The following is a 56664-nucleotide window of genomic DNA, read 5'->3' as shown; positions in this document are numbered from 1 at the left end:
ATGGGGGTGGTCTGCTTCTTTGAGAATTCATCTTTCTGAAAAAATTATGAATATATTTCACTTTATTTTTTTGATGCATAGAAAGAGTCAAAGTAATGTATATATGGCAAGAGTGTGTGTGTGTGTGTGCGCGCGCTTATATATAGACAAAACTTATGTCTTGGGAAAGATGCAAAATTCTATTTTTTTTTTTCCTTTTTTTAAAATCAGAAAATCCCTTCTGGCATGAGTGTTGATTAGTTGGGTGACTTGACTTCACCTGTTGCATTTGATTTTGTTGGTTTCCTAAATCACTGATGTAGTTTTTGTGGCATTGATTTTTTCTTGTAAATAAATCCTGTTCATATTAACAATTTTGTGTAGGTGTATCTTATATACAGTGTGTGTGTGTGTGTTCAGAGACCTGATTTTTTTTATTATGGGATTGTATATCACAGGACGTTTGACATATACCGAGCTCCAGGGTCGTCATGGCTTCTGAAAAATCGCCATTGGCGCCTAAAATTTTTTTTTTATGTGAAATACGATAAAAATGTAAAATTTCAGAATTTTTATCAGGGTTATCTATTAACATGGAAAGGGATCGCTTTCTGCTTGTGTAAAAATGCATCTACACGCTCGCACTATGCGTTCTTGAGTGGTTTGCTGGGATCTCCCCATTCATGTGTATGAATGTCAGAAAATGTTCCATAGTAAGCCTAGCAACGCACACTCAACGAACGCTAAACTTCGGAGGCTCCGCTCACGATAAATTTGGGGGAGGAGCTAGCATTGCGCTCTTTGATTTTGTATAGCCAAAGCTGTGGTTGGAGCCGAATTGTGTGTGGGGATGGGTAAGAAAAGAGAGAGAAAAAAGCACAGCGAACGTCAGCAAGTGAGCCCCTATGTAGAAACACCTTAATCCTAGAATACTAATGTCGCAACAACATAGTCAATAATATAGGTAACGTGTAGTTTTTATTTTAGTTAATATTCTGGGCAGGGTTGTTTGGTTTAAACCAAGTCATTTTTTTTCAAAAATCAAATTGGCCTAAATATAATTTTTTTTCCCCTTGAAAAATATCATATTGGTTCCTTCTTAGCCAAAATTTTTCATTCTTCCCACATTTTACATTCTTCGGGACATTCTGATGGTATATCTTTAGGTATAAGGTAGTATAAGTGTTTTTTTCCCTAAGAAAAGTCTCATAAAAGTGGTCTGAATGTATATTTTTTTTTCATATGAAGTATCTTAGTTATTTAAAGTGATATACAGAAGCCGGAGTTTCTCATTCTTACCGCATTTTCTAAATGTTGAAATGTTGTCCGTATTCTGATGATCTATTTTTAGCAAATTCATGAATAAGGATTGTATCACACATCTAAATGTAGTGGTGTATTATCTCACAGGGTTTCTTTTTCCCTTCAGGAAGAAGTAGCAACAGTAGTGACACCATCATGCTAGGGGCAGGTGGTCTTATAATCCAATAAAGGCACTAGCTGTCCTTAAAGGACAAAGACTAGTGTACTAGTTGTTACATTACCTCACATACATTTTCATTTTCTTTCCCATAAGAAGTAGCACATCTACTGTATATCTCCCAGTCTTAATATTCAATAATTTTTTTTTATACTCACCATTAAGCCCAGTTAATCAGGGTTCTACTGTATAGTAGTAACAGATTTATGAAAAATAATCAGCTATATACAGGGTGATTATAATATGAAGTTTCGATTCCAAAACTATACGATAAGAACTACTGGTCAGAATGACTTGAAAATTTGCATGGATACTCCTGAAGCAATGAAAGTTTCTTGTGCAAAAGAAAAAAAATAGTGCAAAATGTGCAAGTAAATGATGCTGTTTTTGGTCAGCAGGATAATACCATTTTGTGTAACCACATCATTTCAGCACTTTAACATCAGTGTGTGGATAGTACAACTTTTATCAAGATGCAGATTGCAATACCAGCAAAGCAGCTGCTGAAGAACCATTTTGACAATAACAGGATGACATGACACCTGGCTGCAAGCATTTTTGCCTCGTAGCCAGAACACAGTGGACAACATATTTAGCATTTCTTAAATAAGTTGTAGTTTTATTTGCTCAATTACTTCATTTTTGTAATATTTTCATGAATTATGGAATCGTGCAATACTAATTAAGTTATCATTTTGCCCTGACTGGCTATCATTTCCATTCTGCGAGCAAATTTCCCATGTGTTAGATGATGTCATTAATTTTACATTTTCAAGTATTTTTTGCCTTTTGTCTTTTAAAATTCCATTGCTTCAGGAATATTCATGTAAATTATGAAGTCATTCTGATGATGGTTCTTTTTTTAAAGTGTTTGGAAATCAGAATTTCATTGCTAATTAATCTGCATTATTTGTGCTTCATTAAATACATTATATTCACCTAATTTTATCACAGTTTTTGCAGAATATCTTCCTAATTAAGCATACTGAAAGTAACTGGAGAAAAACCTTTATATTGCATGGTTAATAACAACATTAAGAATTTTCAAACACATAGTAATTGATTGAGTTAAGCAAAGAAAACTAAATTTCAAAAGTGGATTTTTGTTAAAAAGTAAGAAATATTTGTAGATTGATTAATATGGCAATAGTGTTAATTACCTTAATAAACATTTTATTTTAATTAATTATTAGAAGTTTGATTAATTTTACAGAAATTTTATTGTTTTTAATGTTAATGTTATTTAAACCAAAAAAACCTGGTTTAAAACCAAAAAAAAACCCGGTTTTTTTACCAACCCTGATTCTGGGGTTAAGATGCACACTTATAGCTCACTTGTTAAAAGAAAATTATCTCGGGAACGTATCAGTCCATTTGTCATTATTTGTATATGTGTCACAGTGAATTACCACTGAAGGCAACGTTACTCAAGTTAGGGGAATACAACCTCTGACAATAAAGTTCAGTGAATGAAGTCAGAACGGCCGATCTGGCAACACTGGCGAAGCAAAATGCTGCACATGCGTAGCGGCAGGTGTTGACCATCTGCCGCCACCGTTGTTCAGTTGAGCGTCGTTTGTGTTCCGTGAAAGACTTGTTTTACAAAGTGCTTGTTTAGTGCGTTGGTTCTTAACTGAGAACAGGAAAATGAACAAACAAAAGATCAATTTAAAGTTTTGTTTTAAGCTTGGCAAGACACCGAAAGAAACTCACGCGATGCTTGTACGTGTTTATGAAAATCAAGCACTGTCCATGAAGGTCAGAGCAGAAAAATCATGCATCAAAACGATGCTAATCACCTTTTTTGATAGTCAAAGCATTATCCACAAGGAATTTCTACCTTAGGGAACGAAGATAAATGCTGCAAGGTACATTGAAATTTTGACCTGTTTCATGAAACTTCTACACAGGGTACGACCTCAGTACGCACAACAAGGTTCATGGTTTCTTGTTCGTGACAATGCTCGCCCTCACACAGCCAGTATTGTCAAACAGTCCCTGGCAAAAAAAGGGGTGGTGCAAATTGAACATCCACCATACTCGCCAGATCTCAATCCTCCAGACTTCTTCCTATTCCCACGACTCAAACTCGCTTTGAAAGGAAAGAGATTTGACGATATTTTTGACATCCAACAAAACATGACGAGGCTTTTGAACTCCATCCCAAAAGAAGACTTCTTGCAAAGTTTCCAGGACATGTATAGGAGATCTCAGCGGTGCATAGTAATGGGAGGTGACTTTTCGAAGGACAGTAAGGTAACTTTCGTTAACATTTCATCTACGTTAATGTTACAGGACTATTCACCGAACTTTATTGTCAGAGATTGTATACTAAAATGTCATTGCTTTATTTTATGTATCTATGGATTGATTGAATGCAATATTATCATATAGAACAGTGGTTCCCAACCGAGGTGCGGAGAACACTTTTGGAGGTGCGAGATGGGAAAAATATTATAACATGTTGACTCTGATTATTCGGGAAAATTAAAATGATAGAAATCGAATTTTTCAATTTCTAAAACAATATGAATCGTACCACTATTTTGACACATGCAAACCAGGGCTGGTAAGGTTTTGGACAGTACTGTAAAAACCACTGTATTTACCGTGGTTTTTACCGTACTGTCCAAGACCTCCTATTTATAACTATAAGTGAAAAACTTTGCAATTTGATGATGAGGTAACTTCTAAAATCAAATAATAAACTTTATATTATATATATTATATTATTAAATATAATAAAATTTAGAAATTGAAAACAGTATGTGCAAAGGGTTATATGACTGATATCAGGTTATCAAACAATTGAAAACTGAACTGTCTTGAGGTTAAATATTAAATTTATGGAAACATGAAAGATTAAACAAGAATAGGATAGAAATTTGTCACATGAAAATTAGAAAAAAGCAATAGATATGACTACAGAATGAAACTTATGTAATAATCGAACACTAATAATCAAGCGCAGCTGCGCCTTTTAATATTTGATAACACATAACTAATTTAGCTGCCTTATCTGTGCCCAGATGATTTCTAAGATAAAATTTGAAAATATTCTTTCAATTGATGCATAACTTGGGGGACACGAAAATAAAAAACAATGTGTTAAGACAGTCTTTTGATAAGCCTTCTTCCAGTGTTTCTTATTGCTGTTGTCCTCCATGTGATAGAATTGTGAATATACCTTGAATTTATTCGATGAAATATTAGTTTCTAGCCTCATAAGAGCAACAATTTAAATTTAACAAAAATTTTTGGTCTTATAACTGCGACTATGCATATTTGGTACCTTCAATATAATGTATTTTTTAAAGATAAATGTTTGGACAGATTCGGCAGGGTTTTGGACAATCACTGTCCTAAATACAGTACCTGCTTCATAATCATACATGAAAAATAAGATGTGAAGTAGAAATAACATTTACGACAAACTAAAAAATTGAAAACAGTGTTTATTTAAACAGTTACATGAGTAATATTAATTTTCTATCAGATTTCCAGCCTAAAACCTTAAATTTGGTGAAACAATTAACTTAGAAAAAAAAATCAAATACCTTTTTGAAATATATATATATTTTTGATTTAGTTAGTTTTATTTTCTGCTAGTATTTTTTTTTTAATATGTTAGTATCATGGGAAAGAAACCCCAAAAAAAAAAGGTTTCCACATAACATTTTGAAACTTGGAGGTTTTGGAAAGTCTTAGTTTTTCCCACGTGTCCTGTCCAAACCCCCAACCCTGCTGCAAACAGTATGACTTCTGCTCACAGAAATGTGTCATACGATTTTTGCGTTGTTTCTTTTTCGATTAGCGATCTTGTAACTTCACGAACTGACCAACTCAGTTGATCCGGCCAATGTCCGAAATTCGGGCTTTGTCCGGCTCCTAGACATCGATCCCTATGATTGGGGTATCGCCACGTCAGTATATTTTTGTGATAATTATGGCCATTTATAATTAGTCATAGCATTTACACAGCAACCCTAATTATCAAAGGAATCTAGGGCCCTACCATTCCTCCTCCTCCTCCCCCCCCCCCCCCCATGCTTATAAAAGGATATCCGGGAGAATTTGAAGTCTAGTCCATTCTGAGAACGCATGCGCATTAGAGACAAATAGATGTTCGAAAATCATGAAAGGCTAGCAGCAACTGTTGAGCAGTTGGTACGACGACGATGGCACAGAATCGAAGATGAACGAAAGGTTCATGGGGGGCTCGAATCTCACTCGAGAGAAACTCCATTTTCTTTTCCCCCTTCCTTTATTTCTACGGATGATTCTTTGGGTTTTCCTCGGAATACACGGAGGGAAAACGATGCTTATTCAAGAAGTGGAGGGAACCACAGATTTTTTTTTTTTCGGATTCCTTTGTTATACACTCACGATAGCGTTGTGTTTGTGAAAAATTTCATTTTTTTTAAAATTTATTTTGGCGAAAAAAAATTACAACACAATCACAAAACCTCAAATACTTTCATTTTACTATGCGAAAAGTAATAAAACGAATGTGGGGGGGGGGGGGGCTGGCTGATACGCCATCCCTGCAGCAAGCGCATCGTAACCCTATACACCTCCGGGAATGTCGGGACGTTTAATAACAGCTTTGAGTGCAATGAAAAATAAAAAATAAAATCATTCAAAAATTGAGGATGTAAGGTAAAACGAGGAAAAACAGCGTTAGGGGTGGGATTCGAGCCATGAACCTTTAAGTTGCTTTCGATTCTACGCCGTCGTCATCGTAACAACTGCTCAACAGTTACTGCTAGCCGGCCGTAATTAAATATCGTCTATTTTAACCATGGAGCTTATATTACTGGAGGGAGTATCCAGCCTCCGCGACGTCGTCTACATCTAATGCAAGGAAACCACGTGACTCGGTGAAAACAAACATGATCCCCCACCCCCATAGAGATCAATGTTAAAATTGCCGATTTTAGCATAGAAATGCGGAAATTTAGTGGAGTTTTCCGCCACATCAATAATTTTAAAAATTGTATTGAATTCTCAATTTTTTAAATATTGAATTCGCTTTGACATACGAAGCCCAGAAAATTAAATATAAAATAATGAGCCAGACCCATTTTTGAGGTGAATATCCATGCAATAACATTAATGTCTCCGTTATTGTCTTATATTATCCAATCGCATCAATCCATATACTTATAGTTTAGGATGTTTTGAAATTAATTCTGGAGTTATTTCTTTATTAATTATTATTTCTTTCATTACTTCTAGAGTAATTGCTTTACTCAATTCTGGATTTGTTTCTTTCATTAATGCTGAAATTATTTCTTTTACTAATGCTGGAATTATTTATTTCATTGATTCTGAAATTATATCTCAATAATTCTGGCATTATCTCTTTCATTAATTCTAGAATTTTTTCTTCCATTAATTTTGGAATTATCTTTCACTTTAATTTTGGAATTATCTTTCACTTTAATTTTGGAATTATCTTTCACTTTAATTCTGGAATTACCGCTTTCATTAATTTTGGAATTATCACTTCATTTATGGTGAAATTACTTCTTCCATCGATTTTGGCATTATCCCTTTATCTTAATTCTGGAATTATCTCTCTCATTATTAATGATGAAATTATCGCTTTCATTTATTTTGGAACTGAAATTTTCTGTTTCATTAAAACTAGAATTTTTCTTTCATTTATTCTGGAATTATCTTTCATTTATTCTGGAATTATCTTTCATTTATTCTGGAATCATCTTTCATTTATTCTGGAATCATCTTTCATTTATTCTGGAATCATCTTTCATTTATTCTGGAATCATCTTTCATTAATTCCGAATTATCTTTCATTAATGCTACTTCACCAAACACCAACTCTGGCTATATCGCTGTATTGCAATTTACTGCCATTAGTGAGATGGGTTGGAAGTGAAGGCGCTGTCTATCGGTGGTCGCCTCGAGTTCTCTCGTAAGGGAAAATATCTTATCTAAATCCTCCCTTGAGTTCGAACCCGGGACCCTGACAACAACCTTCACGATGGTAAACAAGCATCTTACCACCGTGCCTTGTGCCCGAGACTGAGTGCTTGAACTCAAGACGGAATTATCTTTCATTAATTCTGGAATTATCACTTTCATTTATTTTGGAATTATCACTTTCATTTATTTTGGAATTATCACTTTCATTTATTTTGGAATTGAAATTATCTCTTTCACCAATTTTGGAACTGAAATTATATCTTCCATTAATTTTGGAATTATCTTTCTGTAATGCTGGAATTATCACTTTCATTAATTTTAGAATGATCACTTTCATTAATTTTGGAATTATCACTTTCATTAATTTTGGAATTATCACTTTCATTAATTTTGGAATTATCACTTTCATTAATTTTGGAATTATCTTTCATTAATTCTGGAATTATCACTTTCACACTTTCATTAATTCTGGAATTATCACTTTCACACTTTCATTAATTTTGGAATTATCTTTCATTAATTCTGGAATTATCACTTTCACACTTTCATTAATTTTCGGAATTATCTTTCATTAATTCTGGAATTATCTTTCATTAATTTTGGAACTGAAATTATCACTCGCATTAATTTTGGAATTATCTTTTATTAATGCTGGAATTATCACTTTAATTAATTCTGGAATTATCGCTTTCATTAATTCTGGAATTATCACTTCCATTAATTTTGAAATTATCGATTTCGTCAATGCTGAAAGTATCTCTTTCATTAATTCTGGAATTATCTTTAATTACTCTCATGAAAGGAATGCCACATGCGACTCATGAAAGGAACAATCTGCCTGTTTTTGCTACAAAAATGCTTGATTAAAGCTGCGGAATTTCTTCAATGTAATTTATATGGGCGCATAATTAATTTCAAGACATCCGAAACTATATATATGGATTGATGCAATGGGATAGGGTTCCGTTCACAATCCCGACAGGTCAAAATCCTGACACGGTTGAATTTAAAAATTCAATTTCGCCGTATAAGCCGCACTTCACGATTTCTGTTGGGATTTGAATTTCTCGCATCGAGGGGCGTTGGGGCGATTATGAGAATGATAAATTGCGATCAAATAAGTTTTCTAATTTTAATTTAAAATGTATTATGCAGTGGAGTGTGCGAGAGGTGCCGTTATGTCCTGTATACAAAGCAGAGAAACAAAGTTAATTTCGAACAAGAACTCGCGTTAATGCTCAGTTTTTGGATTGAGAGATTTTGTGCTCTATTTCCATAAAGTAAGTCCAGAGCTATCTCAACAGCATCATCACCCCAGGTGAAACAAATTTTTCTGAGGCCCCTATCTAGCTATACAGGGTGTCCTGTACGTGCTAGTGCTGCCGTTTCTTATCAACCGTCCGTCGGAGAGGTATAGTTTCACTTCAAAAAATGCTCAAAATACTTTCAAAGATTACCCTTTACCAGTTTTGAGAGTGGAAATAGTGTGTTTTTCAACGGTTAGCCGATGCGGAGATGAATTTATGAAAGGAAGAACATTCAAAACTGTTTTTGCGGAGAATCGAATCCACGTTCTCTCACTCGCCGGGTGAGCACCTTAGACTGCATTGGCAACGAATATCTCAATCTTTCGTTAGAGCTTGTGTGCGCTGAACGGGACCGTACATGGACTGGTGGCAGTGTAACTGACACCAGTTTATGACCCAGACCCAATTGGATAATATAAGACAATATATATATATATATATACGGAGACATTAATTTTCATTTTCGTGCTTGAGAAGATAAAAATAAAAAGCTGAAATTAATGTTATTGCATGGATATCCACCTCAAAAATAGGTCTGGCTCATTATTTTATATTTAATTTTCTGGGCTTCGTATGTCAAAGTGATCTCAATATTTGAAAAATTGAGAATTCAATACAATTTTTAAAATTATTGATGTGGCGGAAAACTCCACTAAATTTCCGCATTTCTATGCTAAAATCGGCAATTGTAACATTGAGCTCTATGGGGGATCGTGTTTGTTTTCACCGAGTCACGTGGTCTTCCGACGAAAGATGTTGGGGGACGCCGTTCTCAGCGCTGCTCTTGCTGTTTGGGCAAAGGCGGATTTATTGAAGGTTAATACAAGTTTATATTTGAATTTATACTTAAAAAATATAAATTTAAACACTAATATACAAATTTCGCTGCCCTTCTACACTTCTACAAATTTTCTTTTCCACTCATTCCTCAAATTTTCTATTCTGGGCCCTCTAAGCCCCCTGTGAATACGTCACTGCTTGTTGAACACTCGTCCGACATACGAAAGGCCTGTGTACGAGTCTCGGTAAAGGCAGAGATGATAATTTCCCAAAGATCAGTATCTTTACCTTAGAGGAGATATTGGAGTATCTCTACATAAGCTACCACTCTAAGATCGCTGTGTGTGTGGGTGTGCGTGCGTGCGAGAGAGACAAAAAAATTAAAAAAATAAACAGCCGGTTTTCACTACACATTGTACACTGGTGAAATAAATTAAGAGAATTTGCATATTTTATCGAATTTCATGAAAAGAACTGAACTGAATGTAAAACCACTGCTTCTAGACAAAAATGCAAATCTTGTACGTCAAATACGTAAGCGTACACGTGTGTGTAGGCGGAGCCAGTAGAGAAACAGGCTTTATAAGCGCGCGTAAGTTAAGACGCATTTCGTTCGCTAGCACACCTCGGCGAATTTCTTGGTGTTATTTTGCAGCAATCGGTTAATTTCAAATTTTAACAGTAAAAATGAGTAACCACCAACGTTTAGATGATAGAATGAGGTGGCGAATCTCAAGTCCAGATTTGTAGAGAGTTCAATTTAAGGCCCGCGTCGTGTGGGACTTATGGAAACAGTTCTAAGATACCGGATCCATCGAAAGAAAGTCTGGGCAAGGTCATCCAAGGGCCACGACGGCCAGAGAAGATCGCCATTTGTCGACTATAACGAGGCGTAACAGGAGTGCTACAGCTTCTCAGCTCTCTCGTGACTTGTATGCAGCCACAGGAATCCGTGTATCAAGGGTGACTGTTTCCAAAAGACTTCATGAGAGAGGGTTGTTTGCAAGAAGACCTGTTGTTTGCGTCCCGCTCACTTCTACGGACAGGAGAATCCGTTTATCATGGTGCATAGAGATTGGAGTATGGATCAATGGGCGACCGTTCTCTTCACTGATGAATCCCGGTTCAGCCCAAGCACCGATTCTCGCCGTACGTTCATATGGAGAGAACCAGGGACCCGCTACCTACCCTCCAATGTCCGCAAAATCAACCATTATGGCGGAGGAGGTTTAATGGTTTGGGCAGGCATCATGTTGGATGGCCGCACACCTCTCCATGTTTTTGAAAGAGGCACTGTGACTGATGTGAGGTATAGGGATGAGGTCTTGGAGCCCTATGTTCGCCTTTTCAGGGGTGCAGTTGACCGTGAGTTCATTTTAATGAACGATAACGCAAGGCCACATAGAGCTCTTCTGCTCGACGATTTTCTAGAGAGTGAGGATATTCGCCGGATGGATTGGCCAGCCAGATCTCCAGACCTTAACCCTATAGAGCATGTCTGGGACGCTCTGGGGAGGGCAATTGCAACTCGCAACCCCCCTCCGGAAACCATCCACTGAATGAAAACAGCGTTGCTGAACGAGTGGGACCAATTGCCACAGGAAATGATAAACTGCCTTATTTCAAGTATGAAATCACGCTGCGAGACCTGTATATCTGTAAGAGGGGACCATACCCCCTATTAACCCATTTTTTTGTTTATTCTGCAACCGCTGTTTCATACCTTCCGAATCCAACGAGTGCTAAGCACGCTCATGCGTGTGTATCACAATTATTGAATGGTTATTTGTTTTGTATTGTATCAATGTATGTACATGTAGTGACCGATCATAAACGATGCTCTGTGACGTCACGATGTCACGTTTTCTCGTTGTAGCGCTTTTCGCCTGGTGATGGATGGTAACCTAGCAACGGATGGCCAGAGAGTTTTTTGGAACGTTTTAATCAGTTGATTGTATTTCGTCATAGAGTATGGATGTCGCGTATAACTTGTCCGTGTGTGTAAATAAAATGTTCATGTCTTTAAAAATGAAATTTACATCTTCTCATTGCCGTCGCCTTTACTGGTGACCCGGACGTGATCCCGAACCTGCCAAGAACTTATCGCCATGGCTGAACAGCAAGAAAGCGATCTTCGAGTTCCAGCTGTCCACGCGAAACTGCCGACGTTCTCGAAGGACAAAATCAAACTTTTTTTCGTCCAGCTCGACGCTGCCTTCAAGATCAACCATGTTACTGCCGAAGGAACCAAGTATAACTACCTAGTCAACTGCCTAGATGTGGAGATCTTGTCAACGGTAAGTGACATTGTTTACGATCCTCCCGCATCGGATCCGTTCTCGAAACTCAAGGAGAGACTTCTCGCTGTGTATAAACATTCAGCCGCGAAAGAGGTCAAGATATTGTTAGAAGACCTATCCCTAGGTGATCAGAAGCCTAGTACGTTGCTACGTAAAATGCGCGAGCTTTCGACAGGGCGAATTAGCGATGAGACTTTCCTCAAAAATTTGTGGCTTCAACGGCTACCAAAGAGTATACAAACAGTGTTAGCTGCCAGCAGCGAAGAACTGGACAAGCTAGCCGAGTTAGCTGATCGAGTAGCTGAGCTCACCGAACCCAATTACGGTTATGTAGCAGAAGCCTCGTCTTGCTCGGAAATAAGAGACCTTAAACTGCAAATCTCGGAGCTGACTAAAAGAGTTGAGCAGTTGGGCAAATATCCGAGGAATAGCCGGAACCGCTATCGAAACTCCAGTCGAGACCGACGTTATTCTGGTTCTAGGAATCGTTCGCGATATCGAGACTCCGATGAAAACCCTAAAGTGTGTTATTATCATAGCAGGTTCGGAAATAAAGCTTTCAGATGCAAGTCCCCTTGCGCTTACAACGCTCAGAATATTCAGGGAAACGGTCCAAGCCCCCCGCAGTAACGGCATGCGGTGGCGGCGATAGCAGTCTTCATCATAGCCGTTTGTTCATTATGGAAAGGAAAAGCGGCATGAAGTTTTTAATTGACTCTGGAGCCGATATATCAATTTTACCCTACAAAGGCAACGGCAAACCGACAACTTTCGAGCTTTTCGCTGCAAATAGTTCCCGTATATCTACCTACGGTTTGAAACTCCTGGAATTGGACGTGAACTTACGGCGGAATTACAAATGGCATTTCACCCTCGCTGACGTTGAGAGACCAATTATCGGATCGGATTTCCTTGCTCACTACGGACTCATCATCGATATCAAAAACAAGCGACTTATAGATCCACTCACTTCTCTCACATGTAAAGGTTTTACTTACAATGGACCTTCGACAACGATTAAAACAATCTCAGGAAACAGTGCTATAACTGAAATTTTGAAGGAATTTCCCGAATTAACGAGACCTCGTCCGTTTTCGAGGAAAGCTTCCCATAATACCATGCACTACATAGAAACTAAAGGTCCTCCTGTTTTCGCAAAGCCACGCAGATTGCACCCAGCTCAACTCAAGATTGCCAAGACCGAATTCCAGATAATGTTGGACCAAGGTATATGTCGTCCATCAAAATCAAACTGGGCTTCCCCGTTGCACATGGTTTCAAAAGGACCGAATGAGTGGAGACCAACTGGTGATTATCGAAGTCTGAATCGAATTACTGTGCCGGATAACTACCCAGTGCCACATATACAGGACTTTGCGCAGAATCTGCATGGATGTAAAGTTTTCTCTAAAATAGATCTGGTCAAAGCATTTCATCATATTCCTGTAAATCCCGACGACATTCCCAAGACAGCAATCATAACTCCCTTTGGATTGTTTGAATTCGTAGTCATGCCGTTCGGACTCTCAAACGCTGCACAAACGTTCCAACGCTTCATCCACGAGGTGCTACGCAATCTCGACTTCTGTTTCTCGTATCTTGATGACGTGCTCATCGCCAGCCATGACGCAGAGCAACATCACAAGCACCTTAGAGAAGTGTTTGAAAGACTCGATAAGTACGGACTGACAATCAACACATCTAAATGCGTGTTCAATGTACCGGAAATTTCCTTCCTGGGCTATTTGGTCAATGAACACGGCTCAAAGCCTCTCCCAGACAGAGTTCGTGCAATCCAAGAATTTCCTCTTCCAGAAAACATCAAGCAGCTTCGAAGATTTCTGGGAACTTTGAACTTTTACAGGCGATTTCTACCATCTACAGCAGCTGTGCAAGCACCACTTCATTCCTTCTTGTCCAGCACCAAGAAGAATGACAAGACATCAATTCCTTGGACTCTTGAGACCAGTCAAGCATTCGAAAAATGCAAAACTCAGCTCGCTAATGCCACTCTTTTGCACCATCCTTCAGCATCATCACCATTAGTTTTACATGTGGACGCCAGTGATTTTGCTATAGGTGCCGCCTTGCATCAAGTATCTAACGATAATCAGCTACAACCACTTGCATTCTTCTCGAAGAAGCTTTCAAGCGCACAAAGAAGTTATTCTGCTTACGATAGAGAATTACTTGCAGCTTATTCTGCTGTCAAGCACTTCAGGTATATGCTAGAAGCAAGACAATTCTGTATTTGTAGTGACCATAAGCCGTTGGTGTATGCGTTCAGACAGAAACCAGAAAAGTGTTCACCTCGCCAGCTACGACAGTTGAACTTTATCAGCCAATTCACAACAGAAATTCTTCATATGAAAGGTGTCGAAAATATTCCAGCTGATACTCTTTCTAGAATATCGACCATTTCTGTACCCACACCTTTAGATTATGTGCAACTCGCAGCTGACCAAGAGAATGACAACGATCTCAAAACCATCTTAAATTCTAGTGTATCATCTTTACAACTGAAAAAACTCAGCCTTCCTGACGCAACAGCCGAAATTTGGTGTGATGTGTCAAACGGCAAAATAAGGCCTTTTGTACCAATTTCTCAACGACGACGAGCGTTTAAATCATTACATTGCTTATCACATCCTGGCATCCGAGCAACATCAAAACTGCTGAGCGACAGATTTGTTTGGCCTTCAATTAGATCTGACTGTCGTGAGTGGACTAGAGCATGTATTCCATGCCAACGCTCTAAAGTTCACCGACACACTCGATCCACGCTGGCTGAATTCAAGGTACCTAACAACCGATTTCAGCATATCAATCTTGACATAGTTGGTCCATTACCATTATGCCAAGGTTCTCGGTACCTCCTAACGATGATAGACAGATTCTCCAGGTGGATCGAAGCCTCTCCAATGCCAGACCAAACTGCCGAAACAGTCGCCAAAACATTAATTGCCACTTGGTTTTCAAGATTCGGCATACCGCACAGGATCACCACCGACCAGGGCAGACAGTTCGAGAGCCAGCTTTTCCAAAGCTTGAGCAGATATCTAGGATTCAAACATCATAAAACGACTGCTTATCATCCACAAGCAAATGGGCTGATCGAGAGACAACACCGATCGCTGAAAACTGCCCTGAGATGCCGTATTCAATCGAATCCTGCTTGGGTTGATGCTCTTCCATTCGCCCTACTGGGTCTAAGAGCAGCAGTGAAAGAAGACCTGGGATGCTCTTCCGCAGAAATCCTCTACGGAACACCATTGCAGTTGCCCGGCGAGTATTTTTCGAAAACACCAGACATTATACAATCCGATTTCGTCCATCAAATCCAAAAGCTAATGCGTTCAATGAAGCCGGTGCCTACAACAACTCACGGATACACGCCGACGTATATTCCTAGTGATCTGCAATCCGCGTCGCATGTCTTCGTACGCAACGACGCACCACATCCTGCCTTACAACCAACATATCAAGGCCCGTTTCCTGTCAAAGATCGCAGAGAAAAATTTTTCGACATTGGCATCAATGGGGCAAGCAAGAGGATCTCCATTGATCGTTTGATTCCAGCTTTCCTTGGAGATAGCTTTAAGGTACCTTCAGAAGTGCCCATACAGCCATCCAGTACAGCGTTGCCAGCACAAGCAGTACCAGCAACTGTGACTCGCTCCGGTCGTCACGTCCACTTCCCCGACAGATATTCGACCACAAATTTCGTTGACACTAGGGGGGGAGTGTGTAGTGACCGATCATAAACGATGCTCTGTGACGTCACGATGTCACGTTTTCTCGTTGTAGCGCTTTTCGCCTGGTGATGGATGGTAACCTAGCAACGGATGGCCAGAGAGTTTTTTGGAACGTTTTAATCAGTTGATTGTATTTCGTCATAGAGTATGGATGTCGCGTATAACTTGTCCGTGTGTGTAAATAAAATGTTCATGTCTTTAAAAATGAAATTTACATCTTCTCATTGCCGTCGCCTTTATACATATCAAATTTCATTAAAATCATTAAATTAAAATTTCATTAAATTTCAAGTACAGTAGTTCTAGAGATAATCGACCAAGTCTGCAAATTCTCTTAATTTCTTACACCAGTGTATTTGCCAAGTGTAGAATACAGTCAACCTTTGGGTTACGAACTTAATTCGTTCCTGAAGTACGTCCGTAAATCGAATTGTTCGCAAACCGAAATAGTTTTTCCTGTTAGTGTAAAAGGTATTGTTTTTCCAGGGACCTAAAGATCCCCAGTGTCAATTTTTACAACACTCTTTTACGCTCAAAGTGCATAACGCATGAAACCAATTGAAATCATCATCCTGACACAGAAAACACGCTTCCCTGAAGAGAAATAATTCCAATCTTATCAGCTAAACGGGCTTAATGTCCTATACCAGGGTAGAGACTAACCTATATGCCTCATCTCCTTAATTTCATCTATTAATCTCCGTGTCAAACTCCTCGAAATTTCTGTCTGCAAAGCAATCTGCTATACCTTCTAAATCGAATTCATTGTTCTGTATGGCATTTACTGCTAAGCTTTATAGGAGAGTAATATGAGTAAAGCATGACATTTTCGAGAAATCAGCAAGTATTGATTTTATGTCAGAGATTATTACAAAAACATCTCTGAAAAATTTCTTTGATGTAAACCAGTGTTTCCCAAAGTGAGCATTGTGGGCCCCTTGTGGTTACTCCAGGGGGCGATAGAAACTGCTGGTTTAACATAGGATTCTATGGGTTTGCTTTGGGGGCGATGAGGAAAAAAACATTTTTGGAGAATGTGGTGGCAAAATGAAACAAAGTTTGGGAAACTATGATGTAAACCTTCCCAAAGTTTGAAATGACATGCTGATTCATTTACTGGGTAGGAGAAGTCGTATTTGGAGAAAATATTTTCAAAAAAAAAAATTGTCATGTACCCCGTAGACTTTTCAATTTCTAATGGCTCCTTCAGAACTTTATCAGTTCTTTAGCCAAATTTTCTTTCCCCCCGCTTGCATGTTTGGGGACCAAGACAAGCTCGTAAACCTTTCTTTCTTTCAAACTGAGCACAACTCAGGTCTATCGCCATCTATGGGCAATTTACTACCTAGTAAGTTGTGCCGGAAGTGTAACTGTGCATACCTAACAGTCTGAGTGCGTATTTAGTGTTGTGTCTGATTTTTCAGTGCTGCCATCTATATTTCAGAAGTGAAGTGTAATGATTGAATATTTGCGCTTGTTGCTCTCAGTGGCGAGACTTTTTAAAGGCGAGATTGGCTCGCTTTCGAGCCTCGAAGTTGGGAACCACTGTGGCAAAGGTAGAGTTCATTCCTCGAATTTGCTGCCCTGGGCTACAGCCTAACCACTCCTGTCTCTAAGTCACTCTTTTGATCAGTCACACGCTAGCACGTGCTCTAGGTGTACTCTTTTGATCGCCCACCTGCCTGGTGCCTCGCTCTGTGTGTCTTTCTTTTGGTCACTGACATGACTTTAAATTATCTTGATTATGATTAATATAACGTGACAATTAAAATACTGTGCATATGTAAAAGGCACTGTGTCCATTTTCGTCAATATTCAGATAACAAAAGGCATCAGAAAATGGGAATTTTTTTCTCAACCACCTCGTTGGGCATTTTGTCTGTTGTGGCGTTGTATTTGTATAACGCTATTAATTTATTGTATTTTCGTTACACTATACATATAGGTATACAACATCAAGTCCTATTTCAATAAATAACAGAGGAATTTACTTTAAAAACACTTTAAACAGCTCTCTTGAAAAATTTCCCTTTTGGCACTTGGTGTCTCCAATTGTATCTCCAATGCACAGAAATATTTCAAACTGCAAATGTAAACTGTTCATCTGTCGTGTTGTTGCACACAGGGCCGTATTTATGTTTTTACCCTCCTTCCCATGCCATTACTTATAAATCATAAACAAAAGGAAAAAAGTGGTACTGTAGTGGTAGCGTCGTCTGTAGTGGTAGAGTGTCGCGTCTAAATTTTACTTTTCTGTCCTGCATTCGTATCTTACTCCGATATAATGATTCCCATATAACGGAGGGTGCTTAACCTCAGGCGTCTCCACATCGATGAAAAACACTGATAGATTTCATTTGAATGTATGCACCATACTTCCTACGTACTTGGTTACAGTCTAGCAACAAAATCAATAATACATTACATAATTTCTATACATATGATCTTCAACCGCACGTCCCAAAGTGTATCTTGAAATGATGAAATACTTTTTCAAATAGTTTTGTGGACCGATTAAAATTTTTGACGGGGCCCGTCAGTGGTTTGTGCACTCGTGTGATTTAAACACTTGCATTACTTGAATATAGTGTCCCACAATCGCCTGACGGTTTTCAGAATGAGAATAGCAAGAAAACGGTGTCATTCTTGCGGAATGTAAATGAGCGAAGTCAGCAATTTCATTAATGTTTTAAGGGATTGTATAGTTATTAAAATTTTAAAAAATTTAACTTTTTATATGGACACCCTGTGCCCAAAAACCGAATTAGAAAATTTTAGTCATGTCTCTTCTGATGCTAACGAAGAAATTTCCACGTTTCTAAAGTCTTTACACGATATTCAAAAATGAGCCACGTGTAAAATCAGTGACAAATATGCTTCACGAAACTTCATGGTTTCCAAAAAACTTGATAAGTTCATCAGTTCCCAGAAACTTTTCCATAATTTCAATTCTACTAGTAATAGAATTTATTATATTAAATTGATTCTAAATACGGATTAATATGGGATTTACTGAGTCGTAATTAATTTTTTATATTAGAATTAAAACGAAATGAGCAATAATTTACATATATTTTATTATGGTCTTTTGTTTCTATACTTCATTGAGTGTTTTTTATTGCGGTACACATGTAGTTTAATACAGTACCGTATTTGTTGGAATAAGCACCACATGAACGTATGCGTCGCTGTATCGGAAAAAAAAGAACCATCAAAATATGACATTTTGTTTATGAACTTTAGATAAGGCCCGCATCCACCATACATTTCTGATATAAAATTTTTAATTTCAGCAATGCTTGCCAAATGCTCAGTAATGATTGTCAAATGATTGCCCATTTTAAAAATGCTACTCGGTTAATTGACAGTTGAATATCACGTAATGCGGTAGGCCTATATCTTAGAAATTGTGTTTATTGAAACGAAAATGAACATACGTGCCACCACCAGTCTCTGCTGTATTTCATTAGACTATACAGAGTGTTCTGTTAATGGACCGACAAACTCTGAGGGTTGTTAGTAAGTATCAAGAGGAACAAATATTGCAATAGAACATGGTGTCGCAAACCACGTTGAGAGGATGAAAATCGCGAAAAATGCATGCAAGTTCTTAGTCCAGAGGAGACGAAAGGTGGATGTCAGTTGATCACTTAACGCGTTCACTCACTATATCTGACGTAAGCATCATCGCGATATGCGTGCGCTGGGGTAAGATCACGCGCTGCGGTCGACGTAAATTAGCGCTATTGCGGTAGTAATCACGTGTAGCAGTTCGTTGCCTGTTTCAATGAGTATCACGATGGCTGACTGCACGAATGAGGAATACGCTGATATGCATCTGATTTACGATCGAGCAAAGGGTAATGGGCGCTTAGCACAGTGGATGTACCCAACAGCAACATCCGATAAGGTGTTATCCGCACCCATACTCCTTCGCCACAATCGATCGACTACTACGACAGACGGGGGACCTTCCACCCAGCACGGCGTAATGCAGGTAGACCGCTCAATGTACGCACTCCTCAAATAGAAGAAACCGCGTTTGCCGACTCCCTTCGTCAAGTACACTAGCGGTTGCAGCTGGACTATAGCCTGTTCGCGATTTTCACCCTCTCGAAGTGGTTTGCGACACCATGCTCCATTGCAATTTTTGTTCCCCTTGATGTCTACTAACAACCCTCTGAGTTTGTCGGTCCATTAACAGAACACCCTGTACATAGGTATAGAACACGAAATCATTTTTAAATAAATAACAGTGATATCCACTTTAAAAACACTTCAAACGGCTCAGAAAGTTTCCCCTTTTGGCACACGGTTTTATCTCCGATATACAGAAATATTTCAAACTGCAAATGTAAACTGTTCACCTGTCGTTTTTGTTACACATCTGAAAAGCAAGTAAGAGAGCAATATAAAGATTGCGGAGAAAACACGATTTAACTGTATTAAGATCAGGGTGTGAGTCAATTTCATGTGGTTTTGCATCTAAAATGGAACTAAAGTATAAGAAACATTCCTCTTTTACTTAAAAGAGTACAAGCTCAAACTTTTTTCAATTTATTCATGTATCGTATAAAAACACGCAGCCTTATTGAATACAAGTATCACAGAGAAATCCAAATTATTTAAGATCGAATTGTGGTGATTGTTCATAAATTATCATTAAAGAAAACTCACAATATACGAGCCGATGAATACGAGCCATGAACTCAATACGAGCCATGAACTTATCAGAAATGAGTAGTTATATTTGACATTTGCTTACTTTGTGTTTGTCAGGAAAGTGTATAATGATGAGGAGCTTTTTTCCGTTTTTCTTGTTGGTAATCCTGCGTTTGTAACCGAATGTAGTTTTGTAAAAAAAATGTTGGTTCTGCCAAGTTCAACATTTGTTCCCCCCCCCCTTTTTGTTTTCAGGAAAACGTCGCATGAGCACAGCTGCCCCTTATCCTTATAGGACCAGTAAACGGAATCACGTGACCTCGCCTAACATTCAGCACCGTGATTTCTTCATATTCCAATTAGGAACTGCAAACGGATGTTATTCTGGATTGATCAGCTTCATCCCATTTCGGTTCCCAAACAAGTTAAAAAAATCGTATTGTAATCGAATTCATCCATTCTATTTATAGCCACTTAACACTGTTTTATTGGTGTTTACCCCTAGCCTGCCTGTTTTCCCAGATAGTTAATATATTCCAAAGACTTTCCCCAAAGCCACGACCGGAACCAATAAAAGAATCTTTGTTGCAGAAGATTCTTACTGTCCCGTCTACTCATTATACAGGAGGGCATTTTTTAGGACTAAAAAAAAGAGAATATTTTTCCCCTTCGTATTCAGTGTTTAAAGAGCCCCTCTTTTTTCCTTCCAGACCAGCGTACCAACACCCTCAAAGATAGCCCTCAAGATACCTTCTTCCCCCCCCCCCTCCTTCTTAGGGGATGTTGGCTGAACTATATATGTCTTTTTTCTAATACCTTCAGTAGGCTAATCTGAAATGAGTGCTGTTTGCTTCGCTGGAGGCCTACTCACCCTTCCACCGCTACTTGTGACAATAACTATTTGGGAAGGCGCCGAATAACACTGTAAATACGAAGGTTAGATAATCATATAAGTTTTTACTTCAACAGCAGTCTGAGTGGAAAAACACAAACAAATAAAAATAAACAATGCTTTAATAATTACATATTATTTATAATAGAAATGACACGTGCCACTTCTATACGTTTAGGAAACAAGAAAAGTTTTTTTTCTCAAAATTTTCCCCCTGGGATATATTTCACTTAACCCCCCCCCCCCCCCCCCATAAATACACTACTGGTTAAACATCTTAAAAGCAAGTAAGACAGAACAATATAAAGATTGCAGAGAAAACACGATTTGACTGTTGTCGCTGTATTAAGACCAGGATGTGAGTGAACTTCATGTGGCTTTGCACCCAAAATGAAACTAAATTACAATAAATATTCCATTTTTCGAGGCTTGCGTCACTCTCCGCTATCTACACAAGGTTTTAACAGCTGGCTGATGCGAAGATATATTTTTGGAATGAGAGAAAATTCAGGGGAGAGTTGAATTTTCTCTCTTTCCAAAAATATATCTTCGCATCACACAGCCAGCTGTAAAAAATCTTGTATGAATAGCGGAGAGTGACGTCATTCTCGGATAAGTCGCCATCTGGTAACATCGTCAGCAATTGTGAGATTTGGTCTGAATTGTGTTCGACCGTCCATGTACGGTCCCGTTCAGTGTACACGAACTCCAAGGAAAGATTAAGATATTCGTTGCTTCTAGGGGTGGTCTAGGGCGTGGGTTCGATTCCCAGCGCAGGGGCAGTTGAATTTTTTTCTCTTTCCAAAAATATACCTTCGCATCAGCCAGCTGTTAAAAACCTTACATATATTCCTTTTTTACTTTAATTTCTTAAATGAGTACTAGCTCAAACTTTTTCGGTTTATCGATGTATCGTATAAAAAAAGCATGCGTCTTACGCCTTATTGAATACAAGTATTACAGAGGATTCCAAATTACCTAAGATTGCACTGTGGTAATTGCCCATAAATTATCGTTAAAGAATACTCTCACAAAATACAAAATGTATGAACTTATCAGAAATGAGTAGCTATATTTGATATTTGCTTACTTTGTTTTGTCAGGATTAAGTCCTCCAAAGAAGATACCCCAGCCGCCTTCTTTAGGGGATGTCGGATCAATGTTGTCTTTTTTCCAACACCTTCAGTAATCTGAAATGAGTGCTGCTTTACTTCGCTGCACGCCTACTCACCCTCCCACCTCTACTTATGACAATACTATTTGGGAAGGCGGCGAATAACACTGTAAATACGAAGGTTAGATAATCATGCATTTTTTTACTTCAACGGCAGTCTGTGTGGAAAAACATGAACAATGCATTTTTATGTTCAGTCTGATAGCTGAAGACGTTCTTGTGAAAAGAAGATTGGTACATCCCTCCCAAAAAATTTTTGCCCTGGATATTCCTATTCATTTGTTATTTGCAAAGTCCATTTTTTGTATTGAACCATGCCTTGAAGTAGGGAGTGCCACATAAATAAAGCTTTTCTAGTAATTGGACAGCTTGTGTATTAGTGTTGACAACGTGTCTTATGTTGTCCGCCTCTAATCTGTAAGATTTTTTTCTCCTCTCCACTGTCTTCAACACCTATCTAACATGTATACCCACACAGTCTTTCTTTTCATATAATTTGGTGGGGGGGGACTGCCTTGAAAATCAACTTGAATTTTTTTTTTAAATTTTTCTCATTGTGCTAAGCATATTTTTTCAACTCCGTGTTAAGTGATCGTTCGGAAATAGTTGATCGGAGGTTACTTGTAATGTTAAGTCTGAGACAGAATCCTTTGGTTTCAACAAAATATGGCAGTAGTTCGGAGGTGGCCATTAGAAGAGGTTTACTGTATATGAAATTAATATTTTAATTAGGATTTTTTATTTTTTTGCAGATTTTTAAAAGGTTGAAAACTGCTTTTCACAATCATGACAACATGGCGAACACTAATGAATCAGATGTTCAAAATGAATTTGAAGCAGCTGCTACAGCATTATCACAGAACTGGCTATAGTCACTTTGTCAAGGAAGGAATGCCTTAATTTTCCAGGCCAGATCAGTTCTAAAGTGCCGAAGTCAGATAGTCCCACCAAAGCCGAAATGAGGCGCAAAATAAAACTGCTCTAGTAAAGATTGAAACGGAGGGACAAAAAAATATCAGCCCTTACGTCAATGTTAACAACGGCGCAAAAAGTATGTGGAATGCCCATGCAAACTGTTACCTTGTTAAAAGACACTTTTGGAGTTGTTCCATTTGAACTCCTAGTCATGGCCCCACATGCTAGTGCCGGGCCCCCAGGCCAGGATTTTTCGCGGGGCTCCCTACCCTCCCCCCCCCCCGAAAAATTTTGTGCACCTCCCTTGAGAAAAGATTATGGTGTATTTTTTCAGTAAAAAAAAAAGAAACCCCTTTCGGGAAGAAAAAAATGTTGAATGCCCTTCTCTTCCCCCCCCCCCCCCATGAGAAATCCTGCATACGATACGGCATTTGTATATGCAGCAAAACATCGCTACAACGATAATCGATAATAAATACATCTACAATGATATTTTTTTCAAATCTTGTTTGGAATTGCCTGGCTTAATGTTAAACTCTCAGTACAACGACATCATCTACTATGATAAACGCCTCTATAACCCGATATTCTTAGGAGAATTTTTAAATCGCTACCACAATATTTTTCACTAAATGATCACCGAAAGCTAACGTTATTTGTATTGCTGCACTTTACATGTTCTTCCATGTCAACTCCCCAATTAATGAGTACACAATGCTCTGCTTTCTTCATGTTGTCACCTCTTGTGCTTTGATTGCATAATTGTGAAAATGCCGATTTAATGCAGTTTTTTTTTTGGATAGTTTCAAGTTCATTTAAATTCTAATGTATCGCCTGTGAAATTATATCTTTTATTGAAATTTTGGGCCACCACCTGGTCATCTTCCTTAATGTGTTGATTACTGCCGGGCTATGTATGCAATAATTATTACAAAGTCTTAATTAGAGGAAAAAGTGTTAGTTTCTGGTACTCAATGTCAATATCCCGCGATTGGTGACTATACTGTGATTTCAGCGTGACTTTGCAACTTTGCTTACTTTTAGCATAATTTTTGGCAATGTTCCGCATTACTAGGCTGACCATATTTCCTCGAGAGAAATACGGGACATTGAGATTCCAATTACGGGAAAATACGGGACATCGCCAATTATCGCCAAAAATGACGCCAAAACCGAGCAAAGTTGCCAAATATTGTTAAAATTACGGTAAAATCACAATGGCGGGAAATGAAACGTTACTGCAAGTTGTGTAGATTAAAATGAATTTCACGAAAAAAACGTTCACCAAGACAAATGTGGGAGATAAATATTCTCATTTATAGTTGTAATTATCATAATATAGTTTATTAGTTGAAAAATAATTTCAATCTTTGACTTCGATAAAGAATAAAAATTCAAGTAAGCGTCGTGTAAAATACGGGAAAAACCGGGACACTTTTGCGAAAAAGTCGGGACGACCAAAAATACAGAAAATACCGGGACTGTCCCGGGAAATACGGGACGTATGGTCACCCTACGCATTACCCGTATTTCAGAGCCCAACTTCCCGTATTTTTGTTCGAGAAAATATGGTCAGCTTACTCATGTATGATTGTCCAAATTTTTAACCACGATCGGGAATAGTCTTAGTAGGCGAAAGCCCTGTATAATCATTGTTTTACTGTATTGTAAACAAAAGAATTGCCAACAAACACGGAGCTTATATTACTGATATAGTGATATAAGCTCGATGCAATAAACCCATCAAATATACAATGGTGTAGATTCTAGAAAAAACCTATGTTGTGTTTGCCTTGTGTGAGTATGCAGATAGTTGTTTACTTTATACAAAGAATGACCATTGCAGCTAATAAAGCTTATTAAGAAAGGAACCGCCGGCATACCTCTTCATTGATGTATGATTAAATACGCACACGTGTTTTTTTAAGGTTCGTAACTGCAAGCTGAAGCTTGACAAGCCTGTGTATGAGAAATTTTGCTCAGGCATCGTGGTTGCACAAGTGTGTTGACCATGTATACATGTGGGTGTTTTTCACGCTTTAGTGAACTGGACATTTTCTTTGATTTAATTTCCATACCGCAGCAAGAGAAGGCCACCTGCCAGCAACTATCCCTTCTTTTTCTGTTTACCATCTCTTATTGCCATAATGCAAGAATAGACTCAAATGTCTGTGGGGGCACGAAAATGATGTCGATACATACAGTCAGTCACGAAAGTCTACATACACCCTTAAAAATTGCATTATCGAAGAAACACAAAGGAATCAAGATCTAATTCTCTTTTTTATTCAAACATTGAACAATTCTAACATGTTTTTGATAGAAATGAATAATATCAAATTGATATTTATTTTAAAAAAAACAATTTGAGTGAAAACAGCGTGTCACAAAAGTCTACATACATGGGTGAAAAGTTTATTAATATGCATGATTTTTGCATTTGAATTGAAAATTAATATTTTGTAGGGCCTCCATTCGATTCAGTAACGGCATCCAACCTTCTGGGCATGAACTGAACTAGGTTTTCTGTCATATCCGCTTTAATTGTGGACCACTCTTTCAACAATGCCTGTTTCAAAAATGCTTTGTTGGTAACACTGTACTTTCAAACTCTTCTCTCAAGTTTATCCCATACGTATTCAATGGGATTCAAGCCAGGTGTCTGAGGAGGTGAATGAAGCTGTCTAGGTACTTCGTAAAGGAGTTATTCCTTCACAATCTTTGCAGTATGCTTTGGATCGTTATCCTGTTGGAAGATCCATTGGCTTCCGAGACCTAATTTGTCAACAGATGCTTGCAAATTATCTTGCAGTATCTTGAGGTATTAGAGACGGTCCATCTTACCTTCAATGAAAACTAATTTCCTTACACCAGACCGTGACATGCATCTCCAAACCATCGCACTGCCTCCACCATGCTGGATTGTTGGAGTCAGATTTTCAGGTTTCATTCTCTCATTTTTCCTTCTCCAAATTCCGTGACCGTCACTACAGAAAATATTATATTTGTTTTCATCTGTGAATAAGACAGTTTTCTAAAAAGCGAAATGCTTTCGATGATACTGTTTAGCAAAATTGAGCCTGTTCTTCTGATTTATGGTAGAGATCAGAGGTTTTATTCTTGGAATTCGTCCATGAAGTCCTTTCAATCTGAGAATTTGTCTGAGTGTTTCAGGATGCACAGTATTGTTGGTCATTGATACAATATGCTGCGTCAAATATTCTCAGAATATTCTCCTGGATGTAAAAATTGGAGAATAATTGAGAATATTCATTTTTCTTTTAAATTTAAATTTTTTTACTAATTTTGTGTATATTATGAAATATAAATCAGTTTTCATTTTCTGTAACATTAACAACACAGCAATTTTTGGTATAATCACCCCAATTACAACTTTTAGTTTGAGACAGGTCATGATGAGAGGGTTTAAAAGTTTGGTTAAAAAGATTTTAGAAACCTTTAGATTAAAACCTTAAAAAATTATTTTAAAGTGAGATAAATTTTCAGAAATAAGTTCCCAACAAAAGAAATTAAATCAAAGTTGCTTGATAAAGGAAGCTATTCTTATATAATCACCTTCATTCTAAGATACAGAACTGTTGTTTTCTTCAATGCACATACACTTAAATTCTGTATCGCTCACATTTCTTTAAAAGTTGTGCAATTCAGCCCTGTTAGTTTAAATTTCTTGCTTTCAAACATTAATATTGTGGTCTACAAAGTAGAGATGTAAAATTCTCGAGAATATTCTTTGGTAGGACTACTATTATAAATAGCTTGAGAATATTGTTATAAGTTCTTGATGAGAATATTCTCCTGTTATTTATAATGTAATTACATATAATATCCTTGAGAATATTCTCTGGAAGGACTACTTTCATAAATCACTGGGAAATATCGAAAATAATAAAAATTATTTTGTAGTTAATAATAGTCCTTCCAGAGAATATTCTTCAGTTACGGAAATCTTTCCAGAGTGTATTATCAAGAATATATGTAATAACATGTTTTATAATGAATAATCTCAATAAATAACTTGAGAAAAATTATTATTTTCGATAAGAATATATTCTTTAGTAATTTATAATAGTAGTCCTTTGAGAGAATATTCTCTGACCCCGTCTCTCTCTTCCCGTCAAGAAGATGGGAATATTGAAGTTTGTAGACCAAAATATTAAAGTTTGAAAGCAAGAAAATTAAACCAACAGGGCTGAATTGCACAACTTTTAAAGAAATGTGAGCAATACAGAATTTAAGTGTATGTGCATTGAAGAAAACAACAGTTCTGTATCTTAGAATGAAGGTGATTACATAAGAATAGCTTCCTTTATCAATCAACTTTGATTTAATTTCTTTTATTGTGAACTTATTTCTAAAATCTTCGTAACCAAACTTTTAAAACCTCTCATCATGACCTGGAGAATATTCTCGAACTAAAAGTTGTCATTGGGGGTGATTACACCAAAAATTGTTTTGTTGTAAATGTTTCAGGCGATGAAAACTGATTTATATTTCACAATATAAACAAAATTAGTAAAATAATTTAAATTATTTAAAAGAAAAATGAATATTCTCAATTATTCTCCAATCTTTACATCCAGGAGAATATTCTCACCACACATCTCTACTACAAACTGCAATATACCCATCTTTTTGACGGGAAGAGAGACGGAGACAGAGAATATTCTTGAGAATAATTCTCTCGAAGGACTATTATAAATTACTAGAGAATATTCTTACTGAAAATAATTATTCTCAAGTTATTTATCAAGATTATTTACTATAATACATGTTACTACATATATTCTTGATAATACTCTCTGGAAAGATTTCGGTAACTGAAGAATATTCTCATCGAGGAGAATATTCTCTGGAAGGACTATTATTAATAACTTCAGAATAATTCTTATTATTTTCTATAAGAATATTCCTCAATAATTTATGAAAGTAGTCCTTCCAGAGAATATTCTCGAGGATATTTTATGTAACTATATTTTAAATAACAGGAGAATATTCTCATCAAGAACTTATAAGAATATTCTCAAGTTATTTATAATAGTAGTCCTACCAGAGAATATTCTCCTCGATGAGAATATTTTCCGAATACACTAATTAAATGAGTTTAATTATTGCATTAAGAAATGCTACACAAGAATTTTTAATATGGAACAGAGATGCCACTGGACTTTAATTTACCTGGGTCCCGAGACCCAGGTTATTTGAAAAATCTGGGTCCTTTATGAGTGAAGGTGGGTCCCTCTCAAAATAAATTTATCTTGAAGAAAAAAAAATTATGCCCCCCCCCCCTCCATAATTCACTGGTATGTCTATGAATTTTCTTCCAGTATGCTCCAGGTCTTTGATCACCTGCTTATATTTCTTCGTTCAGACTGAGCGGTGGGTCGTGTTCCGGGTAAGAGAAGAAGGTATCTGTGAATCAAGTATAATTCATTTCTAAAAACATGTTCTATCCAAAAATGTTCATTTACTTTCATTGTCTACTAGTAGGAAAAACTTGCAAAGAACGTGCATTAGCACTGAGAATTTAACGTATGGAATTCCGCACATGTAATAAATCTAAAACAAATATACAGTTGATCCTGCTTATAACGTTTCTCCCATTTAGAATGTTTTTCCATGTTAATCCAACTTATTATGGTCCTAAGAATAAGTAATTCTCATTGCGATTTCCTGTTTAAAGTGTTTTCCTATTTATAATGTTTTTTATGACGGTTTTTGAAAAACGTTATAAGCAGGATCCACTTTAATTAACAGTTGAAGGCACACATTTATATATTCATTAATAATCAATGTATAAATTCCCTTCTGATTGATTTTACATTTCGTTAAAAAAATCGTAGCACTTTCAATATCTTCGGATTAAATTTAAAGCAAATCAGATTCTCTCTCTCGGACGCTTATCTTCTCATTCCCTATTCACACTTTGGTTTTCCTGTGGTAAAATTATTTTATTTTCCTTCCGTGATGGTCCAATATTTCTGATCTGTTGCCATTTAACTGCTACATATTTTCACACCTGAATATGGGAGCTACATCAGATTTGTGTTGAAGAAACTTAACAGTGTGCTTATATGTGTATGCCCAGCATTTGGCGTGTTTTGTGTTCAGTAGGTGGTGCCATCTATCTAGCACCGCAACTAGATACTTTCTTAAACGGGACAAGTACACATTTTGGCACACCCATGTAATGTAGAAGAAGCAGTTATGAAGGGTGAATTTGGTGCCCCCATCTAGTCCAGAGCCCAGGACAATAGACTCGCCTGCTCCTCCTAGTTACGGCCCTGCGTCTATTCCCCAAACTGGTAATGCGTGCATTTGAAGTTCAGTGTAGCCATATTTGTGTTGTAGGTCTGTGTAATCACCGTGGCAACCAGAAGTTTTTTTCAAAGGAATAGCCAACTCAAAATTTGATATCTTTAGAAAATCACATTTTTAGCCGATTACCATTGCGCAACCGCAAGTTCCAAACACGGATTTTCACCAAAAGCAAAATTTGGGGGAAGGTTATAAGTGGCCTCTTCCTTCTCCCCCCCCCCCTCCCCCAGGAGATCAAAAATTAAAAATATTTTTGCAGAGAATTAAAATATTGGAATAAAATAATTTATTTTATACTATCTGTGAAGAATTAGATCCTTGTGCCCTTCCAAAAGCCGATTCTGCTTACAAACCCATGATTTCTGTGATGCGAAACAGTGACTACCGCATAGCCCCAAAGCAGAATGCGCCGAAATCTGCGACGTACGTCGCAGAACAATTTGGAAGAATTTTAAGAAAAAGTGCAAAAAACACTATTACATGTATGGGGATTTTTTCCACAGAACATTTCCAGTCAGCCGCATAGCAGCTAGATGACAAAACTGTGTATATTCAAGGTCGAGTTTTTACAGATTCGGTTTTTTTTCCACGATATCGGGAAGGTTTTACAATTTGAACAGGCGTTCTAATTCTTTACGATTAAAAAAAAGCGCACATTCGTAATATTGTAGGAGCAAGACGAATTTACTCCGTATAAACACGGTCTTTGAATGCCAGCCAATAACCATGAAAGTACCGTAATTTCCCGTATATAGCCGGAAGGGAGAAAATCTGCAGGGTAATAAAAATCCGAAATTTGAAACTTCTGGTAACGGCCCCTCATTCAGGGAAGCAACCAAATATTCCTCATCTTATTCTTCAACAACCGGCGTGTATATCAATACAGTAGTGTACAAAGTAGTAAAACCAGTTTTTCAAGGTATCATCATACATGGTAAAAAGAAGGGGAAAAAGTGGAGGAGATTTTTCTCCCTACTTTTTTCTTAGAACTAGGAAAGAACATGTCCCGTAGAACACGTGAACAAAAGTGGAAATATTACCAGTCCTGGACACAAGTCAATGACAGTGCATGTTCACCATACGCTGCCTTCATTCAGTGATGCACTTCACGAAATGCAACTTCTCCTGCCACTAATAAATGGATAACGCCATGTTGCTCTACTTCAATCGCAAACATTCTGCTGATGTAGATGAAAAAAACGATTGCCTGTTAAATGATACTGTTAGTATCACCATCACATATGTGATTCTACACTGAATGGACTACCTAGGGCAAGTCCATTCCATTCCTCAGTAAAGATTGCCACACTCGTATAAAAATAAACAAAATTATAACAACTGTTCTGTTTTCATTTGATCAATCCTTTTGCTATTTTCTCAAAATGGTCAGTGGATCATGGCGAAAAGCTTGACATACGGGCCATGGGTTGAAGACCTTTCTGCCAGATGCAATATATTACCTTTACTTTAATCTTGAGTTTTCTCATGATATTTTTTGAAGCTGAAAAAGGAAAAAAATATATTTTTGAAGATTTTTCACAATCAATAGATTTTAGTTTATAAATTCATTTTTATTTTTATCAGACCTTTGTACAATCATCTTCAAAAGTGACTCGGGTACAAATGTTTTTTATTTAGACCATTGTTTTTGGTTTTGCCTTGAAGGAGCTTGAAAAATGTGTGAAACAGAATCGAATACTGCAAGAGTTGGATATCTAAGGAAAATTGCTAAAACTCTGGAGACTGATTGCTTTCTAGCATCTAGATATTACATGTGAGTTTTTTTTTATTTGTTAATTGTTAAATGCGGTGAAACCTTGGTATAACAATACTCTGGGCACCGAGAAAAAATATTGTCATACATAAGTTATCATTATATCGAGAGGTAGCATTACCAGTAGTTACCACCCAAATTAGGATGTTGTTGGCATCTCTTCTGAATAAGTGTTGTTAGTACCACCATAAAATAAAAGTGATTCTCATGAAATTGGCCTAAATTTTGTTCCCAGCGATTTAAGTTGAATATATTTGACGTGACTTTTTTTCATCACTTTATATTTATATTCCAGTTTCTGAAAAGTTGCCATTCTGTTTTTGATTTTTTTCTCTTCAACTGATTTTTAATAGTATCATTGTAGGCTATACTTTATGGAACAATTACCAACATGTACAAACCATAATAATAAGGCTTTTGCACTAAGTAACACTATGTAACCCTTATAGACCTGCTGGAAGGCCATTCAGGTCCCTTGAGGTCAATAGTGTGCCTATACCTATGTGTGTATGTTTGTACATGTACATATTTTTGTGCAATTAAAAAAGAATGAATTTCCATTTGTTAAGGAAATGTCCTTCTCCTGGCTGTTCCAAGCCCATTTTCAAATTTTAAAATGATAACTTTCTATCTTAAAACAAGTTATATTCTTTTTTCAAACAAAAATATATTCTTTTTTCCAATAATATGTATTTTTAGCACCAGTATATTTTCATATTTTTTTATAATTTATATATTTTTATCAATAGTTTATAGCCAAATGAAAGTTTTTCTCAGCTTTTTTTCCCCCATTCACAAGATTTGGAATACATTAGTTCAAATCCTACAAAACTAGTTGCCATTCATCAAATTTTGTATTAAGAAGGTAAAGAAGAATGTAGCCATCACTTGAACCTCCTTTTAAATCAGTTAAAGTACTATAAATTAATTCACAAATTAGGTTTATTCAGGAAGAAAGAGGCAAGTGTTTTTATTAAATGTTGTTCTCCCGGCTATTTTTTTTTTTTTTTTGTGAGAAATATATAACTGAAAATTATTTTCATTTTACCACGGGTTTGTGTTCAGAGACATCTATTATTTCTGAAATGCACGTGTTTTCAACTAGAGATGGAACGAATATTCGACCACAATTTGATATTTGGCCATTTTGCAGAGTACTCAGTTTGGCCGAATAATGCTTAGGTATTCAGCCAAATATTCGTGTAAATCCAAGCACAAAAAACTTATTTAAAACTATATTTATTGGAATTTTTTGCATAAATTAAAAATTCACTGATTATATTTTATTATGTGGTGTATATCCCTTTCTGTAAGAGAGGCTATGTCAGAGTGAATTTCTAGGATAAAGAAAACATGAAACTGGGAATAGAATCCTTCAGCAATAATATGGAAGTGAGCGTGAATTACACAAGTTCACTAACTGAAGGATATACCTAGACAAGAAACATAATGAGCTACTGAAAGAGTAAGCTACTGAGAAAATAAGTTGTAAAGTTTATGGTGCATTACTAGTTGCGAGTAAATAATGGTTTATATTTTCTTTATTAGATGTAAAATTGTGACATTGAAAAAATTGATGAACTTATTTGCATCATTCGAAAAAGTGGAAAATTGGCCCATATCACCAAACTTTTTTTATTGTATAAAATTAGAAATATTTCAAAATGAAAAAAAGCAAAAAACAAAATGGTGTACACAAAGAATTTATAATGTTACTTAGTTCAATGAAGATATACATTGAAAATAATTTGAAAAATTAAATTTAATAGTTTTATACAGTATGATAGTACTCTAGTGTTTTGTTCTTATGCATAAAAAATTAGCATGCATGTATGCGCTTTGGTGATAATGGCCAGGAAAATTCCACTTATGATGCAAATGGGTTAGCAAAGTTTGACTGTATATCATTGTTGAATTTGATTATCAGTACCATGTTCATAAAAATCTTTCAATTAAAAAAGTTTTTAATATTTATTTAAATAATAAGTTGCATAATTGAAATGCAATATCATTTAAAATTACCAATAATTTCATTTTCAAATAAAAACACCAATTTAATTTATAATTTTGATGAATTTTAAGAAAATTGATATTCTGCTGCCGAATATTCGGTATTCGATCGAAACGTCAGCCAAATATTCTGTATTCGGCCAAATCACTATTCGTCCCTATTTTCAATATGCCTAGCTCTTGATCAGTATTGCAAAACATGTAAAAATGCCTTTTTTCTGGCATTAGGGAACCAAAAGAAAGGTTTGATTATAACTTGGGGGGGGGGGATAAAAAAAAATTCTGATATCTCGGTGGCAAAATCACTCTGCAGTAATGTATATTTTTCATACATATTTGCATCTAAAGACTTTGTTTCGAGAGTGTCAGTGCTTGTCCAGAATGGAGATGAGCAACTGAGATAGATGGAATATGTTTCGATTGTCAAGCATAAATATCAAATTAAGTGGTGATACAAACAAAATTCCTCCTCAAATTTGCCTATCTCTTAACATGGTTAAATTTAAACTAATGTTTTTCACCATGAATTTTTAACAAACTTCATTGCTAACTATATTTCGTGTATTAGCAGGTAAAGAAGTGTCCTTAAGAATTTTTTAAAATTTTTTGGTTCACATTTTTTTGTAACTTTTTTTTTTTCATTTTTAGTCTAATTTTGTGAGAATAACTCTTATAAGCATTTATTTGCAGTAAAGAAATCGCATTGATTAGTTGATGAATGAATTCAAAGTAGTTTACTATACAGCACTTTCATATACTACGTAGAAAGAGCTTCACAGAACAACCACACTTTTGGAGAGTAGATAGTGCAAAATACCAATGTTATTAAGCATCTTCAAAAGCAAAAAAACTGGCAAGGAATATGAAAACATTTATTTTGAGTTAAATATTGAGAAATGTTGTTGTGGTTTCAAAATTTATTTAAAAAACATCATTATTGAGGGATTTATCCAGGGGTGACTCTAGCTCACTTGCTGTCTGGCTACAAAAACCTCATGTCATATGATGCTCTGACCCTGGTGAGAGACAGAATGAGCCAAGAGGACTCTGTGACAAACCTGATTTTTCATCCATCAGAAGCTGCACACTATCAGTCAACCATCAGTTTTTACTGCAGAACATTTCGTCAAATGAGGGCTCGTTGCAGAATAATGCAAAACATTCTGCTTTGGAGTTTGTATGACTCATCTTGGAAGCTCCTGCAAATCAAGTTTGGGATTATGACCCATTTCTCAGGAATCTCTGGCTGCAAGTGGATTTGTATGACCCATCGCAGAAGCCAGTGCTACCCATAGGTTAAAACCCCTGGTATAAACAAAAGCTTAGGCTGCTGCCCCTTACAATCTACCACCCGGGTGCGCCCTCACTTAAGCTGCCTCTGGATTTATCATAATAACAGATATCGCTGTATTGAGAGGAATTTAGTATTAGACTATAGGCAATTCCAAACAAGATTTGGAAAAATATTGTTATATATAGAAGGATTTATCTTTGTATCACGTAAAGTTGGAGCGAGGTTTCACTGTATAATGTTTTGTAAGAATTTTTTTTTTTTTCAATCATTTTGGAAAAATGGGGGAGGAGGTTGGCAGGTCAAACACTATTGATAGTATAAGATGTACAGGAAAACTGGTTACTTTTGTAGATATTACTGATTTTTGGAAAAATTTCATCTCTGCCCTTACCAAGACTTGAACCCGTCAGACCAGACGCGACCCAGGCTCTGTCCCTCCCAGGATATAAGCATTTCAGGACTTGAACCCGGGTCCCTCGAATGCCTGTGGAGTGCTCTACCCATCTAAAAGCTATAGTAACAGATAGAATACATATCAGCATATATATGCACTCCACTGGTTAAATATTCTATCTGTCACTATAGCTTAGATGGTAGAGTACTCGACCGGTATTCAAGGAACCAGGGTTCGAGTCCCGGTAGGGACAGAGATGAAATTTTTCCAAAAATCAGTATCTCTATAAAATTTGCCAGTTTTTCTGTATATCTTGTATTAACAAGTGGGAGTCGATAAGATGCTCGCCTAAAGTACCAAAGGATGTTTAGAGGTGTCGCGAGTTCAATACCCTGTTTGTCCTTGTCAGAAAACTTTCCTGACACAAGGGTATAACAAAAACAGCGACAAGACCGCAGGAAAAAATTGCTACCGCAAGGAGTCCCCCCCATCGAAGGGTTAGCGCACCAACCCCTCAACGACTTGTTTATAAAAAACAAGCCTGCCATTCAGAATCGGTAATAAATTGTAGTTCCCGGGGGGGGGGGTCCAATTAGCCCTCATGTGCAGAACAGAAAATGACCATGGTGTGACAAAAATGATCAAATGATCAAACATTAACAAGGGGAGAGTACATCTTTCTCTAAATATTATGGATAATGACTGCTTCTAAAGCTGATTTAATTCATTTATTCAATCAAAGTGACCACACAGCCCACATTTTACTGACTTCCCTTGTATTTTTTCCCAATTTCTCCAATATTTGGCCACTTATTTTGGTGGCAGCAGTATCCTGTATTTTCTGCTGTGATTCTTAATTATGTGAAAAGGGATACACATATAGGGGCAAAATTGTATTGAGTCAAGGCCACCTTTTAATATTTTGGTGATATCCTTCATAATATCTATAAAAATATTGGTTGTTCAGCTAAGTGGGGGGGATGGCGCTTCAATATTTCTTATCCCATCCAATACGTTCAATAAATGTATGTCTTTGTAGATTGTAGATGCATTGTGCGGTCATAAAAGTAGTACAGACGAGTAGTAGTATTAGTTTGAGAGAACTTCAAAGAAAAAAAGATTTTAACAATTTTTTTAACATTCCATTCTTTGTTACTTAATAAATGATAGGAATTTAACCCTTTCTTCATTGAACTTTAGTTATTCATTTATTTTTCTTTCTCTTTAATTGGATAACATTTTTATTATTATAAAAATTTTTATTATTATAAAAATTTTTATTATTATTTGCACTCTAAATTTTGTCACTGGTGGATGTTTCCCTTTCTCTAGGTTGAATGTAATGAATATGATGCAAGATGATGTGAAAGGTATGAAAATTTTTTTAAATGTTTTTAGGAAAATTAAAAAAAATTTGAAATCTAAATTTTATTAAGAGTGAGTCAATAAAATCTCAACCTTTTGCTTCATTTCATGAACTGAACAGTTTCCTTTATTTTGAATCAATTTTTATTCAATTACATTGATGTCATGGTATTTCATCATGTACACAAGAAGGGTCGTTTTAACACTAGAAGGGCCAGACTATACGTTATATACCTAAACGGGCCACTAGCAGTCATTTTGGCTACTGCTTCTTTTTAGTGCAATATATTTAATCACACTAAATTTTTACAATAAAAAATAGCAAGCATTATCTCACATGGTTAATTTTGAAGAAATTTGTATTTTTTAAGCATACAAGGTGTCCATCAAATGACTTTCCAACTATAAATATGAAAAATTAGAGGGCAAACTGTGGACAAGATTTACCATGAAAAAAGATAAACATTGCATTTACATCACGTCCTACAGTGCTCCATTTCGATCATGTACACATTTTTATAAGTATATCACTTTCTTTTTTATTCACTTTATTTCTGTGTTTGCGCACGCTATGGATAATATATACTATTATGCCACTGTAAATTTGCGCTATCCAAGAAAAACTAGGACACTGCTATACAATTTCATACTACAAATTAAGTTATAAATAATATATAATTTAAAAAATATGTACATCTTTGTCTTTCTTTTTCTTCAATATTACCTGATTCAGACCAGTCACTTCCGGAATCACTACTTTCTCTTTTGTGTAGATATAGCAAGAAGTCGTGGTTTTTGTTGTCAGAGTTTGCATCATAAATCTCCTCAGCCTCAGATTTCTTCTCCAAAATATCATTCAGCACTGATAAAATTAGACTATTTTGTTGTTCTAATAGGTCCTTTTTCTAAGAGTCATTTCTACACACTGTGAATGAACCTCTGTTTCCTTGAAAACAGATGGTGGCATGAAGAGTTATGAAATGTCATACCAAAGCAAAATCTGAGCATGCCAGGTGAACGATCAGAAGAAAAAAAGTGTCCTCAACTTTGATAACAGAGACTATAGCTCAACAAGATATAGGGTTTTGATTGTTGATAAATACTATCCCAATCAAAAGACCCTTTAGATTGCCCAGTAATGTGATGAAACGAATAGCATCATTTTATTTATTTTTTCTTATTGGTAATGTTACTGGTGAATATATATTGTGTTGTGTGTGCCATCTGCGAATGATAGGAAATAAACCTAAAAGCTAAAGTACAGTGCTTATATATATCAACACCCACCACAAGGAGAAAATATACACATAGCTGTCAAAATGACTGCTCTTGGCTGTTCACAAAATGAATTACTCCTTTTCACAAAAATAAGGAAAATTTTCATAAAACTGTACCCTACAAACAGTCTGTACAGACCTCTGACCAGCATAGGATAATAGCACATACAATCAAGAACATCTGTAAAAAAAATTAAAATAAATCAATGGTTAAATAGCATTTTTAATGGCATCTCTATTAGAGCATAGTTTTTTACTATGTTAAAGGTATCAACTCATGTGAAAAAACAGAATTTAGTTTTGTATCTTGTGAGAAAAAAAAACCAATGCATAGTACAATCTTGATACAGTAAAACTTCTGATTGCAAGTGAGCAAATGGAGCAAAATTTTTTTCAACAGATTTTGACTTGATTAAAGAAATAATCTTGCAATAGTACAAGTAGCCAGTGTCTGAAGATTCCTAGATAGTCTAGGCTCCAAATCACTCAAGTGATGAAACATAATATCAAAGATATACTTTAAATCATATTCAATTAAAGAAATGATGCGAAATCGAGTATAATTTATGTTGCACATCGCAGCTCATGTCTTTGCACAGCATAAACATCAACAACCATCCCTGTTGCGCTACCCATCTCTTGCAAAACTATAACCTTCAAAAATACAGTAAAACCTCTAACAGGTTTAACCTCCGAACAACGGCCACATTTTGTTGGAACCAAACATGTCCCATAGACTTAACATTACAAGTAGCCACTTTGGACATGGAGTCAGAAAAAAAATATGCATATCGCAATGAAAAAAAAATTTTTTAAGGGAGTTTCCCCTTTTTTTTGCTGGGGGAGGGGGGGGGGAAGATTATGTATGCTTTTTTTCCTAGATACAAAATGCTAGATGTGTATATTGAAGGAAGTGGTGAGGGAAAAAAACTTGAATAAATCATGGGGGAAAACATACCTGCTGTCAGCACTCTAATCACTAGTGGGATATGCAAGTTATCTGATTATTGAAAACCCTTTATTTATTCTGCACTCCCTACTCCAATGAATGGTTCTGTCAAAAATAACGGTGCTGGCAAATAGGAATAGAAATATCTGGGGGGGGGCATTAATTTTTTAAGAGGGATGTGCCAATATTTTTTTTTTTTTAAACAAGCATGTATGTCAGCACCTATGTTGTGAGCTATCAAATTGGAACACCCTGGGAAGAAACCGAAAAAACAGTCTTGGTCCATATCACAGGGTTCGTACGGGTCAGGGAAAACCGGGAAAACCTGGAAAAGTCAGAGAAATCAGGGAAAATGGCCCATTTTTGCTTTAAAACCTGGAAATTTCAGACAACGACCTGAAAAATCGTCACGATTGTCGTCTGATCGGGGAAAAAGATTGATCAAAAATAATAATGAAAAAAAAATCCGTCAGAATGAAAAAAGGGAATTCCGATAACATCGTAAATATTGATAATCCGTAAAATATTGCAATATATTGCAAAAAACGTTAGCTTCCCCAGAAACATCATAACTACGCATCGTAGAAAGCCATGGGTACAAAGCGCAGTTGCGATAATTTCGTAAGTTGACTTCAGTTAGGGACGACAGATGATGCACGGGTATGTTTTGATTTCCCACGTGGGTATTTTTATTCGAAAACAATACGTTGTAAGAAAACTTGTCTGAGCGGATCGTCAGTAGGCTGATTGGATTGAAGCAGTCAAAAATGACCCGTATAAAGCGTGGTGGCAGCTTTGCGGTAAAATTCGCAACATGGGCAGAAAATTTATCCAGAACTATGCCAAGCACGTGAAATCAGAGTTCAGTGAACAACCCCCGATTGCGTAGCGTCTCGGTTCTAGCGCTTACGCGAGTGCAAGCCAACTCCAAAGAATTTTGATGCATTGAAACCAACTACATCTTTGACTAATTATATCACAAAGGAAACAACTGTAAAGGCTTAAATCTTGTGGGCATTGAAATTGCCGAAAAGGGAAATCTTTCATTTCTTAACCTTTTAACGGCCAATGTTCCCAATTGGGAACGTACTTTTGATTAATTCAAAAAAAATATTTCTCTTTAACGAAAATAGCTGATTTTTTTTCCCCTGAACATATAAGGTTCTGAACTTAATTTAGAAAAGACAAAAGTTATTCGATTCAGCTTTTATCATATCAATTTATTATTCTAAAATCACCCATTTTCAAGGGAAATTATCTGTAAGTTTATGTTTTAATTATTAAAATAGTTTTTGTAAACATACATGCATCTCAATTTTTTTTTAATTGTAGAATATTGCCAAGAATGATAAGAAATGCTCAATGAGAGAGAAAAAAAATTTGTTTGAATTCCAGGGAACTTTTCCTACGATTCCCAATTGGGAACATTGGCCACTACTGACTATTCTAAAGTGCAATGCAGAGGAGTGGCATTCCGAAAAAACAATTTATTGCTTTTTCCTTCTCTCTGGTGTGTCTCAAAAGAAAGGAAAAGTATCAAATTTCACATTCCGATGTTTACATGCAGCACCCCCTTTTTTCTGTGACTGACTTTGCCCCCGCCCCCTCCCTTCAACTTTCCCTCTACGTTTTGAGTAATTTTGTTGGTACGTTGGTCTTTCAGTTCTCAGTTGATATCTAGTCTTGTGACTTTCTACACTTCTTTTTCCCATCTTTTTTGTTATACTAGTAGCTTATTAGACTGAGTTTGAGAGATTCTGATATATCACATCTCTCTGATGATGAATTCGAAATGTGCCAGCTACTGCCTGATGAAAATGAGCGGGCTACAGATGAGGAAGATATCGATGACAACATGCTTGGCCCGGTCGTTCCTGCAGATGTTTGTGGATATCTGTGTTTTAAGATCACAACGTAGTTCATTTGTGGGTGAATTTGTAGATCCTATCAACATGCCTTCTACATCAAAATTGCCTTTCAAAGATCAGATAATTACCCAGTCAAAAAATAAGAAAACATCATGTGTCAAGTGCCAAAAGACTAAAATTCATGCAACCGAAGTGGAAAAAAAGTACTGCATTCGACAAAAATATAAGTGAACCTACTGAAGCAATCAGTCATAAGTTTCCTGAGCTAAGTGCAAGCCGACTCGATTGATATTTTTTTCAAATTTTTACCGCAAGAGTACCTTGGCTGAGATGACAAATATTTATGTCGCACAACATGGATCGAATTTGAAAATTGAGTGGAAAAAAATCGCAAAGTTTTTTGGATTGGTTTTGCTAAGTGGGTATCACAGAATACCAAGTGAAAATGATTACTGGAGTACTTTCAGTAGACACAGCAGTACCGATTGTCCCCACTGTTATGCCGAGAAATAACTTTAGAGACATAAAAAATAACTTCCATTTGAGGGATAACTCTTTCTTACAACCCGGTGATAAGTTGGCTATCTATGATGAATTAAATGAAAAATTCACACACATTCGGTTTGGGTTGTTCCATGATAAACTAAGCATCGATGAATCAATAGTACCGTATTACGCTCATCATTCAAGTAAGATGTTTATATGGGGAAAACCGATTCGCTTTGGATTTAAAATTTGGATGATTTGCTCAAACAATGTGGTTTCCCATATAAAATGGAAGTATATGCTAGTAAGCAGTCATCGGAGCATATGCCTTTAGGTACCAGAGTTGTAAATAATATTTTCTCTCTCTTTATATTTTTAAATAATATCTTTTAACTTACCAAGGGATCCATACAAAAACCTAAATCCGTATGTATGTATTCTTTTGTGAATTTTAGACCAGCATTTCAGCTCATCATAAGCTCTTTATTATAATCCAGATATACATGCCTTTTGAGTGTATTCGAGAGAAATTTATTTCCATCATTTTTAAAATTCTATATGTATATTCTTTAATTTTAAAAATAAATTTATTAAATGATGACGAATTTTGCATCATCCTGTAAGATGGCTTCACTGCGAAAATTATGTTTAGTCAGATCCGGCCAATGTTGATTCCCAATTGGGAACATTCAAGAAAACGCATAGGGAAATTTTTTTTCTTCAATTTCTCGATTGATATCTCTTAACTAAAAAATCAGAAGGAGAAATTAACAAAAAAAATAATGAAAATCACTTGGAATCTGAATTCGGCCGGTAAAAGGTTAATTGTGTTCCATTTTTCTTCTCCATCAGGTGCATCAGGTGTATTTGAAAAGCATAAATGTGTGTAAAAAAATCTACGATTATGATATTGTAATTAAAGTTATATAATTTTATAATTAATATAAATAATTTTATAACTAATATAAATAATTTTATAACTAATATAAATAATTTTATAATATAATTAATTTTTTCAAAATTTTTATTAATTTATATCAATTTTTTTATTTAAAAAAAAAACCTGGAATTTTTTGAAAATTTGACTGGAAAACCTGGAAAAGTCAGGGAAATTTTTTTACGAAAATGAGTATGAACCCTGATAATTTTTCTTCACAAAGTGGTTTCTGTTGTGTTTTGTTTCAGCACTGCAATCCTGAATTTTTGTATGGCATAATTGTGCTTCAGATTGATTAATCTATTATAATATTATCAAAATATAATCATATGTTTTAATGTGATCAATTATATAACTACCATGATCAGTTACAGAATGGATTGTCATTTTACATGTTATACATGTAGATCACAAATTTTAGTTGTTTTTTCAGAAAATAAAATTACCACTCCCAATAGTGGCCACATTTTCATGGTCCCGTTAGTGGCGATTGTCAGGAGGTTTTATTGTATTAAGTAATTACAGTTCTTACAGTTTGGCCATAGTGACTTACATGAATTTGCTCATTCATGATACATTAAATGCAAAAGTAATGCATTCATAAAACAAAAGTGCAAAAGTAGAACAATATGTGAATGCAAAAATAGAACAATACGTGAATGCATAAGCAGAACAAAATACTAGAAAGAACGCACACACAACATGCTTTGAAATCAGAAAATGATAAAATTTTTCCTATAGTTCATAGTCGATAAAATATGCTAGCAGTTTTCGCGCTTGATTTGGGCAGTTCACTTTGTTTAAATTACGGTCAGGATCGCAATCAACAAACAGTTCCATCATCATAGCAGGAATCCATTCTCGATGCACATGAATTTGGTATACGATTGTCAATGTTGTTAGCATGCATCACTTCACCACCATTCCTGCTTACTGGCTCTTATCTAGGCTTCGCTGAAGAACAACCAAACTTCTGGAATTTTTGTCTTAGCCTTTGATTTATAAAATATTATAAATTTAAATTTTTATTATTAAAATATTATAAATTATAAATATTTATAAATATTTTAAGCTTACCATCAAAGGCATATGTAATTGTTATTTTCCTTCCATTAACAACTTCTCCATCATTCTTTGGCATTGCCTTGGTCATTTCATTTGCTCTCACAGAAGAATACAATCATACTCTTGTGTGGGGTCATCTCTCACATTGACATTGAACGTGCTTGAGAAAGAGGTGCAACGTCACAAATGGTTGTTTGTAAAGTCAAACCACTGACAAAAAACTTCTTAGAATTGGCTTGCCTATTTCGGTTTGTTACCACTTGTTTGGCATAGACTCAGACAAGCAAAGAAATCTACATTGTGAAAACAATTATCTTGCATAATAGAAAGCTCTGATCGCAACTGGTTTGTTTGTAGGTGAGATATTAAAAAAGAAAGAAAAGTCTGGAATATTTATTTACTATTCCCCTGAAATACTTGATCACGTGTGGTGTGGGCTCACCTTGCGCTCGGGAAACAATTGATAATTATTGACTAGCCAAGACTAGACACATCTGCAATAATTCCATGAACCGCATTGATAGCTAAATAGAAAGGAATTACTTCCAATTACTCAAATGGTTGTTTTCAAGCAACCATCTTGCCATTGATTGACCAACATCTCTCAAATTTAAAGAAACCATTATGAAGAAGACGAGATCTCAATGTTAGGTACTTCACACCACATACAACTAGCACCACCAATCTATACCACTCCATTAACTAATGCTTAAACTATTAATTACTACACTTAAAAACAAGCGAAAAATGTAGTGGGTTCAGTCTATAATCATGTGAAAAATTATCTTTGTGCATACATAGCAAAGTTCACTACGGCAGCGTCAGAAAGTGATGGTCTGACACTAATCTGTTACAACAAACTCAAAGAGACCAGATAAATCACTTCGTTATTAAAAAATTTCATTATAAAGGAATTCTAGGTGTTTTTTTTGCATTGTTCCCATTTAAGTTTATCTGGGGGATTACAAAAGTGTTCATTAAAAAGAGATTTTCATTATAACAGTATTCATTAAGACATGATTCAACTATATAACATTTAATTTTTTTTTTAATTTTTTTTTCATCAAAAATTAATTTTTGATATTCTGTGGGTGGGGGGGGGGCCTACATATGTCTCTGATCCAAATATGCATTAGGAGGAGGGGAGGCAGAGCTGACGGGGGGGGGGTTTGCTGACTACTGCTTTTGGGGGGTTCAAAAATAACTTGAAATCTGCTAACGTAATACGTGAATGGCCCCTTATATCAGGTAGTTGTTATATCAAAAAGAAAACATGATTAACATATAAATTTATATGGAAACATTTGGGATATATTTTACAAGTCGCAATGGAATGGTTGCTATAACATGGGATTGTTATAATGAGTGTTGACTGTATAATATTTTTTTGCATTCCTTGTTTAATATTTGCCATTTAGTAGATTGAGTACAGTAAAAGTGTGTTACAGTGAGTACGGCTTATAATGAGAATCTCGCTATAACGAGTGAGTGTCAGATAGTTAACAATTAAGATACATAAAATATTTGGTTGTAGTGAAATATATATATGAAAATTATATAATACATTCGCTAAAACATCAAAAGAATTCTCAAAAATGCCAGCTTCACTTTTTTTCTCTCTCTTCAAGAATTAAACATGTTGATTCTTTCTTATCATGGCACATGCTCCTCGTAAAAATTACTCTGAGGTACTTTGAACAAAGAATGGACACAGAAAACTCAAACTGTTTTAACCCCTTATTCCTATTTTTGGGCTTTCTGACTATACACTTGGGTTATGTGATGATTCAACTTTTGTCTCTTCTAACTACATGACTAAAAGTTGCAGCTTAAAATCCAAAATGAGCGAAAAGAATTATGCTAAAGACTTTCAGATTAGTAGGAAAATGTTGATGAATCTATTCAGCCATAAAAGTGAGCAGTGATTTAATGATTGAGAATTTTTATTATTGGTTTTATTATTGCAGAAACCTAAATTTTTTTAGGTAATAAACAGCTGTGAGACCAAAAATCAATTTCATGACTAGAGTTCTGTTCATTTGTTAACCCTTCAAGCCGATTCAGAAATTTAAATGCTGAACCCCTATGCGTTGCCTTATTTTTTACCATTTTATAATCTGACAGAACAAAGATTGCAAACAATTTTCCACATGATTGTGAACTGTCGTTATAATAGACCTTTACTGTATATAGATGACTGATTACACATTTTGGAAGGAAATGGTAATTTAACTAATTTTAACACCTAATTTTCCTTCAAAAATTTATCTCTCTGTTGTTTCTGATCATTAGAGCCCGGATTATATGCAAATGCATATGCATATTTTGGCCTTTTTTAGCATTAATGCATATAAATGCATAAAATCGAAGAATTTTCATAATAAGTGCATATTTTTGAAAGTTTATTTAAGCGTAATCACTTTTTTTATAATCTTTCAAAATAAATATTGCTAATAATACAGTAAAACCTCTTTTGCGGTCACCTGCGGGACAAAACAATTCGTTCGTAAAAGAGGGGTGACCTTTCATCAGGGATTTGAAATGCATATTTCTATTATACAAGGGGAAAATATTATTTGGGCCTTAAAAGAAGGGCGACCGCCCCTCTTCTGAGGGGGTGTCCGTTAAAAGGGGGTTTCATTGCATTTTTATAACTGGTTTTTTCTACCGCAGGTGGAATTTAGTGATTTAATAGAGATGTTCTATTATTAAGTCTATTTCCAGAGCTATGTCAAAAGTGTTCAATTTTTTTAGAAATGGTGTCGAAATTCTTTTGTTATTGGTATTTCGTTACTGAGCAACTACAACAAACTGGAAATTAAAAATGCCTAAATAAAAAATGTGTAGAAATATGCAGGGGGTGTATATGCGGGGATATTTTTTTGTAAATGAAAATATGCATTAAAAAATAGAAAATGTTCATTTCAAAAGCATATCTGCTTTTTTTGCATGGTGATTTTTTTAAATGCATATTTTCTCATTTTTGATTACATGTAACTTTTCATGACTTTTTAGTGTATATTTTGGGTTTTAATGCATATTTCGGCATTTTTAAGTGCATATTTCGGCATTTTTAAGTGCATATTTCGGCATTTTTAAGTGCATATTTGCATATTTTTAGAGTATATTTCTCCACTTTTTTAGTGCATATAATCCGGGCTCTAGCTACTGATCATCTATACTTTGTATTAAATACAGGGAGTGACATAATTTCTGTCTGATAGGTGATTGAGTTGATAAATTTTGTTTAGGTTTAAAAAAAATCAAGTCTGAGTTTTGCGGGTCTTGTGGAAGTAAACAAACTGTTACCATGCAGGATGTTAAACTCCGTTCCATTACGAAGGCTAAAATAAAATCTTCAGGATGGAGAAAGGGACGATCAAGGAAGAAATATTTGGTAAGATTTTATTCTGATTAGCTTTTAAGCATAATTTAAATACAGTAGACACAGCTTGTTAAAATCACAGATAATGTTATCATTCAAGTATTGTTATCACTTTCACTAAGTATGGAATGGGCCAATATCATAACGTTGGAAAAAAATTGTTTATAGTTATCAGGACTTCAAATTGTGTTTTATCAACTTCTTTTTGTCAACTTTTTTTTTTTTGAAGCTGAAGTTCAACCCCACACTAGTTTTTTAACCATAATTTATCGTTATCAACCTGTAAGACTATGTAGGAGGTCAGAAGACTCCCTTGTTGACAAAGATTTCTGTACTCAGGTTAACAATGCCCTAATTGAGCCTTAATATTCGTTATGATTCTTTGTAGGGTTAGCGCTGCTTTTGCAATACCTTTCCTATAGTGAAGAAATGTGTAAGGTAAAAATGTGTCTCTTTAGTTCATGGTCAGTTCTTTTCAACTGACCATATTCACAGTTCGTCTGCAAGAAGACTTTCACTGCGGAATCTATGGAACTTACCGCACGCTATAAAAAGTATCACAATTTGCGATACACACTAAGGATTTTCATTCTAAAGCTATGTTATCACAGGAGCAGGTTTTGTATGCCATGTGAACCGAATAGAATCATTTCATGTCGGTAGAAACATGTAACTTCATCCTACTATTTGTGTTTTAGCCTAACAGCACATTAGCTGTTCTGTTGTCTGCATATCTACATTCAAGTGTTTGATTTCAGTTATAACTCAACAAAAAATGCAGAGAAGATCAGCACAACATGTGGCATGCTACGCCTTCGACTCCTCCAGAACCAGTTGATAAATCACAGCCGATGTAAAGCGCTGGCATGAGGCGTATTGTGCTCTGTAGAAAAACAGTCTTACTGCTTTTCCTATTGGTGAGTGGATGGCGTGTCATGATGGGTGATTCACATTGCATGCTGTACAAAAAACATACTCTTAGGAAAACGGGGCTTAACTTCTCACAATCGCTGAACAAAAGTAAAAGTACTTTTGCTTAAAGTGGGGTTAACCATGTTTTAGAATAATTGAAAAATTATCACAAAAAATGAGTAACTTTGCCTGGTTTTAATTTATACAAAAATTGCCACGTTTTTAAGACAAATAAATTCAATTGGTCGAATGGTCGACACGTTTCGGCTCTTCCATGGAGAGCCGTCATCAGGACCTTGTGGTCAGAATACACACGAATGAGTCGTGGAAGAGTGATGTTTACGTCTGGTCGTCCGAAGATGACCGTAATGATGGAAGAAACACACCACCTATTTCGTCAGCTTGGACAGGCTTTATTAACCTCAGTCGTGACAAAACTTTCAACACTTTACAACAGATGGCTCCCCAATTTGCATCCAAAGACCACTCGGACGCAGCAAATACAAAGGCGAACTCTTCGGACGACCAGACGCAAACATCACTCTTCCACGACTCATTCGTGTGTATTCTGACCACAAGGTCCTGATGACGGCTCTCCATGGAAGAGCCGAAACGCGTCGACCATTCGACCAATTGAATTTATTTGTCTTAAAAACGTGGCAATTTTTGTATAAATTGAAAAATGTATGATTGACAATTTGAAACTTGTTGCCATCATTTTTTATTTTTTTTTGTAATGATAACAGGGGTAGCGTTTAATTTTTTTTCCACTCTGAAGATATTCTTAATTTATTTTTTCTTGATATTTTTCTTGTGATGACAACAGGGTAGCGCTTAATTCTATTTTTTTTTCGCCATACTATTCCGTCATTTTATTTCATTGTCATTCTCTTGCACTGTACCATATTTCATATTGTAATGAAATAAGACAAAAAAATGTAAATGAAAAAATATGTATGTATCACTTATGTTGATTGCTTCCCACTATTAAGCGGATACTTTTCTACTTTGAGAGAGACTACACTCAAAGGGATTCAGTCTCACCGTGCTGTTTTCTATTGATTCCCTGTGCTGGGCAATCGTGTTCTTTCTTTGGGATGATTTTCAGTTTTTTGGACTTGGTTGGTTGTATACTCTGCTCATTCTTGTGACAGATTGTTCATTCAAACCTCAGGTATGTATACGTATCCTGTCAGCCTGATAAGTTCCAGAATACATTTTCTGGTACAGATTTTTTTTTACTACTCTTATGTTCTGGTTTTTACGTCATGTCTGCAAAACATTATTCAGCCAAGAAGTTGAGGACTGAGGAGGCAACTACTGTTTTTTTTTTCATTATTATCAGTTTCTTTTTCTACAGTCATTAATATTTTTTTTTTATTAGAGAGTCACATTTTCTGGTTGACTCAAGTTTTTAGCCACTTGCTTACTTTGAAAACTAATTTTTTTTTCAGCATGTCTGAACATGATCCTAGCAATTCCGTGTTGCTATCTTACCAAATGAAAAATTGTCTATTAGTTTTTTTTGGGCTGAAAGTTTCAAAAATTTAGTGATTTGATTTATTTATTTTTTAGAAAGTTAATGTTAAGGCCTCTCATGGCTAATCGGATTGCAGTTTTTTTTCTCCTTCGATAGACTAAGAAGTCTCTCGAACAAGTCTGCTTGATATTAGACTTTGAGGGGTTCTCAGACTATTATTACAAGATAGTTTATTGCCCATGAGTATGCTTTGGTGAGCATGAATCACCTCATCAACTACCACAGGCTTGGAAACCTAGCCCCGGCATATACCAAGGTCTTTCTTTCTGCATCATCAAATAATTATGTGTTGAAGAAGATATAAAGTCTATCCATGTACCACATAGGCCTACCTATCAAATTTCAGACTGGTAGGCTGCTAACATCTACCAACCATCGGAACTGACCTTCCTCAAGATGTACACCCGTGACAGAAGTTCTTCACTACCGCTGATAGCCTAGAAGGGTGGATGCTGCGAGTGGGACTTTCTCCAAAAACTAAGCATTTCAACATTAAGAGTTTTGGATGTTCAAAAGGGAATATATTGACGAATATGGTTCTCAGCATGTAAACAGAAATAGGTTGGATTCTGAACTCACTTATGGAATAGTCCACTTCAAGATACCACAATTTTAAGACCACCTCACGAAAAAATGAAAATGTTATGCAGCATTTCGTTAAAATCAAACAAACAGTGAAAGTAATAAATTTCACGATTCTTTTGAAGAAGCTTCCTATAGAATCTTTTATACACTATGTCAAAGTACTGCTCATGTGTAAATTTATAAAACTTCTGTGGAAAATCGCTATTTTATAAGTTTTTCTCTATGCTTTTGAGACAGCTCATAAACAAGTTACACTGAAGCTCTAGAAACTGATGGATTTGATAATGACCAAGCATTATTGGAAGTAAAATACATTCTGTTTACTAGAATATACTTAAACTTTTGGTGTTCCGGTAGTTGCTGAAGTGATGCGTAACTTGTCTATAGATCAGTAATTCTCAACCTGCCATGTGCTCGCGCTTGTGGTCCTGGGATATTCTAGGGGGCCACGGGCAAAACATCAGATGTAGAGGGAGCTGCGACAAGTAGTAAGAGGGGCGCACAGAGCTGTGAAGAATTAGGGCTAAGAGAAACAGTGAGGTGAGGAAAAGAAGTAACCACTTTCAGAATCCAGCAGAGCTGTCCGTAGAACCAGGGCCATTTTAACCCACGAGCCTATGTGGGTGTACACAATGAGATCTGGTACTTTGATTTTCAAATGCAAGTATGTAAGTATGGGACCCAGAGTATCACTTTACCCGAGGACCCACAATGTTGAGACAGCCATGTCCTGCACAAGAATGAACCCCAGAACGATGTGTCGGCCGAAGGTTTGATTTATTGTGTAGGTTAGTTGGATCGGCCATATTTTACACAGACCAACTTTTCTTGCACCAGTTCCTGGTCTTGCTTGTTCCCTTGTTTGTTAGAAGGGGGGGGGGTAGATAAGACACAGGGGATCCATGAAAAAAAAACTGGTTCAAAGGGGAGCCATATAAGCTGAAAAAAGCTGAGAAACAACCTCGTCTACACTAGTCATGCTCATGAAGCAATCATACTCATTTGCATTCTTTACAGTTCCTTGAAAACAATGATGGGGGGAAAAAAAGAATATTAAGGGGTTGTTATTTTGAAATAATTGATCATTTGCTATGAGCTCTTAATTTCTTGATACCATAGGTCTGCAAGTGCCAGGTCTGTAATTTCAAAACATCTTTTTGCATCGATGGTGGTATAGCTGACAAGAAGAATGATCAAAATTCAGTTGCTCTTTCTGGATCATCATGCATCAGGTAAATACACAGTGTGTGTGTGTGTGTGCGTGCATTATTCAAGTGTTTCCCGAAGTAGGCAATAGCACCCCCCCCCCCCATGAAATGGGCTTGAAAAGAAAATTTTTTTGTTAATTCACAGTACTGTGCTTTAGCAGTTTGAAAATCAACGAAAAGTGGAATGTACTAAAGAGACATGTTGCGATGGATAAAAAAATTCCCATAAATTTCATGAATCTTCTCCGGGGGCGGCGGGTTTGATATTGGTTGTGTTGGGAGATAAAATCTTGAATTCATGTTTGGGTATTGTATCAATTGTTTGTGTTTGGTGTGCACTTTTATGTATTTCTGTTCAATAAATTTAAATTCAATCATTCTGGTCTTCCCCTTTCAGAACACCTGTTGTTGTTCCCCCCCCCCTCCAAAAGAAATTGCTGACTTTCACCCTGCTTCTCGCACTCCCCTCCTTCCTAAATCACCAGAACATCTCTTAACAACTATTAGCAATTCTACTTTAGGAGCAGGAAAAAAAAGTTTTCTTGTGTGAAAATTTTAATTTATATTCTTCATTCACAGCTTCGTTCGTTTTTCTTTTAGATCTGGGCTAGCCAACTGTTCAAGGGCCAACGTAACGGTCAACTGCAGTGTCACGAGCCGGACAACACTCCAGCATTTAAGCTGCACTATCAACAAAACCCAGAAAACTCAGATTTATGTCCGCCATAAGTAATATAGTGAAAAACAGGCAATTTAGTCATTAAAATCTTACCCTGGGCTTCATTAAACAGATTCTTCATAAACTGATACAAATCCATTGTTTGTCTGGTTCCTAGCTTGTAGATACAATGCATCAAAAATTACTGTATCTTTTGAAAATCAGTCCATTCAATTACATCCATTGCTTGAAATTTTAGACATTTTTTCCCCAGTAAGAGTAAGATGAAAGTATTTCTGCAATTATTTTAATCTTTAACTCCTGATTTAGCAGCCAATGGGGCTGCGGGAGTCAAATAGATGCTCAATGAATTTATTCACGCTCCGGTAGATTTTGAGAGGAGATTTATTATTGGGATGAAAAGCATGCCAAAAGCCAGTGTGACTATGACCTAGTATTGACTATCCGGAATGGGTAAATCTATGATAGTACTGAAGTAAAATGAACCAGCTTCGCATGGACCAGGCAGACTACCTGCAGATGTGAAAGGATGTTCACACGCACTATTACCTGGTTCTCCTGTGTGTCCATGAGATTACACTGAACCAGATTTGCGATATATGTATTCTTATTCCTTGAAGAATTGAGGAACCTTTTTGGAACCAAATATTTGTATTTTTATTTGAAAAAGTGTTAGAACTTCAAGTGAAATGCCACCAACCTGCTATGTCGAAATTTAGAGATGACTCTGTTTTTGATACAAAAACAATGATCATGTCTGTGTGGGGGAACTTTCTTGTTCAGTGGCATAATATGAACTCGGCCATCTAATATTTTTGCTCTTTGGAATTATTGGGGTCTGCACAGCCTATATATATAGTCAGTTGTAATTTCGAGGTGTCATTGTTAGTTGGCATCCACTTTGAAAAGTTTTGTCACTGAGCAGAAAACACCAAATATGCTTTCGGCTACAAATACACACAGAGGTCACAAAAAGGCAACTTGCTTAACAAGGTGGGGAAAGAAATTGGGTGGGGTGAAATGTCCTCATAAAAATATTTTAAAGCAATGCGTGTGCACAAAAAGACAGTGTGATAAGAACATAACTAATTACCATCATAACTATAAATAATTAATATAAATATCCTGTTAATCAGGTCTGCTGTTGAAAATAATCAATTAAATAATGATAAGACAATCAGTTTAATGCACAGTAGTGTTACCCAGTCACGGGTCATGCAAGCCGTGCAAAATCACCTCACGGGCCAGCTGTTGGCTACCCCTGTTGTAGATTATTGAGTGATGGAAAAAAAAGTTTTCACATATTTTGTTATCATTGCATAATAAAATAAGTGGTTCACAATGTGTCTAGATTTAGTTGTGAAAGTACGCATGCATATTTTATTTATTTACCTTGATTTTATAGAGGCATATCTAGATCAGGAAAAGAGAAGACAACAATCAACAAATACATCAAACAAAAAGTTGAAAAGAATGGACCATCTGGAGAGAAATCGGATGTGTTTTTGCTGGATCAACCTAATGCTCTGAGAAAGAAAAAAACAACAAAGCAAAATGTGAATCTTTCATCTTTTCTGATGTCACTGATATAAAATTGTCTTGTTTGGTGGTTGTTGCTGCTCTATGAGCTTGCTCCATTGTGATAAATTTCCTGTAACGTGGTTGGTTCTTTAGTAGCGAATCATACTTTTTATAAGAAATAAATCCATTGTATGTATGGAACATCAGAATATTTCTAGCTGAACTTACTTTTTTTAAGTTTTTCTATATCTGACTATAAAACAACTTCACACATAAGCAAATCCCCCAAATATCCAATCAAATACATGGGGCATATTGATAGACATCATAATACAGAGAGGCATTTCATTTTTTACTCTCACATTAGATGACCTTACTAATATTGGAGGAAGTACTTGTAGAACTTTCAGCATTATCATTGACAGATATTTCCAGTAGATGGTGCATTATTATTCATGTCAATTATGGTCCATTGGATATTGTTTTGAGATTTCGTTAACAGGGGTGAATGTTTTAGTCCAGTGTTTCTCAACTTTTTTCAGCCCATGGCCCTTTGTTCCAGATTTTCTTTTCTTGGCTCCCCTGTGTTATCCAGGGCCCACCCTCATCCGGGAGCGAGATTCGTTCTACTTATTCTACTTACGAATTCAATCAAACTAAATTTATAATGAACAAAAATGTTATAAATAAGATTCATCTCTGGAACCCTAAGCCAAGCATAAGATTCAGAAGGGGGTGGTCCCAGGACATGCTCACATGGGGCCATTGGGCCCTGGTTCCATGGACAGCTCTGCTGGATTCTGAAAGTAATCCCTTCTTTTCTGCACCATATTTCACTTGAAAGCTTTATTTCTTAGCTCTGTTTTCTCCCATCACTACTTGTCGGGCGCCTCTTTCATCTGATTTTCACACCTGACCTCCTATTCTTAGGATATCTCAGGAACACAACGGGGTCATAATGGCCCCAGGTTGAGAATCACTGCAGTCTACAGCAGCGGGTCTGAAGTGGTGCTCCCAGCCGCTGGAGGAAAATAAATTAGTAAATTTGATAAATGTACTAATTACTAAGCCTGCGGGGCTCCGCCATAGAATTGACGCTCGTTACAATGACCCCACACTATAGCGACCATTCCTAGGATAAGTCCCAAATGCTTTCGTATAACGTCTATCTTATATGGCAGTGTTTCTCAAAGTGGGCATCGTGGTTCCTAGAGGAGTCTGCGAGCTGGAGATATTTATTTGTATGCTTATTTATGCTTTAAAGTTGTTCTTTTTTTAATGAAAATATCTGCTAAACATTTTCGAGGAGCCGCAGATGAACCATGAATACCGTTTACACGAGGCAAGTGCTTTAGTTGGTAACTTAATTTTAACTTACGAATTCTTCTTGAAAGTGTCCACACGATAAATGGTAAGTAGACGCTCATTGGATAATTTTTACGGAGGTGAGCGCAGTTAGCGCATGCGCGCTTCAGTCTACTCAAATCCACGGAGAGAGAGACGCACAACGCGCGGGAGAATAATAGTAATAATTTTTTATTTATCTGGCATTCAGAGAGGTGCTTTTTTTAAAGCTCATAGCTTTCGTAACGATGGATGCAGATGATCAGGTAGAACTTACGATTACTGTGATCAGAGCCACATTATATGATATTTTATTTAAAGAATATAAATTTATTCATTTTCACTTACTCAAGGGGGGTATAGTTATATGATACACATTGAGGACGATGTATATCCTGACTCCAATTGAAGAAACGGTTGATAATATTTAAGTTCATTTAATTTTAAAAAACTATTTACATAGGTTAACAATATTAATTCCAAATAATAAAAAAGGAGAAACTCTTTTCTCACTTGCGCGAGAGCAACACACTGAGCAAGAAGTAGGTCACACAAGGGAAACAGTTCGCTTGTCCCCTTTTTTCGCCTCTGCCACCCACGCAAGGGGGCGAGAGATGACGCCACAGGGGAAAAAAGAACACACAACATATTATAAACTTAAGTAAGTCATCGAGATGAAATATAAGATTTCTCTATTTCCCCTCTAAGTTGTAAATACCGATTATATGATATTTTAATCGATGTTAAAGAGGAGATAATTATGAATAATGTAAGCCGAAAATACGGGAGAAGATTCTTGGCATTCGTAGGAAATTCTAAGGGTTAAAAATTAAATAATAAAAATTCATTAAACAAAAATTATTTCCAAATTTTCGAAATCATTATTTTTTAATTTGATCTATAGAGATGACATCTTTATGTTAAATATTTGATCATGTATTTTTACAACAGATGGCAGCAAATTCGTTCTGGACGAGAGAAATATTCGAAACCCCCCCCCCCCTCTCCAGTTTTTAATATATAAATCCTCCCCACCAGATAAAAAAAATTGAAGATTCAAAAATATATAACTCCTGACATCACGTCGACAGAATATTCCATAGCTTTTCCCAACATCGAATAATTTTAGCTTGTTTGAACAAGGTAATTTCCATTTCTATAGTTCAACAAACATTCATGGCGAAGATATTTTTCAATAAACTTGAAGATTGTGTCCTCTGGCCACCTCACCATCCAATATTTCGGCGGAATTCTAGCGAAACTTCAGGAGACGACGGAGTATGAACAGGTTCACGCTTGAGATCAAAATAAACCCCTCCGTGAGAGAGCAAAATGACCCCTCCAGAGCGGCAGGTCACGCCCACTGGCGCATGCGCATAGGTCTACTTAACCGGGAAAAATAAAACCATTCGTATTCACTTACCAACTAAATCACTTGCGCACTTGCCAACTAAAGCCGTGTAAACGGCCCTTATCGTCTGCATACATTGTATCGTACTTGGCAACTAAAAATTAAGTTACCAACTAAAGCGCTTGCCTCGTGTAAACGGGCCTTAAAACCACGTGTTTTGTTTCATTCAGCTGTTTGGGGAGTTAGAATGGAACCCGTGTGTCTACTGTACATTAGCGATACTTTTTGTAATGTACGGTAAGTTCCATTGATCCCTTGGGACAAAAATTGTAAATCTGGTCAACTGAAAGAAACTGGCCAAGAACTGAAGGAAAGAGGCTCTTCTTATACATTACATTTGCCTCCACTGTAGAAAGGCCATTGTAAAAGCAGTTGTACATGGATCATGGGAAATATTACGACCGGATTATGACAGGGGAGGAGTGTACACTTTCTGACCGCCTACATAGTCTTGCAAGTTGATAACGAAAACGTATGGGGGAGGGGAGAGGAGGAGGAAATAGATCTGGTTCCACCTTAGAGCAACGAAAAGAACGAAAAAAACTTTACGTAAAAAAAAATTGATAGCGTAAACCGAACTCTTGATAACACAAACGAATTGTTTCGCATGTTATGATACCAGTCCGTTCCGTAATTTGCAAAAGTGACAATACCCGAATGAAAAACTACTTGTGATTTTAATAAGCGCAGGGGTGGGAACTCTGTGCCAATAGCGCTGCACTGCGTCAAAATTAACATATTGCGCCATCCTGCTCCAATAGTGTATTTTCGTATTTTTCTGCGCCAAATAGCAAATTTTGCTTCGGAATTTCGGAAAGGACTCCAAAAATTTTTTGTTCCTGTTTGCCGCGAAACGATTCTTTCCGAGAAGAGCGCGTTTTATTCCACTATATTAAACTATCGCCTTATTTAAACTATCGACCCCTCATCGGGCTTTCCATCGCGAAAAGCCGATAATATCTGTGATTGTGCAACTGAAGATGGTTTGCAACAAAGCTGAATTAAGAGTTTTAATCTCTATTTAATTAACTTACAAGCGGCTTTGGTTTGCAATGATCTTTCAGCTTTAAAGCGCAAAATGTGAGTCAGTTTCCGTTTTCAAAAAAAAAGTCGCCACTGGAAGCAACAGTA

At 36.3% G+C, this 56664-nt stretch overlaps 1 protein-coding gene across 7 annotated transcripts; it reads left to right on the top strand.

The window, feature by feature from the left end:
- The first annotated feature begins 24848 nt into the window (after positions 1 to 24848).
- Positions 24849 to 52989, top strand: LOC149069373 (uncharacterized). Of its 7 annotated transcripts, none has more exons than XM_089249520.1 (6): positions 24856 to 24990; positions 31195 to 31303; positions 36334 to 36371; positions 46200 to 46345; positions 50490 to 50602; positions 52663 to 52989. In XM_089249520.1, the coding sequence occupies exons 2-6, from the start codon at positions 31206 to 31208 to the stop codon at positions 52847 to 52849; spliced, it is 582 nt and encodes a 193-aa protein (XP_089105646.1). In that variant the 5' UTR covers positions 24856 to 24990; positions 31195 to 31205; the 3' UTR covers positions 52850 to 52989. The 7 variants fall into 7 exon arrangements, with proteins under 7 accessions (XP_089105653.1, XP_089105646.1, XP_089105651.1 ...); XM_089249525.1 differs by having other exon boundaries at positions 24858 to 24990; positions 51179 to 52989; XM_089249521.1 differs by having other exon boundaries at positions 24858 to 24990; positions 31168 to 31303.
- The last annotated feature ends 3675 nt before the right edge of the window (positions 52990 to 56664 follow it).

The sequence above is a fragment of the Pholcus phalangioides genome, unplaced genomic scaffold, assembly GCF_987345545.1.
Source record: "Pholcus phalangioides strain wild (caught in Gottingen) unplaced genomic scaffold, Ppha-v1.0 ptg000022l_1, whole genome shotgun sequence".
Classification (NCBI taxonomy): domain Eukaryota; kingdom Metazoa; phylum Arthropoda; class Arachnida; order Araneae; family Pholcidae; genus Pholcus; species Pholcus phalangioides.
Note: the sequence above shows the minus strand (reverse complement) of the source record. Positions and strands in the feature narration are given on the sequence as shown.

What these genes read in the sequence shown, in the direction of transcription:
- LOC149069373 (XM_089249520.1), top strand. Translation starts at nt 31,206, where the DNA reads ATGTGTGAAACAGAATCGAATACTGCAAGAGTTGGATATCTAAGGAAA. An exon ending in CTAGCATCTAGATATTACAT is followed by an intron (nt 31,304 to 36,333) that starts GTGAGTTTTTTT and finishes CCCTTTCTCTAG; the next exon opens with GTTGAATGTAATGAATATGA. An exon ending in TCTGGATCATCATGCATCAG is followed by an intron (nt 50,603 to 52,662) that starts GTAAATACACAG and finishes TTGATTTTATAG; the next exon opens with AGGCATATCTAGATCAGGAA.